Source organism: Polypterus senegalus, chromosome 17, assembly GCF_016835505.1.
Source record: "Polypterus senegalus isolate Bchr_013 chromosome 17, ASM1683550v1, whole genome shotgun sequence".
NCBI classification, from domain to species: Eukaryota; Metazoa; Chordata; class Cladistia; order Polypteriformes; family Polypteridae; genus Polypterus; species Polypterus senegalus.
In genome coordinates this window covers 83,238,710-83,310,798 of record NC_053170.1, presented here as the reverse complement: position 1 = coordinate 83,310,798, position 72,089 = coordinate 83,238,710, and the positions used below count along the sequence as shown (strand labels likewise).

Below are 72,089 nucleotides of genomic sequence, written 5' to 3'. Positions count from 1 at the left end.
GCGTGGACACCTGATCGTTTCATTGAGCGATTTGGGATTTTGGGAATGACTTTGTCCTCCTTTGTGATTCTGGCTCATGGACAACAGATCTTTTCTTCAACTGGGGCTGTAGGGGGGTGGCCCCCCTTGGTGATTTCGTTGAACTTAACTCATTGGTGCAACAGGAAAAGGGCCCTTGTGGATGTGCACCCAGGACACCCTAATGGTTGATCTGCCCCTGGGAAAGGAACTGTTGCTCCATCATACCCACCTCTTGCCACCCAAATGTGTTGCAGTTTTTCAGTCAATAAGTAACCGTTCCTAAAAAGAAATTTTGCTGAGCATTATATCCATTCATTATGTCTTTTAACTGTTCATTTATAGCATGGTGCATATCTATTCCAGTGTAGGATCAAATGTAGCCTAATTTGTTTATTTTTTCCTACAAGGTTTTTTGGGAGTTTTTCTTATAAAATAAGGCTGGGGAGGGGGCTGTCAAAAAACTGGACCTGTCAATTGTGGCATTCCTTTGGTGATTTTGAGTTATACAGTACAAGAAATAAATTGTCGTAGTTGTTGAAGGTGAATGAAATTGTTGTGTTTATTTTTGTACTGCAACTAAACAAACGCATTATTGAAATTAGGAAGTGTTAAACAAGTACCGTATATACTCACGTATAAGTCGGGGTCTTGAAACCTGAAAAATCGATCATAAAATCAGACCCAGACTTATACACCCGTTCACAAATGCGACACTTAATTTTTTTTTTTTTTACATCTTTTTGCCTCCTCTGATCTCACACCAGTTCCTCAGACGCATTGAATTTTGTTGCAGCAGTGCAGTTACCAATTTCTTTTGCTACTTTAATTTAAAACCAGCTTTATATTATCTTCTGATTGAATGTTCCATCATAGATAAGGGATGCTATTACGATAAAGGTGTATGAGGGTGTGAGACACAAAAAACACAAATCAGTGCAAACGTCATTTTGGAATAGTTGGGGTATTACTGTGTGGTCACGTAGGCACAATAGAGAGACAGAGAGAGAGAGAGAGGGAGAGGTTAGGAGCCCACGCTGATACAGCGCATTGCCTCATCCACATAGAAAAAAAAGGCCGTGTGCTCCATGGTTACTCTCTCAGGTGGGCGTCAGCATATTGGACCAATAGCGTGAGTTTTCCACATTCGACTTATACAACCGACATTATAAAATACCAGAAATTATAAAATCAAGTCTCGACTTATCCGCAGGAGAACATGGGGATTATGTAGATGATTTGACTAGAGTGTGTCAGAGGGCAATGTTAAAGAAACTGGAAATCATCTCAACTGATGACAGACATCCCATTACATGTAGAACTAAAGTTCAGTAAATCAGGAAGGATAGTCTCTTTAAAAAAACCCACGCAAATCGCTCCAGAAACTCCTTTCTTCCTAGTGCCATACGACTTTTCAATAAGAAATATCGAAGATAATGATTAAGGTTTTGATATATATCCTGTATCAATTATCCAACCCACTATATCCTAACTACAGGGTCACAGGGGTCTGCTGGAGCCAATCCCAGCCAACACAGGGCGCAAGGCAGGAAACAAACCCCAGGCATGGTGCCAGCTCACTGCAGTTTGTGTAAATATTGTCGCATGCGGCTGGGGGTGGAGCCTAGCCGGGACACCCAGGAGGACCGGAGGAGGGCTTGTGCCTCCTCCAGACCACGAGGGGCGACTGCCCTGGTTGTGTTGGGGGCCATGGGTAGAGGGCATGGAAGCCAACCCTGTAGGGGCCCGTGGCCATCGCCAGGCGGCTCCCCCGGTGCCTGAAGAACCCTGGACCTGAGCACTTCCGCCACACCAGGAAGTGCTGAGGGGAAGAAGACTGGGAACACCTGGAGGGCTTCCAGGTGCGTAGCCGGCACTTCTGCCACACGGGGGTGTGTCCGCGGGGGATTGCCAGGAAAACAGCTGGAGCCCATCCGGGTTGCTATTTAAGGGGTCGCCTCCCTTCCGTCATCGGCAAGAGTCGGATGGAAAAGGACGGATCTCAGAGAGAGGAGTGGAGGTGGCCAGAAGGAAGGCATTGGTGACTGTGAGGCCTGGACTTTGGGGGATCGGTGCTGGAGGCACAGGGTTGTGCACTTATGAACTCTGTAAATAGTGTATATAATAAACGTGTGTTGGGTGAAGAAATGATGTCCGCCTGTCTGTGTCCGGGTCCAGTTCCACAATATGTATTATCTAACTGCCTTACCTTCACCTTTCTTGTTTCTATTTGTCTGTTTTATTTCATTCTGTCTGTTATTAGATGCAACTGAGAAGGCAAGTTTCATGTTTTCTTGTGTAAACGTGACTGAATAAAGAAACCTTAAACCTTAAACTTATCCGCGAGTATATATGGTAGGCATTTCGAGTTATGGATGCTTTATATTATGTAGAAATCCCTAGTGGCCTATAATGCAGGTGTTTCGTTGTGTGTGGACATTTTATTAACCTGGTCAATAAGTGGCTTCTGAAGGCACTGAGCTTTCTCGAAGCGAATCCAGGTAGACTGACAACATGACTACAGCCTTCAAGGGGTTTTTGACTCCTTTTTCACATGTAAATGTCAGGCTTTGGACTTTCACTAAAGTACGCCGATTCTTCTTATCGCTATAACATGACATGTAACAGTTTGGAGAGTGGAAAAGTCTTTGAAACTGTGAAAACTTGGTTGAGGACATCCAGGTACAACATGCGTGATTACGTGTGGGTGTGCAGGATGTGTTTACCTTACTAATATTCTTGAGCTTAAGGATAAACTGTCGTTGTTATTAATGATTTCACACGACTACATCTGTTAAAACTGGGATTAAGACCCCAAACTCACATAAAGAAAGAAACCACTAGGACAAATCTGATAAAACCTCTTTGAGTCCGTAATCAGGCAGGAGGAGGCTTGTCCATTGTGTCTTTAATTTACTCCTTGGCAAATACTGAAGAGGGAGCGCTCATCACAGCAGTCTGTTACAGAATGGTCTAAATGGTAAGGGCAGAGGGCCATTTTATAAACCACTGAATTTACATAACAGTGCTGATTAATGTCTACATTTATTCATATTGGTTCATTGGCTTACGCCCAAATAACTTATTGAAATAAAAGTCTATTCTATTACACTCTTGTTCTTCTTATATCCTTTAGGTTCAGCTATTACCCTTGAAATCTCAGTGTATTTGACAACTGTCCAGTCTTGTTGGTTTACAGGACATCTGCTGATCTCTTAATAATTTCCTTGTATATTTTGTATATTACGTCAACCATTCCCCTACTACAGTAAAACCTTGGAATGCGAGTAAGACGAGCAAAAAATTTTCATAAATCTTAACTTGATAAACAAACGAGGTCTTGCAATATGAGTAGTACGTATACGCTTTGCCTGCCGAGTGTCACATGATCAAGGCTGAGGCGACGGTTCTTCACTCTCCACGGGATTCTGGGTAATCGTCTCCCATGCTCGGTCTCAGTCGGCGTGCTTTACTCATATAGTCAACATCCGTACGAGCAGATGCTGTTTACTATAGCATTGTGACCTCGTGTGTGTGTGTGTGCGTAGAGCATTTTTTAATTTTGTGTACGAGCGATGAATCTGTTTAACGACAATGCAATGTCACATTTCTGAGAAATCCTCAACAGGGGGCAAATGCAGCTGTCATTGGATAGGTTCCTCATTACAACGTCGCCAAAAAAGAAAAAGATTCCAGTGAGCCAACAGACAGCAGTGATTCCGTTAGTTAGACTGAAAGTCGTCCTGCACGATAACTCTCCTCCTCCTCTCTCTCGTCTCCCTCACACCAGCCACAATTCTTTTCAAAGCTGAAGTGCCCGTTAATTTGTTTCATGTATTTTTACTTTATATTTTGTATTAATCATTTTTATATGAATATTTTTGGGTTGTGGAACAGATCATCTGAGTTTCCATTATTTCTTAAGGGGAAATTCGCTTTGATATACGAGTGCTTTGGATTACAAGCACGTTTCCGGAATGAATTATGCTCGCAAATCGAGGCACCACTGTACGTTCTTGTCTTTTATTCACTTAACCAATTCAGTAGTCCAATATGCACTGCAGATTAAAATATTTAACTGTTGTTACCTCAAAATTATTCTCTCACAATTCCCCCTTTGGGACTTTTTAAAGTCCCACTAAAACTCTGAGGTCTAATTTCCTACTTTAAGACCAAATACAGTTGTGCTTGAAAGTTTGCGAACCCTTTAGAATTTTCTATATTTCTGTATAAATATGACCTAAAACATCATCAGATTTTCACTCAAGTCCTAAAAGTAGATAAAGAGAAACCAGTTAAACAAATGAGACTGAAATATTATACTTGGTCATTTATTTATTAAGGAAAATGATCGAATATTACATATTTGTGAGTGGCAAAAGTATGTGAACCTTTGCTTTCAGTATCTGGTGTGACCCCCCTTAGTTAATGTTTCCGGTAACTTCTGATCATTCCTGCACACAGGCTTGGAGGACGTTTAGCCCATTCCTCATACAGAACAGCTTCAACTCTGGGATGTCGGTGGGTTTCCTCACATGAACTGATCGCTTCAGGTCCTTCCACAACATCTTGATTGGATTAAGGTCAGGACTTTGACTTGGCCATTCCAAAACATTCACTTTATTCTTCTTTAACCTTTCTTTGGTAGAACGACTTGTGTGCTTAGGGTCGTCGTCTTGCTGCATGACCCACCTTCTCTTGAGATTCAGTTCATGGACAGATGTCCTGACATTTTCCTTTAGAATTCTCTGATATAATTCAGAATTCATTGTTCCATCAATGAAGGCAAGCCATCCTGGCCCAGATGCAGCCAAACAGGCCTAAACCATGATACTACCACCACCATGTTTCACAGATGGGATAAGGTTCTTATGCTGGAATGCAGTGTTTTCCTTTCTCCAAACATAACGCTTTTCATTTAAACCAAAAAGTTATATTTTGGTCTCATTCATCCACAAAACATTCTTCAATAGCCTTCTGGTTTGTCCACGTGATCTTTAGCAAACTGCAGACGAGCAGCAATGTTTTTTTTGGAGAGCAGTGGCTTTCTCTTTGCAACCCTACCATGCACACCATTGTTGTTCAGTGTTCTCCTGATGGTGGACTCATGAACATGAACATTAGCCAATGTGAGAGAGGCCTTCAGTTGCTTAGAAGTTACCCTGTGGTCCTTTGTGACCTCGCCGACTATTAGACACCTTGCTCATGGGGTGATCTTTGCTGGTCGACCACTCCTGGGGAGGGTAACAATGGTCTTGAATGTCCTCTATTTGTACACAATCTGTCTGACTGTGGATTGGTGGAGTCCAAACTCTTTAGAGATGGTGTTGTAATCTTTTCTAGCCTGATGAGCATCAACAACTCTTTTTGTGAGGTCCTCAGAAATCTCCTTTGTTCGTGCCATGATACACTTCCAGGAACATGTGTTGTGAAGAGCAGACTTTGATAGATCCTGTTCTTTAAATAACACAGGGTGCCCACTCACACCTGATTGGCATCCCATTGACTGAAAACACCAGACTCGAATTTCACCTTCAAACTAACTGATCATCCGTGAGGTTCACATACTTTTGCCACTCACAAATATGTAATGTTCGATCATTTTCCTTGTATAATATTTTGGTCTCACTTGTTTAACTGGTTTCTCTTTATCTACTTTTAGGACTTGAGTGAAAATCTGATGATGTTTTAGGTCATATTGATACAGAAATATAGGAAATTCTAAAGGGTTCACAAACTTTCAAGCACAACTGTATGTCCCCCCTTTGGAGCTAAAAGGTAAAGGATTCCTTGGCCAACCAAATTTGGGTAAAAACAGAAATCAGCGTAAATCATTAATACTTGAGATAATCACGTAAATCGATAAAATCAAATAAGTAATATTGAACATGAGAAATCAAAATCAAACATCAACATCAATCAAAGTCCTTTTTCTTCAGCTTCTACAGAAGATGCCCCACCAGGTACACACGTACACTCACAAATTATGAACTTCACATACGCAAATAATACATCAGGTAGGGGAATTAAAGCAGACTACAAGGTCCAAACCTTTATGTGGGCTCAACTTCACCTTCTTTCTTTGGTGTTTTACAATCAATGTAACAAACTGATGAGTGCACCATCACAGCGGTGGGAACTGAACTTGAGTTCTGATGTTGCAGTTCCCGAACATCAAATAAGCATTTTAAAGGACTTGTCACACTTTGTGATAAAGAAGATGATATGTAACTGAATGTTTTTTGTTTTATTTGATTTTGATTTGAGATACTTTGTTAATCTCTGAGTGGAAATTGTCTTTTTGCATGAGCTTTGGGGGTCAGAGCTCAGGTTCGGTGCCAACTAATGTAAAAGACTGGTAAGGGTCCTTTGTGTGGCTTTGGCTTTATTTGGTGCGTCTTTACTCCTGCGGTTGCTTTGTTTGCTGGTTGTTTGACGTCCCCTGCAGAACTGGGCAGCACGTTGATGCTAAAGCCTTCTCTTGACTGTCTGTAAGGTCATTCTCATTGGTCTCAAATACAGTTATCTGCTGTGAGTTCAAATTGCTTATTCAGGTCATTATTTCGTTTTCTTTTTAAATGTCTGGTATCGTTTTTCAGCACAAGAGGGTCTCTTGATTCTATCTCTTTTTCACTTTTCTTTTCCTTACCCCTCTGGACGTTTGTTTTTAATGACCGGCCATCTTCTCTTTTGTGGTTCAGTAACACGGTTAAATGATCATTCTCATAAGAGAAAATTTACGAGATCTCTAATTTTGCCCCACTCATCTTGACAAGCCAGGACTTACACTTTTTTTTTTTTTTTTAAATATTTTTATTGATGCCTGATTGGACAAGTTTACAATCACAGGGGATTGCTGTGGCCGTCCATACTGGTGGTGAAGGCATGGACTTTTCCTGTTTTCAGCCATTTTTTTTTTTTATCTCTCGCATTTGCCAAGGCTTCTTTGTGAGCAGAGCCCCAGGGAAATGACCCCTGTCACCGTGATGGTACATCGAGCCATGCATATCATAGTCTTCTCTGTTCACCTTTTCATCTTAGACTTTGCCTGTTTATTGGAATACAATGTCACTAACTGAAATATAATTATTGTTAAAAATGCCATTTGGGGTTATTTTATAATATTTCTGTGTACTTTACTTTTTCATTATTAATTCTATTGGTCTCAATTGACATTCCTTAAATTTGTGGTTCAGAAAATGTTGCCCCTCCCCACAAAACTTTCTGCAGATGCCCATACCTCTGTTTGCCTCCATATCATGGACTCTTACTCATTCACCGTTCTGTTCTGTTCTGCGTTCATTGTCCTTTGTCCATCTTCTATCATCACTGGTTGCTGTTTGTCGATATGCTGATTTGCACAGATCCTCCTTATGTAAAATTACCCACCCGTCTTTATTGTTATATTGTTAACATTTATTGTCCAAACAGTGCGTTGTAGCACTGGGAAACATTATTTCATGCCACTGTACATTGAATCAAGCTGTGTGTGTGTGTAGATGGCATGACAGTAAAGCCCGCTTGACTTAACTTGACATAAAAAAGCGAAGAGCAGCTCAAGTGCACAAAGGCTGCGTTCTTCTTCAGTCACTTCACGGGAGCCACTGAGCACCGGAACTCCATACACTGCCGGGGAGCGCCCTCTGGTGGAACGTGCGAGCTCCACGCTGAAAAACCTGAAAGCGCGGTTGAACTTTGCTTTTCTAGTTTTGATTCAAAAACATACACATACTGTGGATATGAGGAAAATTTCATCAAAGATGACAGAGGCGCATCCAGAAGGACAAAATGAACAGGAAAACGACAGCAACAGAGCTCAGAATCGATGTGGCCACCCAACCCATCTGTGAAACTCCTAGCACCCCTCTAATTGCCTGCTGCACTTCAATATATCGTTTAAAAGGCTGCGTACACTCACGTACAGTTTAATTGGAATTACACTTTACTTTGTAACACTTATTTTCATTTCTTAGAGGAGTTTAATGGATGTGGTCAAGAACAAAAATTTCTTTTTTCACATGGCCACTACTTTTTTTTTTTAAATTAGTTTTGTAAAGACTTTGATCAAAAGTGGCATTGTGGTTTTTTCTCAGCTATTGGAGGAAGACAAGAAGAGCTTTAGAGATGCCACTGTGTTGGTTTCAAGGCTGGGCATTCAATCACTAAGAACGGTCAATTATTTATTATCCTTTATGGCAAAAGACTTCATCAGGCTAAGAGAAAATCAGGGGAACTCGACCTCAGTACATCCAAAGACGGAGGAGGAGGAGGAGGAGGTGGAGAAGGGCTGCTTTTCTGACCTGGAGGTGGAACCCAAATTGGACATGAATGGTATGAGGGAGAACTCGATTTTAAGGCTTGATAGACAGGAAAATATTTTTTTTCGATCTTTAAATAAGAAAGGCGTGTATGTGTACTGCATCAAAGTTTTCCATTTTTTAAATCAAAAAAACAACATCATGACGCCCTGGACTGAAAAATGAAAGGTAAAGGCGGAGGTCAGGCCAGCATGGAGAGAATTTTATAAACCCCCTAATAATAAGAGAGCAGGTGATTTACAATGGAGAATCGTACACGGGGTCATCGCAACTAATGTGTTTCTAAGTAAAATTCAGAGTGATGTGAGCGATACATGTGTGGGGAAAGAGAGACTGCATATCATTTATTCTTGTATTGTACGAGACTGCAAACTCTGTTGGTGTACTTTCAGAATATATGTGAAAAATCGACTGTTTCTTTTAATGATCAGAGACTTATTTGGAGCATGAAATATAACAAAACATCAAAATTAAAATTTCAACTTTTAAATGATTTATTTGGGCAAGCAAAGTTAGCCATTTTTAAAAGCCGTAACAATAAACAGAGTAGTACGTTACCAGATGATGTACTGTTTATTTTCAAATTTTATGTAATTTCAAGAATTAAGCTGGAATTTACTTATTATAAAACAATGTGTAATATCGAAGAATTTGAAAAAGTGTGGGGAGTGAAGGGGGTGCTGGCAACTAAAAATTAATTTGGAATAACGAAGAAGAGCGGATGTGATTGTTTTGTTAAACGTTAGAAGGATTGTTTGGAGTACTGAATACTAAATACAGACTTGTGTACGTGGGGTAGGAGGCGTGGAGGAGTAAAATATTTGTTTTATTTCTTGAGAAATTGTTATTTGTATTGATGTGTTCATGTCCGCTATTATTGTGCAAAATAAAGTTTATATTAAAAAATAAAAAAAGGTCAAGAACAAAAAGACCTTCCGAGAGTCGATAATTATTTAAGACTGACGGAAAACGTGGGTTGTCTTTGTTCTCTCTGTCTTTGATGACTTTGAATGTATTTGTAATTAACATTATTATTACTATTTTTATCTGTATTTTTTGAGTTTCCGGGTATTCCTATTTTCCTCCCATTCTTCAAAGACGCCCGTGTGAGGGAGAGTGCAGTAAACTGGTCCCTGTCCTGCACTCGATACTGCCGAGAAAGACAGCCCGAACTGGACAATCGTACCCGGATGCAGGTCGGAGACTGTTACGTTACGTCACGTGACGTCGGGGCAGCACGGCGACCTCTAGGTGGTCTGAGGCAACCGCAGTGTGTAACGTCACAGCCGAGGAGTCGCTTACACTTTGAGAAGCCAGTACGGAAGTTCGGCAAGCAGAGCGACATGTGCAACAAAACCACAGCGACGGCATCTGAGATTGTGAGTGACGAAATAGAAGGAGAGAGACAGAGAAAATCAGATTATACTTGTTACCCATCAGAGCTCGATATGTCATGTTGTGGTTTGTTAAAAAACGTATGGATTTATTTACGGGGCTTCCATGAAAAACAACATTTCCTCCTAAAGACAGATACAGTGCTTGCTGTCTATCTATTATACAATACATCCATTTTCCAACCCGCTGAATCCAAACACAGGGTCACGGGGGTCTGCTGGAGCCAATCCCAGCCAACACAGGGTACAAGGCAGGAACCAATCCCAGGCAGGGTGCCAACCCACCGCAGGACACACACAAACTAGGGCCAATTTAGAATCGCCAATCCACCTAACCTGCATGTCTTTGGACTGTGGGAGGAAACCGGAGCGCCCGGTGGAAAACCACGCAGACACGGGGAGAACATGCAAACTCCACGCAGGGAGGACCCTGGAATTGAACCCGGGTCTCCTAACTGCAAGGCAGCAGCACCACCATGCCGCCCTATACAATACAATACAGTTTATTTTTGTATAGCCCAAAATCACACAGGAAGTGCCACAATGGGCTTTAATAGGCCCTGCCTTGACTCTCTAAGAAGCAAGGAAAAACTTCCAAAAAAAAACCTTGTAGGAAAAAATGGAGGAAACCTTGGGAAAGGCAGTTCAAAGAGAGACCCCTTTCCAGGTAGGTTGGGCGTGCAGTGGGTGTCAAAAAGAAGGGGGTCAATACAATACAATGCACAGAACAGAACAAATCCTCAATAAAATATAAAAATAAAAATTTTTCAAGTACAGAGCAGAATTTAACAGTAGATGATATCACATAATATGATTTGGATATTTTTAGAGTCCTGGAGACCTCATCCATCAAGCTGCCTCCCCCTATTGGCCATTCCACAGCTGAAGCAGCGCTGGGCCAGCCAATCTGATAAAAGGACCCCTCTACCCCACGATTCCTGCGATCCTCCATCAGGGATGACTTTACCTTAGGCAGGCAAAACAACTTGGCAGGTGGGCCGTGGCACCGAGTGCCACATTTGGGTACCGAGAAGAGAAACAGAACAGGTGAGGGTTAGTAACAAATTCTAACAATCATGTCACTTATGTTTTAGTGCTAATGACTAACAACAGAGATGCAGTCTGTACAGTAAATCAGCAGCTCTAGTCAGGGTGTGCTAAACTGAAGTAGTGAGTCTTCAGGCGGGATAAATCATGCTGTGCCTTTTCTATCTATCTATCTATCTATCTATCTATCTATCTATCTATCTATCTATCTATCTATCTATCTATTATACAGTGCCTTTCACATTCTATCTATCTATCTATCTATCTATCTATCTATCTATCTATCTATCTATCATATAGTGCCTTTCCTATCTATCTATCTATCTATCTATCTATCTATCTATCTATCTATCTATCTATCTGTCTGTCTGTCTGTCTGTCTGTATGTCTGTCTGTCTGTCAGTTAAAAATAAAGAGAATATGACTCTTAAGCTATCTATTTTGAGAAAGAATAAATAGCGATTAAATCTCCTACCAACTGTCTGCACAGAGTTTGCATGTTCTCACCGTATTCATAAGAGTTTCTCCCCACAGTCCAAAGACGTGCAGTTTAAGGTGGAATGGCGATGCTAAATTGGCCACTAATATTCTTTGTCAATCAACAGTTATCAATACCACACGACCCTTAAAGTGCCATTTTAGAACCGTTACTTTTAATAGCGTGGGTTCGGATCTGTCGCGTACTTCTGGGTCGCTACAGTACAATGTGATGTGGGTGGCCGCCAACCATCATTAATGCTGAGAAGAGGGAAAAAACAAACAAAAGTTACAACATATGTTGATGATGATAATAATATTAGTCAAACTGGCTTAGCATAAGAGGAACACGTGGTAAAGTACACTTAAAATGCTGGTTGTTAGGGGTGCGGGTTGATCTGCTTTCAATCTTATTTTTGTAAAAATGGATTTATTTGTATGGAATGTTGTGTGATTTCAATAAAATCAATTCAATTTTAAAAAAAAGCTGGTTATTTAACGGCACTTTACGGTTCATTACTGGGTTGCGTGGTTCTTCTTTGAATCATTGCTTGACAAAGCACCATTTAATGTTGGGACTCCACATATACAAGTAGTTCTTAGTGCTTTGAAAAACTTCCCAATTTGTAGAAAAAAAGGAGAAATCTGTCATGTATTGTAGACTGGAGGACACTAACAGAATAACCTGAACTCAGCAGCGATAGTCCTTTGAAAATCAGCACCCGGTGGTATTTCACAAATCAGTTACCATCTGTTGATTTTTTACTATTGTGGCAGTAGGGGGCGCTAGTGCTCCCTTGAACCCTTAGGTACCACGCAAGACACTGGATAAAAGTCCCAGACTTTTTATTTATCTGTTCCTCAGTGCACCGAGCACCTTCCACACTACTGATAAATTATCACAATAAACACAGTAATCTCTCTTCCTCACCCAGACACTTTGCTCCTCTCCCTCCCAGCACAGCTCAGCGTCTGGACTGAGGCATCGTCCCTTTATAGCCCCTGACCCGGAGGTGTTCCTGTCCAATTAAGCCCATAGTTCTTATTACTCCGGTCAGGGTAAACAGTCCTTTCTTCAACCCGGAGCACGCCGCTTCTTCCTGTCACATGACCGCGACATACTCCCGGTTATAGGGCACACAAGAGCCCATGAGCCCCCTACAGCGACTCCGGTGGTCCCAAGGTATCCAGCAGGGCTGTGTAAAAACACTACATAGTCCATAAGGCCCTGCTGGAACTCGGGCACGATCCTGCTGTCGGGAGAGCTCCTCCTGGCGGCCTGGGGGTGCGGACCAGCATGGGAAGCCGGCAGTCCTCCACACTATATACAGTTAAAGCCTGTGACATATCAAAATAAATAAAAGTTCAGTGCCTATACTACCTTTAAAACTTGTGAGAAATACGGGAGCGATTCTAGAGAAATGTCGCGATGGTAAAAATGCAATTAGAACGAACGTGAAGAACAAAATCATCAAGTCATTGATGAGGTGAACGGCAGAGGATGGGCTCAGTGGAGCCTTAACGCAGGTTTTAATGTAAGCCCACTTGAGAGATGCTTTGACAGTACTTAGAATTAAATCGTTAGCAATGTATGGAAAATGTACCGTTGCAGAGTGGCTCTTCAGAGCGATAACATAGGAGTCCCAAAAGACCCATCAGCATGAAGGTTTCAGAGGGAACTTTTATTTATTGAGATCCACAACAGGCCCCATACAGTAAATGAGCATGAATAGATGGTGACGGATTTGTGAAATACCACTGGCTCATGTAAAAGGACTCGAGCTGCCTACAGTTACACAGGCTAAGTTCAGGTTTTCTTACATGTCTTAGTGTTTTGCTAAGTAGCCTACCACATATTAAACAATTCTGGGGTTTTTTTTCTACATACAGTGAAACCTCGGTTCACGACCATAATTCGGTCCAAAACTCGATTTGTAACCCGATTTGGTCGTGAACCGAAGTAATTTCTCCCATAGGATTGTATGTAAATACAATTAATCCACTCCAGACCGTATGAACTGTATGTAAATATATATTTTTTTAAAGATTTTTAAGCACAAATGTAGTTAATTATACCATTGAATGCACAGCGTAATAGTAAACTAAATGTAAAAACATTGAATAACACTGAGAAAACCTTGAACAACAGAGAAAACTAACACTGCAAGAGTTTGCGCTATAGCCTTATGAACCACTCGCTAAAAACACTTTTTAAATGAGTTTTAAGCACAGGGGAAAAAATGAATATTTGAAAAATCCGTAATTTAATAAACCACCAAGAAAAGTAACATTGCAACAATGCACGCTACGAACCGATCGCTGTAAACAGAAGTGAAGTGGAGGTTAAAATCCAATAGAAAAAAGTCTTCATTAAATACAATGAGGTTAAAACAATGCTGGGATCTGTCTCTTTAAAAACAAGTGCATCCAGCCGTCTCTCTCACGTGCGCGTGTCTGTGTGTGTGTGTCTCTCTCGCGCGCGTCTGTGTGTGTGTCTCTCTCACGTGCGCGTGTCTGTGTGTGTGTGTCTCGCACACGCATCTGTGTGTGTTCGTGTGTCTCTCTCGAGCGTATCTATGTGTGTGTCTCTCTCACGTGCGTGTGTCTGTGTGTGTGTGTCTCTCTCACGCATGTCTGTGTGTGTGTGTCTCTCTCGCGCGCGTCTGTGTGTGTGTGTGTCGCTGTGGTGTTATGGGTCCACAGCTCGTTGAGAAAAGGCCATTCATTTTAAATAGATAATCACCGCACCCGGGCGGCTTCGTGAGGGGCGTTGTTGTAGCGAGCCGCGGGGCAGTCGTCGATGTGGGCGTTTCTCACCATGTGCACAGGTGAGGAACTGCCCACATTCGTGATTGCTCCCGTGGCTAATGCTACAGCTGGAATGGCCCCTCACGTTTTAAAAGAAGCGCGAGTTGGTTTTGCGGGGAGGTGTAAGGAAACGATCGGAGAGAAAAAGGAAAGGAAAGAGGACGGAGGTTAGAGGGAGCGAGGAAGCATGCGGTGCAGGAGAGACAGACACGTGGAGCGTGGCAGTGGTGAGCGCTGATCGAGCCATGGTCAGCTGCAAGGAAGCTGGGTGTTAGGCCGACACCCAGGCGCTTGAGTTGTGGTTGCTCCCGCTGAGCGACCATGTAGCGGGAGTGATCAGGTGAAAGCGACAGGCCGCAGAGAAGCCGCAAAAAGGCAGCGGAAGTCGGGTGGCTTGGTGGTGGAGTCCCCAACGTGGGCGACCTGGCCGTTGGTGGAAACCAAGTTCTCCGAGGCTAGGATGAGTGCCATACCGGAGCCAGGGATCGGGAGGTCTCCAGTCTCGTGAAAGTGTAGAGGAAGGCAGCTGCAGAGAGCGTCTTGCCTGCTGCTTGGCCCATACGGGATAAGCAGGTGAGACGCTAATAGACGATGCACCGGATTTGTTTGTTGTTTTAAGACTGCTTCCTAGAGAAGATTTTAACCTCTGGTTTTTAAAGGATTGTTTTTTGTCTAGTGTTTTAACCTCCACGTTCTTTTTATGGATTATTTATTTAATGAACATTGAAACTGCACTATTTATGGAACACTGTTTTTGTTGACTGTTTTTTAAATAAAAGCACTTTTGCACTTTCTACCTTTCCCTTGCTCAGTAATTTGCCTCCATTGACTAGCTCACTCGGTTACATTATCGACGGTGTTGGGTTCGAGTGCTTCCAATAGCAATGGGAGTGTGGAGCCAGAACCCACATCGTCACAGTCGCATGCGCGTCTGTGTGTGTATGTCTCTCGTGCGCGTGTGTGTGTGTGACGATGCGCTGCCGTGTGTGTGTGTGTGTCGTGGCTGCCTGTGTGTGTGTTTGTGTCGCATGCGCGTCTGTGTGTGTGTGTCTCTCTCGGCGCTGTCTGTGTGTGTGTGTCTCTCTGTGTGTGTGTGTCTCGTGTGTGTGTGTGTGTCTCTGTGCTGTCTGTGTGCGTGTGTCTCTCGTGCTCGTCTGTGTGTGTGTCTCTCTCGCGTGCGCGTGTCTGTGTGTGTGTGTGTCTCTCGTGCCGTGTCTGTGTGTGTCTCTCTCGCGTGCGCGTGTCTGTGTGTGTGTGTCTCTCGTGCTCGTCTGTGTGTGTGTCTCTCTCGCGTGCGCGTGTCTGTGTGTGTGTGTCTCTCGTGCGCGTCTGTGTGTGTGTGTGTCTCTCTCGTGCGCGTGTCTGTGTGTGTGCGTCTCTCTCTCACTGCACAGGGAATGCACAGGGAGAGACTGAACACGTGTGGAATCATCAGCGCGCACAAACCGAAAGGGAAGCTGGCTTGTTCGTATACCGAGTCTGTGGTCGTGAACAGATGCAAAAGTTTGGTGAACCTTTTGGTCGTAAACCAATTTGTACGTGTTCAGAGACATTCATGATCCGAGGAAGTTAGGAAGTTTTTCAAAGCCCGAAGAACCAACTTCATATGCAGAGAACCCTACACAGAATAAAATGGTGCTTTGTCAAGCTGTGGCTCTATGAGGACACCCACAACCCTGTAAAGAACCATAAAGTGTCATTAAAGAACCAGCATTTTTAAGAGTGGTCATAATATGTGGCTGGTATTAATATTAGGTTAGCAATACATGCCTGCTTTCCAATACTTACAGTATGTTGTAATTAAACAAAATCTCTATACAATTTACCAGTAATAATCTTGGAGATATCTTACCACAGCTTTGTATTGTACAGTAAACGCCAAAAGAGATGGGGTGCCGTTCACATCCTATAGTGAGCTGAATGACTTCTGGCCCGTCACCCTGACGTCACATATGATGAAGACCATGGAGCGGCTGCTGCTTCACCACCTGAGGCCACAGGTCCGCCACACCCTCGACCCTCTGCAGTTTGCATACCAGGAGAAGGAGGGTGCGGTGGATGCTATCATCAATATGCTACACTGATTCCTCTCCCACTTGGACAGAGGCAGTGGTGCAGTAAGAATTATGTTTCTGGACTTCTCTAGCGCCTTCAACACCATCCAACCTCTGCTCCTTAGGGACAAGCTGACTGAGATGGGAGTAGATTCATACCTGGTGACATGGATGGATCGTGGACTATCTTACAGACAGACCTCAGTATGTGCGTCTCAGGAACTGCAGGTCTGACATTGTGGTCAGCAACACAGGAGCGCCGCAAGGGACTGTACTCTCTCCGGTCCTGTTCAGCCTATATACATTGGACTTCCAATACAACTCGGAGTCCTGCCACGTGCAAATCTTCACTGACAACACTGCTTTCGTGGGCTGCATCAGGAGTGGGTAGGAGGAGGAGTACAGGAACCTAATCAAGGACTTTGTTAAATGGTGCGACTCAAACAACTTACACCTTAACACCAGCAAAACCAAGGAGCTGGTGGTGGATTTTAGGAGACCCAGGCCTTTCCTGGACCCCGTGATCATCAGAGGTGACTGTGTGCAGAGGGTACAGACCTATAAATACCTGGGAGTGCAGCTGGATGACAAATTGGACTGGACTGCCAATACTGATGCTCTGTGCAAGAGAGGACAGAGCCGACTATACTTCCTTAGAAGACTGGTGTCCTTCAACATCTGCAATAAGATGCTGCAGATGTTCTATCAGACGTTTGTGATGAGCGCCCTCTTCTACGTGGTGGTGTGCTGGGGAGGCAGCATAAAGAAGAGGGACACCTCACGCCTGGACAAACTGGCGAGGAAGGCAGGCTCTATTGTAGGCACGGAGCTGGACAGTTTGACATCAGTGGCAGAGCGACGGGCGCTGAGCAGGCTCCTGTCAGTCATGGAGAATCCACTGCATCCACTGAACAGGATCATCTCCAGACAGAGGAGCAGCTTCAGTGAAAGACTGCTGCCACCGTCCTGCTCCACTGACAGACTGAGGAGACCCCACACTATGCGACTCTTCAATTCCACTCGGGGGGAGGGGGGGGAGTTGGGGGGGATTAAACGTTAACATTATACAAAGTTACTGTCTGTCTGTTATACCTTCATTTTTATTACTCTTTACTTTAATATTGTTTTTTATCAGTATGCTGCTGCTGGAGTATATGAATTTCCCCTTGGGATTAATAAAGTATCTATCTATCTATCTATCTATCTATCTATCTATCTATCTATCTATCTATCTATAAAAAGAACAACTGACATCCGTGTCTTCTTGGATTTTCTGAAGAGTACTTTCCCTGGTAAATCTTGTGTATAATTTTAAAATAATTTTCCCTTTCTTTGTTTGTAATGAGATATTGATATTAAAACAATCTTCCGCATAATTAATTAAATAAACGACATTAGTGTGTGTGTGTGTGTGTGTTCATCTCTGGCCCAGGACTGTTCCTACCTTGTGCCCGATGCTTGCTTGCTGGGCTCGACTCTGCTTTGCATGACCGGAGGGACGGATGAGACGTAGCCGTCTGTAGATTGGCAGATTTAGTACTTATAGCGCATACTGACCACTAGAGGGCGCCAATTCACCAGGACACAGGAGACAACCGGAGGTGCTGCGGCGTTCCGTTCCCCAAACCTTACACGTGCTGATGTTTACGTTTCCTTCTCTTCATTTCCAGAGGCTACTGAATCCACTGTGAGGGTTTGTGCGAGGAGGCCACTTTGGCAGGTGGGATGCCAGAACATGGCGCACACACACACACCCTTAATAGTAAAGGTTCCTTAATGGCTTTATACTGGGTGGTATGGTTCCTCTTAGCTCAATTGATTGACGAAGAACCATTTCATCCTGTAGAGGATTCTTTGTATATTAAGTTGGAGCTGTGGGCTTTAAAAAGGTTCTTAATGTGTGGACAAAACAGAAATATTTCATGTATAGTAGGCTGCCTACCAGAATACTAAAAAAAAAACAAAAAAAAAAACAGCTGATCATCCATCCATTCATCCATTATCCACCACTTATCCGAGGTTGGGTCATGTCCTGTGTTATTGTATGTCGCAACAGTCATTTCAAAATCAGGAACTCAGCAGTGTTTTAAAAATCTTCTGTCCACAGGTATTTAAGGAATCCGATACAGAGCTAGCGGCATGGCGGCGCAGTGGTAGCGCTACTGCCTCACAGTTAGGAGACTCGGGTTTGCTTCCCAGGTCCTCCCTGCATGGAGTTTGCATGTTCTCCCCGTGTCTGCCTGGGTTTCCTCCCACAGTCCAAAGACATGCAGGCTAGGTGCATTGGCAATTCTAAATTGTCCCTAGTGTGTGCACCCTGTGGTGGGCTGGCACCCTGCCCGGGGTTTGTTTCCTGCCTTGTGCCCTGTGTTGGCTGGGATTGGCTCCAGCAGACCCCCGTGACCCTGTAGTTAAGATATAGCGGGTTAGAGGATGGATGGATACAGAGCTAAATAAATGCAGGTCCCTTCTGGTTCCCCTGTGGTATCCCTTCATTTTTAAGAGTCCACTCTCATGCTAAATAATTGCCTTTTAGAACCCACTGCTCTTCTGTGTTGCGTATCCACAGAAATCACAACGAAGATGACCTGCCTGGTTTCATGTCACCAGCAAAAATGCCAAAGGAGGTGTTACTTATACACAGAGATCAATAACTGGTGCTGGACTTTGCTCATCACAATTGGCTGGACACCAATCAATCCTTGCATACCACCCACTGCCACTACTACTTATGTGACATTCCCAACTGCCAGCAGCCACACCACCTGAACTTCAGAACAGGCCATCCATCTGAAGCTAAGCATGTTAGGGTCTGACCAGTACTTGGATGGGAGACCATCTAGCGATGGCTTGGGTTGCTGCTGGATGAGAGGTTGGTGAGGCCAGCAGTGGGAGCTCACATTGTGGTCTGTGGCCCCGGGCAGCGTCAGGGACCCTGTGCTGTAACCACTGGTGCCATCCTTCGGATGAGACGTTAAACTGAAGTTCTAACTTTCTGTGGTCATAAAAAATCCCTGGGCATTTTTCTAAAAGATCAAGGTGTACTCTGATGAAATCATCTAAACTACCCCCCACACTCTGGTCATTCTGGCCCCCTAAGTTCACATGAAGTCCAAATGAAAGAGAGAGGAGTATTTGGTTAGTGACTGCCATAGACAAAGCTGGACGCCTGTTGATGAAGGTGGGAAGATGAGGCTTTGCAGGGTAGTCAATTTGCTGTACTTGGCATCACGGAAGAGGGGATGATGATGGCCATCCATAAAAACATGGAGGCTGTGTTCCTCTGGATCAATGGAGATGATCCGTGGGAGGCTGGACAAGTTGAGGGTCTACTCAGTCACCAGGGTGAGTGCATATAATGTTGAAAAACGCATAAAATGCAAGAACCTCCTGGTGTATTACTCACCAAGTGCCCTATAGCACCAGAAGATGTTTCATTATGGCACATCCAACCTCAACTAATAGGTACATATGACAAAACCAAAGCTTCAAACCCAATCCAGATGACCAAGTAAGTGTCATAGACCTAGAGCCATAAGGTTTAGTCTCCTCACCAGCCCGACGATATTGGCAGAGCCTAATTGATGGTGGCAGCATCATCATGGCCTACTTGAAGGCATTGGCATTAGCAGACATTTGACATATGGGTTTTAAGATGTTACAGAATTACTTCAATGGAGATCACCTGCTTGAAGTCGGGGTGTTTCAATTGGTTGTAGTATAAATACACCTTATTTGGAGGGTCCAGCTTGTGGTCAGTCAGTATGGTGGCCTAACCTGCACACAGAACATAGAAGAACACTCCAAGCAACTCTGTGAAAAGCACAAGTCAGGGGTTTGGAGACAAGAAGACCTCCAAGTCACTGAAGATCCTTTGGAATCCAATTAAATGAATCATGATAAAATGGAAAAGGTCTGGCACCGACGAGTGAGGGACCTATGAGAACTCCGAAGAAGTTACAATCTACCCGGGCCTGGTACTAACAAGGTGTACCTAATAAAGTGGCCAGTGAGTGTGTGTGTGGGGATATGATACATTAGGTACAGCTTGCATTCAGAAATGCTGTAATTCTTCATGACATAAATTCAATAAGGTGCTGGACACATTCCTTGGGGATTTTGGTCCTTCATGACATGACAGCATCACGCACTTGCCGCAGGTTTGTCAGCTGCACACTCATGATGTAAATCTCCTGCTCCACCACATCTCAAAGGTGCTCTACTGGATTGAGATATGGTGACTGTGGAGGCCATTTGAGTACAGTAAACTCATTGTCATGTTGAAGAAACTAGTCTGACATCCTGCTGGAAGTATTCATCAGAAGATGAGTACACTGCAGTCATAAAGGGATGGACATGGTCAGCAGCATACTTAGGTAGTGGCATTTAAACAATGTTCAGTTAGTACTAAGGGGCCCAAAGTGTGCCAAGAAAATATCCCCCAATCCATTACACCACCAGAAACCTGAACCGTTGATACAAGGCAGGATAGATCCATGCTTTCATGTTGTTAATGCCAAATTCTGACCCTACCATCCGAGTGTCGCAGCAGAAATCGAGACTCGTCAGACCAGGCAACGTTTTTCCAACCTTCTATTGTATAATTTTGGTGAACCCCATGTGTGAATTGTAGCCTCAGTTGCCTGTTCTTAACTGACAGGAGTGGCACCCGGTGGGGTCTCCTGCTGCTGTAGCCCACCTGCTTCAAGGTTTGACATGTTGTGCATTCAGAGATGTTCTTCTGCACACCTCAGTTGCTACGAATGGCCATTTGAGTTACTGTTGCCTTTCTATCGGCTTGAACCAGTCTGGCCATTATCCTCTGACCTCCTGGCATCAACAAGACCCAGAGAACTGCCACTCACTGGATATTTTCCCTTTTTCAGATCATTCTCAATAAACCTTAGAGATGGTGGTGCCTGAAAATCCCAGTAGATCAGCAGTTTCTGAAATACTCAGACCAGCCTTTCTGGCACCAACAACCACACCACGTTCAAAGTCACTTCAGTCAACTTTCTGTCCCATCCTGGTGCTCATTTTGAACTTCAGCAGGTCATCTTGAAAATGTCTACAGGCTGAAATGTACTGTGATGCTGCCATGTGATTGGCTGATTAGATACTTGTGTTAACAACAGTTGAAGAGGTGTACCTAATAAAGTGGCCTGTGTGTGTGTGTGCGTGTGTGGGTTTATCGGATTGGGTGTATGTTTCATGTATAAGTTTGTAGTGAGAGTTTTTTGTGTATATTTATGTGTATATATAATGTCGGGTTATCGATACAGTTGTGTCCTTCGTAGTTAAAGCTTGTATTGAATGTTTTTAGGTGTATTTATGTGGGATAACCTGATTGAGGTGGCAGTTAACTGTAACTTTTTACATTCTGTGCTCCGAGTTGAATCTATACAATCATCTGTTTATTTCTCTCCCTGTTTTCCCACTCCATCCAGCTCCATCTCTAAGTTCTCACCAGTCACATCTGCTTTTGTTAATGACCTGCTTTGTAAGATGAGGCCGACTACTTGTGTACTGGACCCCATCCCCGCCGCACTACTTAAGACCTGCCTTCATGCCATAATCCCGACTGTTACAACAATAATAAACTCATCCCTCGACATTGGCTCTGTGCCGCTCACTTTTAACAACAACAACAACAACATTTATTTATATAGCACATTTTCATACAAACAGTAGCTCAAAGTGCTTTACATATTAAAGAATAGAAAAATGAAAGACACAATTATAAAACAAAATAAATCAACATTAATTAACATCGAATAAGAGTAAGGTTCAATGGCCAGGGGGGACAAAAAAGACAGAAACCGCTTCTGTAACCCCAGTGTTAAAAAAGTCTGGTTTTGATGCTGACAATCTTAACAATTTCCAGCCTATTTCCCACTTACCTTTCCTGTCAAAAGCTCTTGAGCGTATTGTAGCCTCCCAGCTCACCAATTACTTAACTTCTAATAATTTGATGGAACCCTTTCAGTCTGGTTTCAGGGCGCAGCACAACTGCCAAACTGCTCTGCTACGGGTAACCAATGATTTGCTTATGGCAGCAGACTCTGGACAAACCAGCATATTAATTCTATTAGACTTCAGTGCAGCATTTGACACTGTCAGACATGACATTCTACTGTCCAGAATGGAGAACATGCTGGGTATCTCTGGCACTGCCCTCCAGTGGTTCAAGTCCTATCTGACTGATAGGCAAGAGTTTGTTAGTCTTGGCAACAGCAGATCCAGCTCCGCGCCAGTCACACAAGGAGTTCCTCAGGGTTCTGTCCTCGGCCCTCTTCTCTTCTGTATTTATATGCTTCCCCTTGGCCATATTATTCATAGCTTTGGACTGGGCTATCATTTTTATGCAGATGATACTCAACTCTACTTCAATGTTAAAAGTGGAACTTCATCAGAGCTTTCTCAGCTCACAACCTGCCTTAGTGAAATTAAAACCTGGATGGAGCAGAACTCTTTAAAATCAAATTGCAACAAAACTGAACTCCTGCAAAGTGGGACTAAAATGCAACTTAATAAAATGAGCTCCTTCCCAGTCCATCTTGGCGGTGATCTCATCAGACCTGCCTCTACTGCAAAGAATCTTGGTGTCATTTTTGATTCCTCCCTTTCTTATTCCACCACATAAATCACATTAAGAAACTTTCTTACTTTCACCTCCGTAACATATCCCGTGTTCGCTCCTTCCTCTCCTTTTCTAATGCTGAGAAACTTGTCCATGCTTTTATCACATCCCACATCGATTATTGTAACTCGCTGCTGGCAGGTGTCCCTTCTAATCTTATATCACAGCTCCAGCTTATTCAAAACTCAGCTGCAAGAGTCCTCACTCGAACCAGCAGCAGCGAGCACATCACACCCATCCTGCTCTGTCTTCACTGGCTCCCTGTGTCTTACAGAATTGAATATAAAATCCTACTAATAACCAACAAAGCTTAAATAACCTGCCAAACTACATCAGTGACCTTCTCCATCACTATGTGCCTGCCCGCCCACTAAGGTCCTCTGATTCTGGCAATCTTGTTGTGCCCCACACTAATCTACACTCCATGGGTGACTGCAGCTGTATAGCGCCCAGACTCTACCTACTGAAATTAATCAGGTCAGCTGACTCCATGAATTCTTTTAAAAAACAACTCAAAACTCATCTGTTCAGGAAGGCTTTTAGCTCTACTTGACTTTATTACCCTTCTCTCAGTTTACCTCTCTGTCAAGATGCTCATGTAACCTGTGTGTGTGTGTGTGTGTGTGAGACCATCACTTATACTGTCTGTTAGGCTTTCTCTGAATTTACTGTCGTAATCTTCTTTATTTATTTATCTGGTTTGTACAATGCTATATACTGTATACCCTGCTGTTCTTTCTTATATTCTGTAAGTGCCTTGAGCATGGGAAAGGCGCTATATAAGTAAAATGTATTATTATTATTATTAATGTTTAAAGGTATGTGAGTGAATCTGCGTGTTATTTGGGGAGGCTGTACCTGGACGGTCAGTTAATGTATCTTTTTTTTGTCCTTTGGGTATTGCAGTGCACTTGTTGACTTTTTCTTTTTTCTGTCTTTATGTGACTGGGGGGACCTTTGGGAGCAGAACGTCAGAACAACCTAGGTCCATTGTTACAAAGAGAATTTCAGTTAACATGTAACTGACAGTGTGGCCTGTCCTGCCTTGAGCTTCTGGGGGGACTGTTACAGTGTAAAGAAGTGCTCGTTGGCTTCAGTCCTAAACACACTTCTTATGAATTTCCACCGACGTCCTCAAGTAACTTGACTCACCATTAAGCTGAAAGAATTCTGTGGATTTTGAAGACCTGGATTCGGTCAGTTCTCTGAGTCTGTCACAGTTGGACCTGTCCTTCAGTCCCATGATGCACTTGGTTGCTCTCCTCTGCGCTGCTTCACGCGCTGCTATGTCTTTCTTCTAGCTTGGTGACCTGAACTGCACACAGTACTCCAGATGAGGTCAAAGTATAGCATGAAATGGTGTGAACACAACGTCTCTTAACAGTTTTTATGACACAACCTGACATTTTATTTGCCTTATGGACATACGCATTTCACCATTCTGTACAAGTGACAATAAAGACCCTATGGACCTCGTACTGTTGGGAGTGCTTTGGCCAGTAGACCGCCTGCATGTGGAGTGCTTTGTGTATTTAGTACAGCAGAAGGCTCTACTGTCACTGCCTGGACCCGTCCTAGAGCAGGGTTGGATGTGCCAGGCGGTCCCACCCCTTGCCCACCATCTTTTTGGTTAAACAAAGAGGAACAGACACAGCAGGCCACTGGTCATCATTACTTTGCTTTACTAATCTCTGAACACACCGGCGACTTGTAAAGATGGTTACAGTAAGCAGACTGTGCACATGCATGCGAGCTCTCGTGCCGCCTCTGACTGTCCCGCAGTGGACTTGAACGTGTGATCTCCTTAATAGATTGGGGGACTGGAGGATGAAGGGGAGGTGGCTGCAAAGACAGACGTCATTTCGGCAGGAATTTTACATTCAGTGAAAAGTCAATTCAGCAGCTTGACTGTGCCAGCCAACAGTCCGGTGAGGCATGTGTGAAATGAGACTGGCACGGTTTTTAACTCACATTGGCAGAGGAGGAGGAGGATGAGGAGATGTCTCCACAGATGTCAGTTATTATATTGCATTTGGTTCCATACAAATGATGAGTGCTGAAATGTTAACTACATTACAAAGAGCTGGGACCTCAACCGCCCATGAGTTAGACGGGGCCCGCTCTTATGTACTGGATGGCAGAGTCAGATGTGCCGGACTTTTGGAGACTGGGAATGCTTTCTGCTGGTCCAATTTGTGCTTGTATGTGGTGCCCACCAACGGTGGGTTCTTCACTGTGGCTTTGCAAAGCCTGAAGGTAACAGGCCTGGAACACAACTTTAACAAATGTACAAAAGTCCTGTAGGGTGCCAGCCTGCTGAAAGAGCAGAGACCCGGGAAGGGTTGGGTGGCCATCAATCATGGCACACGAAGCTAGGTGACTTTGGGGCCTACCCATGCACACAGCTATACACCCACCATACGTGTGTCCACACCGCCAATGCTGATGCCCACACAGAAGGACGCACACAAATGAAAATTGTCAAATGCAAGCACACAAGTCACACGCTTTCTTTACAGTCACACACACTTCAGAAGTGATTGGCACACACACACACACACACGAGTCCACTCAGTGGACGCACAAATACATTCAAGTGCTTTGAGACAAGGTCAGCTCAGCTCTTGCATGGGCACTGTGCCAATCAAGCAGCCATGTCTGCCCAGATTTTGGGGGCAGGTAGGACACCAGGACTGCAGGGCAGGGTGCCGAGCTTTGATTGGGATGGCAGTGAGGGCTCTAAGAAACTGTGGGACAGACAAAAGTTGAAGGTGCTCTCTCCTATAACCTCAGACACCAGACGAGAGCCTGAACCCGTACACCGGGCAGGCGGACAAATGATGGCAACGCACAGACTACAGGGGACTGCAGGAAGCGGAAAGTCTTGAGGGCCGTGAAAGCTGCCCTCTCTATTTTACCCAGTTTGAAAAATGGATAAAAAAAATGCAACCCATTGGCAGACAGGGAAGGGAGGGCTCATTATAGGACACCCAACCCCTCAGCACGGGGACGATGACATCTGGTCATATTCGGGACACTTCAGCAGCGCCGGGTAGTTGGAGTTCATCTGCAGGGAAGCGTCGCTGGAGATGTCCGAGGGGCTGCGGCCCCTAAGCCAGGCCTCTGGGTGAAGGAACTGACCCGAGTAGTCAGAGCAGTTGCTGAGCCGCGGCCGGTAGAAGGCTGGGTGGGGTCTGTAGATCTCCTCCGCTGTGTATCGCTTCATGAACAGGTAGACGGACATCACCCCTGCGCTCTGGGAATGAGAGCAATGGAAGCAAATTTAAAGTGAGGCAGGCATGGGGACAAGGAGGAAGGACAGAGAAGTCAAGGGTTTCATAATAATTAATGACAGTTATATAGCGCCTTACATAGACAGTGGGGGGCCACTTCAACCACCACCAATGTAAAGCATCCACCTGGATGATGCACTGGCTGCCATTCTCGTGCCAGTTCGCTCACCACACGTTAGGGGGTGAAGGGGTGAGTGAGATAGTTAGGTAATTAGAGATGGGGGCGAGCAGGCCATGGTGTGCAATTTAGTCAGGACATTGGGGAGACACTCTACCCTTCTCGAAAGGAACCCAGGGATCTTTGATGACAACAGACAGTCAGGACCTTGGTTTACATTTCATCAGAATGATGGCGCCATATTTAAAGCACAGTGTCCCCATCACTCCACTGGAGGACTGGGATCCACACGGACCACAGGAGGAGCGCCCCCTGATGGCCACACCAGCACCTCTTCCAGCAGTAACTCAAGCTTTTCCTAGATGGTCTCCCATCTAAGTACTAGCCAGGCTTGAACATGCTTCGGTTCAGGGGGATGACCTATTCTGAAATGCCGCTGGCTTATATGTTGGGGGGGGGGGATGCTGGTCTAAGTTTAGAACCTTACTGGCCCCCAGTTCAAAATCCCAGCTCAGTAACTCATAGTGGTCAGTGGCTCAGGAACTGAAGTCACCAGGCCTCCAGTTCAGTTTCTGAGTTAGTGGTGGTCTAGTGGGCACTGACGTCTGTAGGCTCCCAGTTTGAAACCCCACCTGAGCAGTTGAAACAATAGGTTGGCACCCAAATGGGCTCAGTGGTTAAAGGGACTGAGGTTAATAGGCTCCATGTTCAAATCCAGGCTCAGTTAACCAGTGTGGCTCAGTGGAAATGGGGGCTAAAAACAGTGGGCTGCTAATTGCAAATCCCAGTTCTAGTGTTTAAACGGGCACTGAAATCAGCAGGGAGACCAGTTTAATTCCCAAGCTAGGGGTTCACTCCCAAAATGGCTCAGTGAGTATTGGGATATTAGTCAGTGGCTCAGTGGATAGCAGGACTAAAATCAGAAGGACTCCAGTTCACTCCAAGTGAGTGCTGGGTAAGTCACAATCCCAGCTCAGTGACTCAAAAGGGCCCGCAGTGTAAGACCACTAAAACCAGTGGGCTAGTAATTTCATTCAGAGGGGTGGGCAAGCGGGTACTGAAATCAGTAGGCTCCCAGTTCACAGCCCATACTCAGGAACTCACTTCACAATGTGGCTTGGTGGATAAGTAACTGGAATCAGTAGGCCTCCATTTAGTGGTGACCCAGCGGGTACTGACATTAGTAGTTTGAAATCCCAGCTCAGCGAATAAAGCACTGGAACCAGTCGGGTCATTCCCCATGTGGCCCAGTGGCTAAATGGACTGAGATCATCAGGTTCCCGTGTTCAAATCCCAGCTCAGTGTCCCATGCACCACCAAAGTAGCTTAGTGGGAATGGAGGCTGCTAACTTCAAATCCTAGTTCAGTGGCTTATTCACGGGGTATTCAAGTGAGTAAAGAAAGGGGCACTGAAATCAGCAGACCTCCGCTTCAGTTCCCAAATTAGTAGTTCGCTCTCAAAATGGCTCAGTGAGTATTGTAATCGGTAGCTCAAAATCCAGCTCAGTGGCGCACAGTGGAGAGGCCTTCCAGTTCAAATCTCAGATATATGCCCGCGGATTATGGATAGAGACCAACTGGCTCACCAAACTGGCCCACTGGGTAAAGCGACTGAGCCCAGTAAGCACAAATCCCAGCTCAGTGCCCCAATCCCAGAGAGGCTCTTTGGGAACATGAGCTAAAACCAGTGGTCTACAAATTTCAAATCCCCTTTCAATGACTTGTTCACAGTGCATCCCATTGCATGAAGGGGTATTGACATCAGTAGACCTCCTCCTCGATTCCCAACTTAGTAATTCACTCCCCTAATGGCACAGTGAGTGTTGGGCAATTCAGAATCCCAGCTCGGTGACGCATAAAGGCCCAGTTGGGTAAAAAGACTAAAACCAGTAGGCTACTAACATCATTAAAAGGCTGGCCAAGTAGGTAATTAATGGCTTTACCGGGGAGAGATTTCGGGTGCCCACCCCTTGATCTTTAAGAGACTCTCCACCCTTGCTCTTCCACTACATGAAAATTCCAAGGGGAACTCCCCCTACTTTTCCAGAAGGGGGTAATAGTGCTAAAGCTAGCGACGACCCTTATTCCCAGTACAGTGGCTCATCGCAGGGATCAAGGACTGAAACCAATAGGGTGACTCCCACAGCGGCTCGGTGGGTAAACTGAACTGAAATCAGTAGGCCCTCCAGTTCAAATCCCAGCTCCCTCCTAAAGTGGCTAAGTGGGAATGGAGGTTAAAACCAGTATACTACTCGTGTCAAACGTTCAGTCATTTAGTCCCAGTGTATTCAAATGGGTAAAGGTACCAAAGTTAGTGGTTCACTCCCATAAAACTGCCATCAGTAGATCAATTCCCAGCACAGTAACAAAGAATTCCAGTGGTGAATTCCCAACCCAAAGCCTTTGCCTGCCACAGCAGTACCTAAATGGCTCAGTGCTGGGCTGGACAGAAGGACTGAAATCTGGAGACTTCCAGATATGAAAAGCAGGGGGGCTCCAAGGTCACCTCCCAGCTCAGTGGCTCCCCTTCGGTTGGGGTACTGAAATCAATAGGCTGACTCCCTGTGAGTGAATGGACTAACATTCAGGTGACGCTCCCTTGAAATCCCAGGCCAGCCAGTGTGGCCCACCACATACTAAAGGAGATTACCTCTGTGAGTAAGAAGGAGATCGCTGCAAAGGCAAAGGACCAGCCGTACTTGTAGCTGAAGTAGGCTTCGTTGTCTTTGGTTCTGTTCAGCATCTCGTCGTTGATGCTCGATATGTACAGAACCAGCCCGACCACCAGCGACAGGCCTGGGGGAAGACAAAGAAAGACGAGGTGAGCGAACAATCAAGGCACGGAGGTGAGGTCGTCATGTGTGGACCTCCCATCAGAATGCACAACCTATACAGTGGTCTCACTTTCTACACACTGTATTGTGTTGCTGATTATATTTTAAAGTAGCTGTGCTGCCCATCTAAGACGGGTTGAAATCTAAGTAATCAATGTAGGCCTGAGCATTAATGTTTGCAGTGCGCCATGCAATGCGTAATGTCTCTGTTATACGCCATTTGTAATGGGATATGGAAACGCAGTGTTCTTGCTTGTAGGGAACCACCTATTGGCATGACAAATGCAATGTATTTTATTACTTAAAATGTTTGTGATGCGCTATCATTTGGAATGACAGAGACATGGCAACAGGATGGACACACAGACAGACGCACAGACTCTTTTATTAAGGTGGATGAATACATGTTTCATATTTGCCTATCAATCTACGCTCAATAATGCATAATAACAAAGTAAAAATATGTTTTCAGAAAGGTTTGCAAATGAATTAAAAAGTGAAAACTCTCATTTCTTGAAGTATTCACACCCTTTTCAGATTGTGTATCCTATTTGCTTTGATTCACCTTGAGATGTTTCTAGAACTTGTTTGGAGTCCACCTGTGGCAAACTGAATTGACTGGACATCATTTAGGAAGTGATGCACCTCACACTGCAAAAACCAAGCCATGAAGTCCAAGGAACTCTCTGTTGACCTCCATGATCAAATTGTGGTGAGGCATTGGCCAGGGCAAAGGGGACAAAACCATTTTGAAAACTCTGAGTGCCCCCAAGAGCACAGTGGTTCCAATTATTGTGAAGAAGGTTAGCCAGGACTCTTTCTAGAGATGGCTGTTCCCGCCCACCTAAGTGAGGTTACCGAGAACCCAATAGTCACTCTAACAGAGTTTTAGAAGTGATGTGCTGAGATGGGAGAATCTGTTGGAAGGATGACCATCTCAGTGGCACTCCATCAATCAGGTGTTTATGGTAAAGTGGCCTGATGAGACAACAAGTAACCCAAGTGACCCCCAACATTAGAGATACCAGTGGTGCCCACAAGCAAAAAGGTGAAAATTATACCTTGAGAGGCTCACCTGACAAGATGAAGAAGATTCCCGAAACAAAGGCCAGGATTGTCCTATGAGGGCGAATGTGGCCGATGTTGTTGAGGACAAACCCAATGAACATAAAGAAGAGGCTGACGAGGGGGAAAGGAGTCGCAGAGCGGATCATTTCTGCAAAAGATGGGAGTATAGCTGAGGTTAGTTGCATGAGATAATCTGCTAGGTTGCGGCAGTGCATTTGTATGACTCCTGCCTGGTCTTTGGTGGCTCTTGGTTTTGTGATGTATTGAGGAGAATTACGACTGGGGGTTTCATGAAATGTAGCTTTGATTGACTTGAGAGGTGTGCCAATTTGTGGAATTAGTAGGTTCATTAGAAGGTTCAGTGCCTCCAGCATGAGCAGTGAATGAGTTTAGAATGAAACGACTCTTTATATCACTCCATGTGAGCCTCGTGCTTGTGTATGAGGGAAGGGCTCAGTAACTCATCATGGAACTGTCACACCAACATAGGACCCCTGTGATGGACACAAGAAAAAGTACCACCAACTGTTGAAGTGCCCAAGTGAGATGAACCCCCCCCCCCTCCCCCCAAAATGAGAACAGAACTGAGAAACACTCACTGAGTACACTGATGGTCGATTCAGACGTCATCTGCATGCTCATGGGCATCACATACTCAATGGTGAAGCAACGTCCATGCTCCTCACCTGAAGAAGAGTCAAGCATACTTAGATGAGCAGTGTTGAATGGGGATCTTGTACTGGGGCACGCGGGGGAGTCCTAAACTGGAGACATACAGTATAGTGTGGGTTGTGTCCTGGACCACCAAAGTGAGAGATCTTTACTGGGAATGTCAGTGGGACCTTCCTAAACTGAAGAGGTAGTGGGAAGTCACTGGAGTATTAGGAACCAATACTGGGACACTGGTATTTGGAACCTGTACTGGGAACAAAAACTGAGGGTACTGAACTATGGAGGAAGGGGAAAAGGCATGTATCTGGAGGAACGGTATTGACAATGATTCATGATGAGGACAATATAGAACCTCCATCTATAACTTATAAGGTCAAAGTGGAAATGCCAGTGGGGAGGAGGGTCCTAAACTGGAGAAGTACCAAGCAGTTCTGAACTGGAACACCATGATTAGGAAGCAATATTAGAAACACCAAAGGGAAGGTCCTTTAGTGGGAATGCCAGTAAGGAAGCAATGGGTGGGTCTTATATTTGGGGACACCACTGTTATAGACCAGTCCCAAGACAGTCCTGTGCAGGGAAGGTCAAAGTGAAGGTCCTCTAGAAGAAGAGACACTGGCACACTCCTGGAGTGCCATCAGCAGGATCTCTCTTTAGAAGCCCACTCCCAGTGTAAAGGGACCAAAAGCAATAGGGTCCCAGTTCACATATTCCAAGAATACATGAGGGTCCGATTCTGGATATTTCAGAGGAAAGGACTGGCAGTCTGAGTGCTGATGAAAGTCTTAACTGGCAACATCCCTGGGATGGTCCTGAAATGGGAATACTGTTAGAAAAATCTTGTATAGGGAGAGTCTACCACTTGGGAAGTCCAGCACTGGGGATGCCCCCTTGGCACTGTACTGCATGAGCCCATACTGTATAGGGAAAGGCACTCAAGTGTGCAAAATGGACCCTCACCTGCCAGGAAGCAGACCCTCCAGAGACCTGAGTGCAGAGACATCTTAATCTCAGTGCTCTGGTTCTGGGGAAGGATGATGCCCTCTTCCAGGTAAAGCCAGTAGTCCGTGCTGACCGCGACGCCCAGAAGTCCGAGGCCACACACTGCGAAGATGCTGCTCAACAAAGTGAGCGCTTTTCTGCCACAGGCACTCATGGCGCTCAGCATTGAAGTTGGGGGTCGCCAGAAGAAAGAACTGAACAGAAGAGAAAGAAGAGAGCAGTAAGGAAGGAGTCAGGCAAGAGGATCTGTCATTTTTCTTTAACACTGCCCCTGCATGGAGTATTGGACATGCCGAAAACAGAATTTTGAATATATCGTCACACATACTCATCAGAGCATCACCTTCTGGGCTCATCAGAGGTATGGAATACCACTCTGGGACAAGAGGGGATGATGTCGCTAACTATATCATCTACACAGTGCCACAGTGCTGTGAAGACACCCAGTGAGGGCAACTGACCCCACCCCTTACAGTCTGAACCTTATAAAGCCCAGAAGACCTTGAAGCCTGCCTTCTGTGTTTGGGGTCAGACTGCCTGGGGTGAAGCCTGCTTTTGGGTTTCAGACCAGGTGAGTACTGGTTGGGATATTTTGCATCCTGCGCCACACTTTACCAGCTCCATACAGGTTTCTCCATAAAGGTGGCATCAAACAAAATTAAATGATATTGAAGGCTCCGCTCGTTCATTAGCACCATCGATATGGGAATAATGACAAAACAGTTCTAATAATGCGTGAAGGCTCTCCTGCCCATATTTGCCAGCTTCAGACAGATCATCAGAACAGCAGGTTGGACAACTTTCTATGCCTTCTGCCTTACCTCTTCCATAAAGATGACCTTAAGCAGAATCGATCGACGTTTCAAGGACATTTGTTAACTGCCATTATTGGTGGAGGATCATAACCAAATGGGTCCTGTTGTATCCAAAGGCTTGCCTGTTAACATCTATCAACTCCAGGAAGATTATCACAATGGTAGCTTAGAAAGCTTCTTATATCAAAGTCTTATCTTCTTCATGAAGATGAACATCAAATGGAATCAACTGAGCTGTGAATGTGCCATTGTTTACTACCATTATTCATAAGGGGGTCATCATGAAAAGGTTCTCATTTCTACATCTGCTAGCTAAAGGGGAGATCATCAAAACAGCAGCTTGGACAACTTCTTGTGTCCAGTCTCATTTCTTCCATGAAGATAACTTCTAAACAGAATCAAATGAGCTTTGAAGACTCCATTTTTATGGAGGCTACCACAAAGAGGATAATAGCTCATGTGAAGGATCCCCATCCACTACAACCTCAATGTCTGCCATCACAGAGGTAGATTAAAAGGCTTCTTGTGTCCAGTCTAATCTTTTCCATGATGTTGACCTCAAATAGAATCAAATGAGCTTTGAAGGCTCCATTTAATGGGCTTTTACCAAAGACAGACTCATATCTCATATGAGGTTGTCCCCATCCACACCTATCAGCCCTATATGGTAACTTGAAAGGCTTGTGATGTCCACTGTTATCTGAATTCAAGTAGAGGTCCGAAGGGTTCACTACCAACATTTATATGGGTGTCACCATGAAAAGAGTCGTATTGTATCTAAAGGTTCTCCCATCCGCCACTACTAGCTCAAGACAGAACAGCAGCTTGGACAACAGTTTATGCCTGATGTCTTATCTCTTCCATAAAGATGACCTTTGAAGGCTCCATTCATTCCCTGCCACCATTGACACAGGGATCCCTGTTGCATCTTAAGGCTCCCTATCCACATGTGCTAGGTCCATATAGATTTCCACAAACAATGTGAGCATAGATATGTAGTCTTTCATGGCCACTTCTATTCTGTCGTTAGAGCTTTTCCTTTAAAGCGACCCCAAGTTTCTTTATTTTCCCTAAGTTCCATCTCTCTGCAGCTTATCTTGGACAGGTTCAGATGGTCCCTGAATCCCAAGCTTAGGCATTCCTAATAGGTCAGTGGTGGTGACTTCAAGACTCCTCCTTTGAAGTCTCTCAGGAGGGACACTTAGTAGCTACATCAGGGTGACCCCAAATAGTGTAACTTATGTCCAGTGGTCTGACTGTACACCCTGGGCCACACCTCAGTCTGGATTCTTCAAAGATGCCCCCCCCCACCAATTGCTCTTTAATCAAATCCATGAATGGATTAATGGATTCCCATAAGTGTTGCCTGTTAAGTTTGGGGTCAGGCTGCCCGGGGTGAAGCTTGCTTTTGAGTCCTGGACAGGGTGAGTGGTGGTCTGGTTTAAGACCCATTTTCACCATCTTGTATCACCAATTTCCTAACACTGCCAAGGACCATTCTGGGGGTTGGGGTGGACATTAGTCATATTACCTACTGTCCCCCACTCTCCTTCTATTGTAATATCATCACTCCAATACTTCTTTCCAGGGATTCTTCCAAATTTTATTAATCTAGTGTCTACCAGGATATATTAAAGTGGGCTTCCTGTCCAGTAAAGTGCACTAGGAGTCATAATTCCTCTCCCTAACTATAGCCCATCTCTCCATAATGAATCATAGCCCAGACCCCTGCTGCGCTCACAAGGGGTCGTACGGCCCGAATGTTCAAGTGTTTGTATTCTTTGTACTTTCTCAGTTCATTTACGCCACCCTCCCCAGCACAGAGGAGGAGGAGGACAAGGAGGAGGAGGAAGTCGGGGCTTGCGTCACTCTGACTGCATGGTCTCCATGTGGAAGGCAGCGTGAATGACTCCTCTGTTAAAGTGCGGCAGGATACAAAAAAAATAAATAAAATAAATGAAAAAAAGCAGCTATGCCTCTATTAGTACTGCAAATTACTGTTCCTCAGAAAGTGAAATAATAACTCAGCGCATTAAAGCCCACTTAGAAGGAAATGCCAAGCCAGTAAAGAGCTGTGAGTCACACCATACACAACAGAGATGGAGATGGCTCGAGTTTCTCCTTCTAGACTCTCTTGAGGGTCCGCAACATCCAGGCTGCCTGTGAGTGTCAGAGTGGGCAGCCACAGCATCCCCTCCATTAAATCTGCCCTGCCAATGCCTGCCCATCAGTTTGTCCCTTAGTGTGGCCGCAGACTGCTCAGCAGGACAGTGTCACCCCTTTAGCTGTTTTCACCTGAAATTCACGGAACTGTACAAGCAGGTGACAGAAATGATGCGGCGCCTTTGAAGACTTCATGCATATTCACAACGGCCTCACAAATGGCTCCGTGCTGTTTAAGACACAGGATAAGCTCAACTGCCATGAATTATTTAAGGGCTCTTGCAAATGGAAACAAATTGACAGAGTGATTAAAGCTGGAAAGTGCCGGATCGGCCCGACGCCGCTTTACATTTTGCTTGGTAATGCCGCCCTGTTAGCAACCCTGGCGCTTATTAAAATGAGTCTGAGGAAGCACGGCTTTCATCAGCAGAAATCGTTTGCGATGCGACAAGATGCCCTCCCGATGTCTTCATCTTTAATCTTAAGCCGCCGTCTCCTGGGAGTTCAGAAGCTCTTCGCTCATCACACGAGTCATCCCCAGTCGCTTCGGAAAAGGAGTTTGATGGTGCGGCGCCACAGTGGTGCACGCAGATATCTCACGGCCCCCCAAACATCTGGATTCAAGCCTGTCTGCATGGAGTCTACATGTTCTCCTGGTTCCTTTGTCAGGTTATATAGGGGTATGTGGGTAGGAGTACCCCATGATGGATCTGAAGTTGTATCCTGCCTTGTGCCTGATGCTGCCAGGAAAGGCAGTGGCACCTCTGTGATCAGTGGGCTTGATAATGAATGGATGGACTGACAATCGAGTACCAGAGTGTCCTGTAATCTCTGTCACCGTTTTATAGGATGATTACAGGGTCGTTGTTATCATGAGGACATTGAAATTCAATCATACAATGACCTCCAGTCCAGCGTTCTACACTTTCTGACAGCTTATTGGCCTCTAGGTCCTGGTTTAAGCTGCCCGATAAGGTTCCTCCATGATGAATGACCACTAAGTCCAGTACTAGGGTGTCCAGCAACCTTTATTACAGATGATTTGCCACTTGGTTTAGTACCATGTCATTCAGCAACTCAGAGATGGGTGGCCAGCATGTCCAGCATCCTATAGCTCTTTTAATAACTCACTGGCCGCTAAGTCTACTACTTAAGTGTCTTGTAACCTTTCTGTCAGCTGAGTGACCACTAGTTTTAGGGCTGCAGTGTGCTTAAACGTTCCTCATGGCAGTCCTCGTAGTCCTTTATGCTATAGCCTTTATCAGAATGAAACGACCACCAAATCCAGCACTTCAGTGTTCAGTGACATTTCTCCCAGTGTAGTGACCAGCAAGTACACTCATAGAATCACAAATCAGTAATCGTCAGGTGCAGGTCAAGTGTGTTAAAGGTGAATGACCAGCTAGCTATGCCTGCCCACTGCTGTGGTGCCCTGTTGCCCTTCTTACTGTGTCCAGCACTGGTGTGTCCTCACACTTCCATGGCTGGCTAGTCCAGAACTATAATGGCAACCAGTTGAGTGACCCACCATGAGTGTGTCCTCTAACCTTTCTCACATCTGAAGCACAACTGGGCACTGTCCACCAACTCCATTTCAATGCCTATAGTCTTTCTCGCAGTAGCATGACCAACAGGTCCTGTCACTTTGAATGTCACTTTTGTTGTCCTGTAACCCTTTGCACAAACGAGTACAACCTGGTTCAGTAACTTGTCTTCCTGTAGCCCATCCCACTGATGAGTGACCACCAGACACAGCATTGTATCAGCATGTTACACCTCTGAGTGACCCCTAGACCAAGTGCTTGAGTGACATGCAACCCTTCTGTAACCGTTAGGTCCAGTTTTAGAAAGTGCTTAATCCTGGTGACCATTCAGTAACCTCAGACTGAAACTGGAGACTAGCAGGGGTGCTAATCAGCCATTCAGACATCAGGTGGTCAACCCTACCAGACAGATGGGCACATGTCTTCCCTTTGGTCCTTGCTGCTGTCAGAAGGAGACAAGTGACTCACCCAGGTTGTGAGGCCGACTGCCTCCTCCGCTCCTTCAACCTGATGACCGTCCACTTGGCAGCACTCAGTGCTGTGTGTCATGAGCTTCCAGAAGATTCTCTATCTGTCACACGGGATATGCCACTTGAACTAACAGCTTGTTACTAACTGTGGCAGCTGTGAAATTCACATGCGAAGACCTCCACTTCTTTCCCTGGCTGGATTTACAGTATAAACTCACAATGAGAACAAATGGTCAGGGAAGACTGGCCTTGAGTAGATGGCTCAAATCTGGAGGGGCATGAAAGCAAACTGCTGGTCTTCAGGATTGACTTTAAAACCTACAATATCCTGTTCTGTGATGTTTAAAATGGTCTCTAAAGGCCTCCTATGCCTACTCCTAGCCACTTTTTGGAGTGGTCAGCACAAGCTGGGGCAGATCAGCGCTGAAATCTTCCCATGTTTGATCGTTTGTGTCAAATGGGATTAACTGATGTGGCATCATGTGCTTTGAAAGAGGTCACCACAGTTAAGGTTGTATCTCATCTAAAAGGAACCTGTTCACACCTACTAGCTCCAAGAGAGAACTTGGAAGGCTTGTGATGTCCTCTGTTGTCTTCTCCAAGAAGATGACCTCAAATTGAACGAAATGAACTTTGAAGAGTCCACTTATTCATTTCCAACAGGTATTTGGGGCTCAGTCTAAAGAGAGCTATATTGTCCCTGAAGGCTAGGCTGTCAACGGAAAACAGCTACAGTCAGATCGTCACAATGGTAACTTGGAAGGCTTCCTATGTTCAGTCTTATCTTCTTCATGAAGATGACCTCAAATAGAATGAAATGAAATGGGGTCACCATCAAAAGGCTGTCTTGTCCACACCTACTAGCTCCACGCAGATAATCACAATGGTAACTTGGAAGGCTTCCTATGTCCAGTCTTATCTTCTTCATGAGGATGAAATCAGATAGAATGAAATGAGCTTTGAAGGATCCATTGATGGGATCACCATCAAAAGGATGTCTTGTCCACACCTCCTAGCTCCAGGCAGATCATCAGAACAGCATCTTGGAGAGATTCTTGTGTCCTGTCCTATCTCCTAGATGGAAGGGAAATGAAATGAGATTTGATACTTCACTTTATGGAGGCTCTGACAAACTGGATAGGAATGCAAATGAAGGCTCTCCATCCACATCAGTCAGCTATCTCCATGTAAGTCATCACAACACTGACTTAGAAGGCTTCTTCTGTCTAGTCTCATCTCCTCCATGAAGGTGTCCTCAAACAGAATTAAATGATGCGTGAAGCCTCCACTTGTTCACTACCATCACATTGATATGGGTGGTAATTATAAAATTGGTCTAATTGTATCTGAAGGTCCTCTTGGCCACATTTGCCACTCAAGATAGATCATCAGAACAACAGCTTGGACAACTTCTTATGCCCAGTTTTACTTCCTCTATGAAGAAGACCTCAAGCAGAATTAATTGATGTTTTTTAAATGTTTGTTAAATACCACCATTGGTATGGGCATCATCACAAAATTGGTTCCTGTTGTATCTGAAGGTTCTCCTGCCCATGTCTACCAGCTCCAGGCAGATTGTTACAATGGAAGACTTCTTATGTCCTGTCTTGTGTTCTTCACAAAGATCAAATGAGTTTTGAAAGGTTCATTGTCCACTACCACTGTTTATATGGGAGTCGCCATCAAAAGGCTCTCTTGTTTTCACCTACTCACTCCAGGCGGATCATCAGAGCAGCAGCTTGGAAAGCTTCTTGTGTTCAGTCTTCTCTTCGTGAAGGCAACCTCAAACAGAATCAAATGAGCTTTGAAGGCGCCACCAAAGACAGGATCGATTCGCACTTACCTGCTCCATATGGTAACCTGGAAGGCTTGTGATATCCATGAAGATTACCTTTAAGAGAATTTGATGAGGGTCTGCAGGCTCACTTTATTCATTGCCATCAGTTATTTGGGGGTTATCATGAAATAAGGTTCTGTTGTATCTGAAGGCTCTCCCAGTCACATCTAGTGGCTCCAAGTAGATGATTAAAACAGGAACTTTGGAAACCTTCAATGTCCAGTCTTATCTCCTCCATGAAGATGACCTTTGAATGCTCATCCCATGCTGTGTGTGTTGGCTTTAAAGCCTCTCTATTATCCTTAGGGCCATCTCACTGCAGCTTATCTTGGACAGTCTCAGATTATCTCTGTAGGCCATGTTTAGCCGTTCTTCATGGGTCAGTAGGGGTGACTTCAAGGCTCACCCTTAGATGGGACACTTAGCAGCTACAAACATCATCAGTTATGTCCTGTGGTCTGAATTTGCACCCTGCAGCACACCTCAGTCTGCATTCTTCAAAGCCACCCTCCAATCTTCTTTAATCAACACCATGAATGGATTCTGAAGGACTCCCCTAAGTGTTGCCTCACTTTACTTTGAAGTGCACCTCAGAACCTGTGGCTCTCAACTGCAGTGGACATTTTGCCCCATAAAACAACGCTGATAAATTGTGTGTGATTTCTTGGGTGTGTTTTATTGGGTTTGTCCCATCAGCTGCATCTGCTGGTGCACACAAGTGAAGAGTGGAGTTAGTTTCTCGTTTTGTTGGGGGGTTCTCATTGAATTGTGACTAGATGTCTGTAGTAATGCTTTGTGTTCTGGTCCTTTGTTAGTGCCTACTGAAAAATAAGTGTCTTAGAGACAACCTAAGGTGTTAGCCACATGATTGACAGTTAACATAAAAAGGATTTTTAAGGAGAAATTAGTCACATCTTCCTTAGATGGTCCCCAAATATTCAGAGCCCCTTGTGCCTGGAAAGCCATCCCTCATATCATTTCATCTCCTGGTCTCAACAGCCGTCACTTCATTCGTGGACATAGATTTGGCTGCCAGTGGACGGGAATTCCTTATGCTTCAGTGCACACGGCCTTGGTGGATTGCAGCATATCACAGCTGTGACCTACATGTCTGGATGCAAGCCTCCCGGGAAGAGAAAGGTCATCTTCTTGTCTCTGACAAATATGCCAGAGCTAAGTAGACGTCAAGTTTCATGTGCATCCGACATCTTCCAAAAGAGGTATGGGAGGCTTATGTTCCTTAGTGCACCATCATGTGTGCTGACCCCTCGGGTTCAGCATTTTGGTTTACACTGAAATCTAATCTGAATCTCAAATAGCAAAACTATGCAAGCAAGATACAGCAGAACACTGAGATGTATCGAGACTTGGAAAGATTACGCCTCATAGACACTGCAATATGGCAGGATTAAATCAGATTTCAGAGTCAGAATCCATACGCTAAGGCTCAAGGACAAAATACAAAGGAGGACTCCAAATCCAAAGGGTAAACCCACTAAAAGAAGTAAAACACAATAAAACACCATGTAATAGAGAAAACCTCCAAGCAGCTAAAGCATAACGATCAAGCAGAATCTACATTTAGCAGGGTTAGACTTTATGGGTGAAATTGTACCATGAAATATGACACAGTCAGTCTCCACTCATTCATCCATTATCCAACCCGCTATATCCTAACTACATGTCACGGGGGTCTGCTGAAGTCAATCCCAGCCAACACAGAGTGCAAGGCAGGAAACAAATCCCGGGCAGGGTGCCAGCCCACCACAGGGCACACCCACACACCCAGCACAGACTAGGGACAATTCAGGATTGCCAATGCACCTAACCTGCATATCTTTGGACTGTGGGAGGAAACCTGAGTACCTGGAGGAACCCCACGCATACATGGGGAGAACATGCAAACTCCACGCAGGGAGGACCCCGGAAGTGAACCTGGGTCTCCTAACTGCGATGCAGCAGTGCTACCCACTGTGCCACCGTGCCGCCCCAAAGTCATTTCAGTCTCAAAGTAGATAAATCAAACAAGCACTACATTTGGTAAAATCTGAATCTGAAAGGTAAGGATTACAGGACACCGGAGACCTGACAAGGTTAGCCCACATTGATAAAAACACTACACTAGAACTAAAGGATATTTAAAAAGCGTATATTAGAAAAGACTGTTGGGTAAGGAGATCTGTTTAGCAAGAAGATCTGATAGAATTGCAGTCTGCATGCTGAAAATCAGAGCACTAACATCAGCAGGTTTAAGCTGGATGGGTACAATTGTAGAACAATAAAATATAACACAGCCCATCTCAAAGTATCCATCTATCCATTATCCAACCTGCTATATCCTAACTACAGGGTCATGGTGGTCTGCTGGAGCCAATCCCAGCCAACAAGGCAGGAAACAAACCCTGGGCAGGGCGCGCACACACACCCACACACCAAGCACATCCTAGGGACAATTTATATTTGCCAATCCGCCTAACCTGCATGTCTTTGGACTGTGGGAGGAAACCCACGCAGACACCGGGAGAACATGCAAACTCCATGTAGCGAACCCGGGTCTCCTAACTGCGAGGCAGCAGTGCTACCCACTGCGCCACCATGCCACCCTGTAAATAAATCAAATAAACAGTAAATTCTGTAAAATCAGAATTCAAAAGATAAGGATTACAGGACACTAGAAATCTGACAGGGTTAGTCTGCATGGCTAAAGATACGAAACAGAACTAAAATGTATTAAAATACTGTATCACAGGGAACATCTTTAAGTAGGTAGATCTGTTGAGCATCAAAATTTGACAGAAGTTCAGTCTGTAAGTCAAACCTTGTGATGCCCAGAGGGGACTGGGCAGTCTAATGGTCTGGAATCCCTACAGAGTTTTTTTTTTTTCTGTCCACCCTGGCCATTGGACCTTACTCTTATTTTATGTTAATTAATGTTGACTTATTTTATTTTCTTATTGTGTCTTTTATTTTTCTATTCTTTATTATGTAAAGCACTTTGAGCTACTGTTTGTATGAAAATGTGCTATATAAATAAATGTTGTTGTTGTTGTTGATGTGGACATCTGGCAGGGTTAGGCTTGATGGGTAACATTGTTGAACAATAAAATATGACACAGTCAGTCTCAAATCATATAGTTCTGTAAAATCTGAATCCCCCTGGTAACGATTACAGGACACTTAGATCTTACAGAGTTAGCTTGCATGGGTAACAATAGTAAAATTCAATATACTGTCATAGTAAGGGGCCTGTAAGTAGGCTGATCAATTTAATACCAATCTGACAGATTTACAATTTGTATGTTAAATCTCTGACGTGGTTGACTAACAGGGTTAGGTTCCATGGGTAATCTGTACAACAATAAAATATGACACAGTCAATGTTAAATTAGTGTCACAGGAGGTTGGGGGTCAGACCCAGCCAGGATGTCTGGAAGGACCGGGAGGCAGTCAGTATGTCCCCTGGGCCATGAGGGGGCAACCGCCCTGGATAAGCAAGGGACCACGGGGATGGAGCAATGAGGTACAAACCCGTGGGGGCTCATGGCTTCCGCCAAGGGGTGCCCCAAGTCTCCTAAAGCCCAGGAGTTCTGCACTTCCGCCACACCAGGGAAGGTGGATGAAGATCCTTCCAGAGACGCCCAGAGTGCTTCTGGGAGCAAGAGCAGAACTTCCGCCACACCAGGAGGTGCTGTCAGGAGGACTTCATCAAGCACCTGGAGCACATCCAGGTGAAACTAAAAGGGGCCACCTCACACCAATCAGGAAGCTAGAGTCGGGAGTGGGAGCAGGACGAAGCTCCCGTGAGGAGAGAAGAGGTGGCCCACAGACAGTGAAAGGCCCGAGGAAGGGAGTTGTGGTGCGGGAGCTCTGTGTGTGTGCAGGACTGGTGTTAGGGGACATTAGTAATAAAAGCGTGTGTTTTTATGAACAGTTGGTATCCGTGTGGTTGTGTCCGGGCTGAAGTTCTCACATTAGATAAGAACACAGTTCTGCAAAATCTAAATCCAAACAACAAGGATAAAAAGACACTGAGATCTAACAGGGTTAGCCTGCATGGTCAACAATACTAAAATACCATATAACAGAGACGGACCTCTAAGTAGGAGGATCTATTGAGCACCAAAGTCTGACAGAATTACAATTTGCAAGTGAAATCTCAAGACAGTGAGATCTAGCAGGGTTAGTCTCCTTGAGTAAACTTAAGTATTAAGATAAATCAAACAAACACTAAATTCAATAAAACCTGATTATAGGACACTTGGAGACCTGACAGAGTTAGCCTGCATGGCTAAAGACACTAAAACAGAACTGTAAGATGTTAAAATACAGTATAATATAAAAGATCTTGAAGTAGATAAATATACTAAGCATGAAGATCCAACAGAATTGCAGTCTGTATGTTAAGCCTCGTTACCCTGACATCTAGCAGGGTTAGGTTTGATTGGTAAAATTGTAGAACAATTAAATATGACACAATCAGTTCACTGCGGTGGGCTGGCGCCCTGCCCAGGGTTTGTTTCCTGCCTTATGCCCTGTGTTGGCTTGGATTGGCTCCAGCAGACCCCCCGTGACCCTGTAGTTAGGATATAGCGGGTCGGGTAATGGATGGTGCCCAGAGGGGACTGGGCGGTATCATGGTCTGGAATCCCTACAGATTTTATTTTTTCTCCAGCCGTCTGGAGTTTTTGTTTTTCTGTCCCCTGGCCATTGAACCTTACTCTTATTCGATGTTAATGTTGATTTATTTTTTATAATTATGTCTTTCATTTTTCTATTCTTTAATATGTAAAGCACTTTGAGCTACTGTTTGTATGAAAATGTGCTATATAAATAAATGTTGTTGTTGTTGTTGTTGTTGGATGGATGAATGGATAGACAATCAGGTCGAATGAGATAAACACAAAATTCTGTGAAGTTTGAATTCCAAAGATAAGGATGACTGGAGACTCAAATCTGACAGGGTTAGCCTGCATGGTTAAAACTACTGAAATACCATATAACAGGGAATGGCCTCTAAGTAGTCAGATCTTTTGAGCACCACCACCAGACAGAATTACAATTTGCATGTGAAATCTCAAGATACTAAGATCCGACACAGTTAGGCTCAACATGCAGAACAGTAGAGTATATCACAGGCAGTCTGCAATTAGGCAAAGCAAATGAACACTATGTCATTAAGAATTTGAAACCACAGAGTAAAGCTATGGGACACTTCGATCTGACAGGGCTACTAATTTAACACTGAGGTCTGACAGAATTACAACCTGAATGTTATACCTTAAAGGCAGTGAACTCTACCAGGGATAGGCTTGATGGGTAAAATTGTAGAACAGTAAAATATAAAGACAGCCAGTCTCAAATTAGATAAACACAAATGTTCTGTAAAATCTGAATTCAAAGGATAAAGATGACTGTACACTGAGATCTAACAGGGTTAGCCTGCATGGGTAACAATACTAAAATACCATATGACAGAATAGGGCCTCTAAGTAGCCAGATCTGTTGAGCACCAAGGTTTGTCAGAATTGTACGTTAAGTCTCAAAACACTGAAATCTAGCAGGGTTAGGCTCCATGGCTAAAGTAGCAGAAGAATAAAATATGACACAAGCAGTCTCAGAGCTGATAAACCAAACAGACACTGAGTTCTGTAAAATTGGAATCAAAAGATAAAGATTACAGGACACTGAGATCTGACAGGGTCAGACCATATGGGTAAAGGCTCTAAAAAATAACAGACGATCAGTCAAGTCAGTCAGTCAGTATCCAACCTGCTAACACAGGGTCACGGGAGTCTGCTGGAGTCAATACCAGCCAGCACAGAGCACAAGACAGGAACAAAACCCAGGCAGGGCGCCATCCCACCGCAGGACATACACACTAAGGACAATTTAAGGATCGCCAATGCACCTAACCTGCACGTCTGTGGGAGGAAACCCCACGCAGACAAGGGGAGAACATGCAAACTCCACGCAGGGAGGAGCCGGGAAGTGAACCCGGGTCACCTTACTGCAAGGCAGCAGCGCTACCACTGCGCCACCGTGCCAACCAACAGATGATCATCTCCTAGTAATTAGATTTATTTGACACTGACAAGGTTACAATCTGCATGCTAATTCTCAGGACCAGACATTGTTACACTCTATGGGGAAAGCTGCAGGACAATGAAATTTGACAGAATCAGTTCCTGCTAAGGTAAATCTCCTGAACACTGAGACCAAACAAAATCTAAGGATTCTCAAATCTGGCAGAGTTGGCACTGTATGGGTAAAATTTTGGGACGCTAAGTTGTAATAATGTAGTAAAGAAACAAGACATTACAATGTGACAGAATCAGGCTGTAGGCGCGTAAACCTACAAAACACTGATATCTGACAGAATCAGCATCCATAAGGTAAATCAGCAGGACACTAAGATTTAACAGAGTTAGGCTCCATGGTTAAAGCTGTAGGGGCAAGAAATCTCTATACATCTGGGCTCCAATGATGCAAATCTACTGAATACACATGTCTGACAAGTTCATGTTTTGTTTGGTAAAGATGCTGGACCCAAAGATATGAATGTATTATGTGCCCTTTAGAGTATAAAGATGCAGGACACTGAAGTACAACAGGATCAGTCTTTAAGGAGGTGGGTCCCACTGAACATATAAAGCTACAGGATAGTAACATCTGACTGGGTTAAGCAGTGGAACAGCCAATGTTCAAAGAAGAAAATCGAATGAGCACTGAGAATATATAGAATTATTATGGAAGGTATCGGCCAGGAGCAAACTCTGCAGAACAGTGACATCTGATCAAGTCAGCCTCCTGTGAGACAAGCCTACAGAATGGTGAGATCTGATTCAATCCGAATCTGTTGGGTAAATCTACATAGTACTAAGATATGACATCAGCAGCTTCAGGGGTAAAGGTGCAGGACGCTAAGGTCTGACTTTAACAGGCTTTCACAAAAATTCCAAAAATGTGGAATCAGAATCCATGAGTTAAAAACCAAAACACAAGATGTAACAGGAACAAACCAAAGAGGTAATGAAGCAAGATGCTGAAATCTGACAGAATGGGTGACCAAGAAGGAAGCGAGACTCGGAATCCACAGGGTAGTACTACACGACAAGATCTAACAGCTTTAGACCCAGTTGGGCAACAAAACCTGGCCTAATCAGCTCTCAGTGAGGTAAACCTACCAAACGCTCTGATAAAATTTGAGTCTGGTAAAGCTTTAGGACACTAAGATACAAGAGATGTGAACCAATCTGAGAGAATCAAAGCCAATTTGGTCAAAATGCAGGCCAATGAGATCAGCGTAAATCAGACTCCATGGGCAAAAGATGCAGAACACAGAATCGTGACATAAGCAGTCTCCATGGGGATAAGGAATCACAGGCCATGGAGTTAACAAGCGGGATGCGGAGTTTTGTCAAGATCTGGCTGCATGAGGTAAAGCTGTACTCAATGAGATCCAACAAGGGGAGACATCATGAAGGAGAATTCATTAATGGCATGTATACAGCGCTTTAGTAACCCCCTCAAAGCGCTTTGTATGGACAGTTGGGGGCCACTTCAACCACCACCAATGTGCAGCATCCACCTGGATGATGCAACAGCAGCCATTCTTGTACCAGTACACTCATCATACATTAGGGGATGAGAGGGGTAGTTAGCTAATACGGGACAAGGGATGATTAGGGGGCCAGAATGGTCAAGGCTATGATGGGCAATTTATGAAGGATCTCCTATGACCCGAGAGAGTCTGGACCTCGGTTTTACGTCTCATCTGAAGGATGGAGCTAGTTGTTACAGCATGGTGTCACCGTCACTGCACTCTGGAATGGGGATCTACACACAGACCACAGGGTTAACATCTCCTGGTGGCCTCACTAAGCCATTCCTACTGTAGATGGTCTCCCATCCAAGTACTAGATGGGCTCAAACATGCTGGACAGGGGTGTAGCACAGAACTCTGGGCCCTTGCTCTCAATTCATGTCTGCCACATGTCATTTTTATTCCAGGCTTCGAGGACTTCCACACCCAGTGGGCCCTGGGTAAACATTAAACCCACTGTGATGCACATGAAGTTCAGGTGGTGCGTCTACTGGCAGTTGGCGAATGGTACATGGGTGGTAGTGGGAGTGAGTGGAATGCAAGGATGGGTTGGTGTCCAGCCAATTGTGGTGGGCTAATTTGGACCAAGGTCCAGCACCAATTATTGATCTCTGGTCATCACTGTGTACAAGTTAGTACCTCCAATGAAGTTCTTGCTAGTGACATGAATTCAGGAAAGTCATCCATCCATCCATTTTCTAACCCGCTGAATCCGAATACAGGGTCACAGGGGTCTGCTGGAGCCAATCCCAGCCAACACAGGGCACAAGGCAGGAACCAATCCTGGGCAGGGTGCCAGCCCACTGCAGGACTCAGGAAAGTCATCTTCATTATAATTCAAGATTAAAATGCGGCAAGTCTGTACATCCTTAGCTTCAGGTGGTGTGGGTGCTGGCAGTTGGGAATATCATGTGGGTAGTAGAGGGAGTGGGTGGAATGCAAGAGCAGGTTGGGGGTTGGCATCCAGCCGATTATGGTGGGCTAATTCGGACAAGGTCCAGTGCCAATTATTTATCTCTGTCTATCTCTGTGTACAGGTTCTTGCTTGTGACATGAAACCATGGCAGGTCATCTTCATTGAAAGTCCATACAACCTTAGCTTCAGGTGGATTATGTTCTGACGTTCAGGTGGTATGGGTGCTGGAAGCTATAAAAAAACAAATTCTGAGACCTGTCAGACTGGAGTGGAGTGGAGATCTGACAGCACCAGAGAACAATGGTGTAACATGCAGATCAAAACTTCAGGTTCATCATCTACACAATTAATGTGTATGTTTTGCTAAGAAAATAAGTTGAGGGGGATATCAAGTTGATTTTTTTCCATATCCACCACGGTTACATAGCCAATTGTCTCATCAGGTCAGTCCAACAGTCCTGCCTGAACGGATATATGGCCTGGAAAGTGAGCCTCTAACCTCTTATTGACTGCTGCCCAGTGAAGATCCATGAAACCTAGACGACGACTTGCTTGCTCTGCCCAGCAGGTCTCGGTGACCTTGGCTTCCGTTCGATCCGCTGTTGATGCCTCTAGATAGATGCGAGTGTGACAAAGCTAAATGAGCTGCTGTTTAGATGGAAATGCGGGTGGAAAATGTTAATGACAGCAGCTGCTGCTGCCTGTGCCAGCTCGACGACAGAGGGTCTTCATTCACAGAATAGTCATTTTATTGAGAAGCTGGTCACGTCTCCCTCAAATAAAATGTGCCAGCATGACCTGACTGGAAGTACTAACCACAGATCTGCCTTAGAAGGTAAGGGGACTGACTGACTTCCTGGCAGAAAATGCATCTTGATTGTGCGGTTACTAACTGTTCTTTGAATCCCAACCCGACCCCCCAAAATACGTTTATATAAAATATCTCAAGCAATAAGGCTTCTTTTTACTTCTTTTTTTTTTTAATGATAAAGCACCTATTGTGAGAAGCCTGAATTCAGTGCGGCTGAATCACGCCGTTGCTAGGAGGCAACGCTGCTCTATGGCGCGGCTAAGAATAGCCTATTGAAGACCGCGCTGTGACAATGAGGTGCAGCTGCAGGGGTGGTCGGGGCGTCCAAAAAATTCTGAAAAGCAACTGAGATCGGGGGAACGCGAGGTGGCTTTAGTAAAGAACATCTGGAGCTCCGTTTACGGCGATGTGCAGAATGACGGCAGTGTGCTTCAGATTAACCCCTCAGATGACTGTGCGACAGTTAGGGACACACTGGTGTCGTTGTTCAGACCCGTATCTTTTAGGACGGCGCTGTACTTTTACAAAGTTTGCGTGAAATGATTGCTTCAGGAATGTGCGGTACAAGTTTCAAAGTAAGGAAATAAAACAAAAATCTGTAAATCAAATACGGAACATTTCATAATGATGCTATAAATTAATAATTTTGATACATTTCTAAAAAATCGTGAGCTGGTATGGTGACATCTTGAGTAGTGACAAAAGGAACAAAGAATGCTACTAAATTTGTACCAGCACAAGCTCTGCCATAACCTTAAAGCAGATTGACGTTTCACCGCGAACAGATCGTTTTGAACACAATAAGGAAGAATATAGCACCTTGCGCACTAAACCGGTACAGTATTAGCTTAACAGCCATACGTGAGGTGTAGGGGACGATTCACAGGGAATCCCGGATGACACCTTCTGCTTCAGCTCGTTTATATGCCGGCCGGACCACCACAGCGTCATCTAAAGGACACCTAAAGGTTGAACAACTTCGAGCTCTCCTCGGCGGGAATCTTCCTACTTTGCAAAATGATGGCAGTGCCGCAAACGATGTCTACTGGGTATTTCTGTTAATTATTGAAATTCTGCTAATGTTGTTCAAAATCACAAATAATTAAAAAAATACATCTAAAATATAGGAACACCCGTCCCACTAGAGAATTCTTCTCGTTTAAAACAGGCAACGCATTTAATCGGGAGAGTCTGCCTCCACTACCGTTACAATTCGGAGGAGAGCGGACAACCTGTGGCTGCGGAGAGGGTCGCGACAGCAATGGGAGGGCGTACCTGGTCCGGTAGTCGACGCGGAGCTGCGTCTTGATGCGCTGCGGGTCGTGGTCTGGCGCTGAACTCTCGTGCTCCATGGAGAAGGACAGACAGCCGCACGTCTGCATGTGGAAGCGCACGAAGTGGCCGGAGAAGAAAGAGCGTGCAGCCGCAGTGGGTGCGCCGGCGCCCCCGGGGGGCTGGTCTGGACGTCACAAGAGATTCCTACAGGTGAGCAGCGAGCGAGGCGCCAAGTCCAAGCAACTCCTGACAGTGAAGACCCTGGGCAGGTGGGATCGAGCGGAACGCGCTTCACCGTCTCGTCCTCCTCATCATCATCCTCCTCCTTCAGTGGCGGTCGACCGGCGGCTCTTAGCTGCGTATACTTCTCGGCAGCGCAGCGTTTGATCCCCACGAGAAGCTTCTGTCACACACGTCTCGCCGTTTCCTAGCGCTTCTAGTAAAAGACTCGGAAATAAAAAAAAATGTGCTCGCAACACCCACGTCTGCGTGGCCGCTGGTGTAATTGAGCGACCCCACGCTTAAGGTGACTGACTGTCCGAGACGCGAGGAGGAGCAGAAGCAGACGAATTGATGCAGACAGTGTATTGGTGAGGTGGGGGACGAAGAAAGGAGCAAGGGAAGTGCGGATTAGGTGTGATAGATCGAGAGAATGAGGAGGGTCTGACCGCAAAAAAGGAATGTCGGCGAGAAAGACGTAAATGAAAGAAAGAAAGAAAGAAAGAAAGAAAGAAAGAAAATGAATAATTAATTCATGAAGTTGCCTGAGGCGCCGGATCTCCAATCACATTGGCCAGGATGTTACTATCACCTTCCGCTTTGCCTTTCGCCCACCTAGTTTGGGAATTTCTTCTCGAGTTAACAGCTAACAGCAGTAGTAATTCACAGGCAATATTAAATCTCACATTATAAGGTAATATGTGGATTTCCGCATATAACGGCACGATAACCGTCGTTTTTTTTGAAACGGTGGTCCATCAGCGGCGACAGCTGGCCACACTGATGAAAGAACACCGTGCTTTGTTTCGCATCTGAACATCAAGTTCCAGACTGAGTTTCCTTGGATTTTATAAGAGTATTTTGCCCAGTGAGACGAAATCGTAAACATGATCGATTAGTAAGGCATAAAAAAATCTTCCTGTAGCTCAATAAACCATCACACACACACACACACACACACACACACACACACGCACGCACACACATATGTGTGTGTGTGTAATTTATTATTTCGCTGACGCCTTAATCCAATGCGAATTACAACATCTGAGATACAATTGATCATATTCTTTTATTTTTCTAATTGAAGCACATGGCAGGTGAAGTGACTTGCTCAGGATAACACTGCGTAAGTAGCTGGGAATTTGAATAATAATTACATGCTGTACATAGACTCATTGTTGCATAGACTATACTGCCCCCGCGACCCTGACCCAGAGATGCGGTAGGAAATGAATGGAAGGATGGATATACCATATAGGTGCAAACGGGTGTTGCAGGGCGCAGAGGGAGCGTTGCTTGGGGGCTCATAAATAGTGTCACTTTTCAGAGTACAGATCGCTTTTTTTAAAGGGGGACTGCCGAAATCAGTGGCGCGGGTTACTTCAGAGTCTAGAGCCCCTGATCTTTTAGTCTATCCTAGACATGAATCATGACGGTAAGCCCCTGACCTTTTTCTCCATCACAAGCGATATAACCCAAATACGAGCGTGAAACTTCAAGGTCGACCCCTTGCGTGTAAGTCCATCCGCTGCAGTCACAGAGTGGACGCGACCCTGACATCTGCAGATCCTAGAAAGGAATACGCGCTTCAAAACAGCTCACTGTGCCCCTCTATCAGCCCCCATCTGTGTTTAGGCACAGTGTACAGAAGAAGCACTGCGCTACACTCTTAAAAACAACAGGTTGTTTCGGCGTCTTATGGTTCTTTTTATGTGGTTCCTCTTAGAACTATTGTTTGACCAAGCACCATTTAACGTAGGTAAGGGTTCTTTGCATATGAAGTTGGTTCTTTGTGCTTTGAAAAATGTCCAAATATGAAAAAAAAAAAAAATCACTGAAATCTTTAGCTTATGGAATGCTACCAAGCAGGACAATAACTTATTAAGAAAACCAGAACTTAGCCTGTGTTACTGGGGGCAGCTTGAGTCCTTTTAAAATCAGGACCCCGTTGGAATGTCACAAATCTGTTACCATCTATTCATGCTTATTTACTGTATGGAGCATGTGTGTAGCGGATCTAAATAAATCAAGATTCTTTTTGGAATCTTCATGTAGATGGGTCTTTTGAGAACCAAAAATGTTCCCCGTATGCCATCGCCCTAAAGAACCGCTCTAGCACCTTTATTTTTAAGAGTGTACACCCAGAGCACTATAGGTTGAAATCCCCTCTGTGACCTCCACAGTTCTAATTCTCTATCTGTCAATATGTTATTCTAGTTAAACTTTAATGATATTAAAGATTACATGACAGCATGTACACTACAAGTTAACAAGAAGCGCGTCTTAATCAGTCAGATCGGGTACTGTACACGCTCAATTTGAATTTAATATAGCGCTCTATGCGCAGCGCAGCCCCTCCTTGTGTTAACGTTGATCGCTGTATGGAGTCACGGTACTTAGTGAAGCCATTGACGGTTTCCATTATATAAAAACACGTTTTTCGTTAATAATACGTACTTAACACTTTCAACAATGCAACCAAACGCGAAAGTGATAGTGATCAGTGTGTTTAAAAAGCATCGGAAGACTCCTGCTCCGCTAATATCTGTCTAACGGATGAGGGCTTTGACGGGCTCTTTAACGACGAGCTACTTTGGCGTTGGTTTAAAGCGTTGCACTTGTGATGGTCAATTCTGCAACTTTGACCTGTCGAAGTTGATCCAAAAGATCCCTCCCAGACTGATGTTTAGTCGATTATGCTGACCTGTTTTAGGAGTCGTTTTGGATAAAAGCGTCTGCTAGGCAAATCGATATAAAATATTACCAATAATATTAACATATTACCGTTGCCGCTTAATTCAATTGGCTATATGCGTCCTTTAGTGCTGACGTACTTCCGGTGAAATCTTGGCGGGCTCAGTCACTTCCGTTGTTGATACTGCGGTTGTGATTTTTGTTTTGTGGCGAGAATGTACGATAAAAAGAAGTTTAAGTTTCAGCGTACGTATAGCTCAACAGCTGAACATTGTTGTGTACCATTATGTCGGGCTTCCAGTCAGTACAACAAGGTACTTTGTTTTCTAAATGTATCATATAACTTTACGGCTAGTCCCCATACCTGAGTTTGAAGGCGGCGATTTTAAGAAAAGAGGATTTTCGCGAGCCAGTCGAAGATGGGAGAGGTTCCTGCGTTTGAGTGGAGCAATTTCTCTGCTTCCAAGACTAGGGGTTTAGGAGAGGAGAAAGCGACCGACGGAGGATGACACAGCAGGCGAGGATGATACAATCTTTGAGAACCCTGACTACGCTTCGGCTCCGGATCCAGCAGTTGTCCACATAGCGCTTGATGAAAACATGTCTCTCAAAGAGAAGATCCTCTAGCTGAGGAAACAATTGGAGACGCTTACAATGAAGCAGCAGTTTGGTATTCACCGTTTTGCTGGCCCAGACAGAGACAAGGTAAGATGTCCAGCAGACTCGTGTTATGTATTGTAGCACCGGGACGAGCTTCATAATGGATCGGTTTTCTGCTCTTTACATGGCTCCGTTAGGTGGCTCGCTATCCTTAAGGACTGCTTGCCTTTTGCCAAGTTGGAAAAGTGTGTGCGACTATGCATGGCTGCCGTTTTTATAGGCGCTCCTGCTACCGTTAATGTAATGGTGACTCATCCCTGGCTAATCTAACGTGCCCAGCGCCGTTGCATATTCACTTAACCCCGAATAAAGTTTAATGACTAATTATTGAAATCCTTTTGTTTTTTTTTTATTAAAAAGAAGCCTAATGTAATAACATTTTCCCTTGCAAGTTCGTAACAGACACACGTTTTAATACACCCGGATTGTGCCTTAGTAATTGTGGATGTAGCTTCAAACATATATAGGGTGGTCCAGATCTAATTATGCAGATCCAGATCGTTGATTTACGCGGGGACGATTCCAGTTCGGCACAAAGGCGATTCTTCATGACGTCAGTTCGTACATTTCTCGATGGTTCCGGATTTTTCGGGTGATTTTCTATGTAACAAACTTAATAAGTTACAGCGTAATGAAAATTGCATAATTAGATCCCGACCACGCTATACAGGGTAGTCCAGATCTAGTTATGCAATTTTCATTAATAGTGTGGTCCAGATCAAATTATGCAATTTTCATTATGCTATAACTTTTATTAAGTTTATTACATAGAGAATTCACAAAAAAATATTTTTGTCGCAGATAGATGGTAGCACCTGCCCTGCATTCCAAAATGGCGGGGAGACAGTTGTCAGTTGAACAGCAATTCTTTTGTCTTATATTGTTTTCCTGCATTGCATTAAAAGTTGCATAATTAGATCTGGACCACCCAATAGTTTGAAACCTTTCTCCTTTCGGGACAGTGTTTAAATAATCCGACTTACATTGCCTGGGCACGTCTTGAAGCAATCGGGTGAACAGCGCCATAGATCGTCCGTTTTGATATCAGCCGGAAGTGAAGCAGCTGGCTGATGTTAAATCCGGAAGAGAGTGTGCATACAGCTCGGGGACTTGAGAATGGACAAATCGAGCTTACCTATGCACGTCTTTAGGGCAGGGGAATGTTACTGTCATCTAGCCAACCACTTTATCCTCAGATACAACTGGATACACCCTGCAACCTGAGCCCAGGCAAGTGAAGAGACTTGCTCAGGGTCACACAGCGTCAACAGCGTGATTTGAACCCACAACCTCAGGGTATGAAGTGTAAAGCTTTAATCACTATGCAATACTGCAGAACGTGCCACTGCAATGCCGCAAATGGAATTGCAATTCAAGCACCGGCTTCCATTAGACAACTGCGCCACCATCTGGTTAGTGTGCCGCCCTACAGTATAAACATATATATTTTTATCTCGACTCTCTTTTTTTTATGCTTTATTTGTAATCATTACAAATACAATAAAGAAATAATTAACAATTTTTTTTTTAAATCCCAACTCAATTCAAGGGGTCAGTTGCACTGTGACATTGTATTGCTTACTCAATCCGTTAATAAATCGAGATGGGTTCAGCTGCAGACCCCTGTAGCTCTGCTGGATTGCAGGTTATTGTCACTTGGTTTACTGGACTTGAATCAGATAACCCTAATCTTGACCATAATGGTGTCAGATGTTCTAACTGACGTATAACGCAACGCGACATCCTCCTCAGTGGAGCACAGATCACCCAGTAAAACATCAACTAATCCTTGTTTTATATAGCAACCTTTTTTTAGAACGCCATTACAAAGCCTTGAAATGCCAGTCGTCCACCACCTTTTGTATTAACGTTCACACCTAACCAGCGTGAGACTTTCTCGAGAACATCCAGTTCGGAGCCGTTAACGAATGTCATTAACTTAAAAATATTTCAGTGTTTAATTCTGGGGTTTAAGAAAAGGTGTCGTTCTGACGAGAGTCCTCCTGCGTCAAAATGACGGAAAGCGATGGTGAGTGCAGGCAATGCTGCTAATGAACTTCTTTGGCCTTAATTTTAATTAACTTGACTCAGGCCCCTTAGTTGTTTCTTTCTTTTTCCTTAAGTAGCAGCCAAATAAAAATGAGACACAAAACAAGCTGCAACATGGCCAGCTCACCTGTGCCCATCACACAATATCTAAAAATAAAGAAAGGTGATGGTCTCGGTAAGGCTGATCTCACAGGTCAACTAAAACATCTTGACAGTGTTCTAAAAAAAAAAAAAACACGAAAAGCAACAGTTTTGGAGAGCAGCAACAAGTCGTGAAATTAAATAACGAGTTTAATTAGCGTCAAAAATCAGCTTCCCATTAAGAGATTGGTTGGAGTGAAATTGGTTTAGCTGGTCATTTGTTGGCTTGTTTCACATTTCATTTCATTTTGGCTGCCATTTAATGAAGAAAGGAATTAATTCAGTGGACTGAATCCTTAAAATCAGGGCAATTAAAATGAAGTTAATTAGCAGTGAAAACTGATCACTGCTTAGGAAAAGGGTTAGAATGAAAACCCTGTAGCCACTGTGGCACTACAGGCCTGGAGTTCGCCACCCCTGCTCTATGGCATCGTTCTGAAGATCTGCTTTGATGCCTTTATTGTTAAGAGTATGGGGTGGGGGGGTTTGGGGGTCCAAGGCAGTATATGACGCACAACGAGGACCAGCCCTGGATGTTGCAAATCGGAAGGGCTGGGCTGGACACTAAAATTTCACTCAAGCTTCACCTTACCCATCGCTCTTCCTCGCTAAGAATTCATCCACCGCCCGCGTCTGAGGTATAACACTCGGCAGTAATCTCCGAGCCCTGAGAAAAAACCTCAAGTCAATACTCTTTCAAGTATTTCATCTTGGGACTTGAGCGCCCACCGCATGTCGGGATGATTGATCTCGTGGTACTTTAATTCTCAAAGCCCGGAGGCAGGGCACGCCATTCATTACACACTCGCCACATGTGGTGCTTCTTGCACGGAAAACACACGCCCCTCTCTTTCACTGAGCGCACGGGACATCCATTTTCCTAAATTATTAGAGCGTGCAAATTATATTGTAAGTCCTTTCGTTGCAGCCACACGTCGTCGACGGCTACTGCTTTAGCAGCTGTGCAAACGGATAAAAAAAGCAAAGCTGTCTCGGGTGTGTTGGTCATATGATAAGGAGAAAAGTGGAAAGAGTGGCGCGTGCGCTGCCTGGGCAGCGGTGTGCGCAGAATGGCATCAGGCACTGGGTAATTGACAATGCAAAGCATGAAAGAGGTGGGGGGTGGTCCCTGGTTCAACAATTCTGGCTGCAGGGCTAAAGAAAGCAGATTTGTTAATTTTTTTTTTTTCCCTTTTGGTGGATCCGCTTGCATGCAAAGGGACATTTAAAGCGCGCCTAGACACCTCCAGTGAAAATCGGTTCGCAGGATATGGGCGAGGATTCCATTGTGTGGGCACAAATATTTCAAATACAAAGGATTGCCGGAGTGATTCACATAACTGGTGCAGAGTTCTGCTGAGGCAGCAAGCAGCAGACGTTGCGATAAATAATAGACCACCCACCTGCCTTAGACACCTTTCCATAACCCAACATTAACAAAAATATGAGCACAGTGCAGAGGTCAGCACTACGAAGCTCTGAACACACAGATGCAGACTGGCTTGGGCGCTGCCATCATGGACTTTCAACTTTTTTTCCTTGTTCATGTGTCTTTAGCCTGGGGTTTTAGTTTGAATCCAGTCTAAAGGTTTGCGCCTTCAGGTGGAGATTCAAAAACTGGTATTCTGTGTGGTTTTGTCCTGGGATGAACTGGCATCCCACTCAGGCCTGGTTCTCCAGTCTGATGGTCCCAAATCTGTTTGGGCTAAAGCGAGTTCAGAAAATGCTGTATTTCATCCCTCTCTATAAATGAAGATCCATCCATCCATTATCCAACCCGCTATATCCCAACCACAGGGTCACGGGGGTCTTCTGGAGCCAATCCCACCCAACACAGGGCGCAAGGCAGGAAACAAACCCCGGGCAGGGCGCCAACCCACCACAGTATAAATGAAGATGCCAGGACTATTTCTAGTTCCCAAAACACTCATCCACATGAAGTTTCCAGAATGAACCTTTCTTTATTTCGATCTGTAACGGGCTTCATACTATAAATGACTAGATGGTAACAGATTTGTGAAATACCAAGGGGTCAGGATTTTATAGGACTCTTGGTGCACACCATAACACGGGCTAAGATCAGGTCTTCTTAAATTTGTTAAGTGATCTGCTATGTAGCCTACCATACATTCGAAATTTCAGATTCCTTCTACATATTAGGAAGTTTTTGAAAGCACAAAAAAACACAAACAACCCTGAAATGGTGCTTTGTCAAGCAAAGGTTCAACGAGGAACAACACAACCCAGTAAAGAGTCATGAAATGCCATTAAAGAACCAGTTGATATTAACTCTTAAAAATGAAGTGATGCCACGGGGGAACCAAACCAGAAGACCCATCCACGGGACTGTTCCAGAAAGAACCTTTATTTTAGATCATTAATAGGCTCCATACTGTAAAGAATAATGAATAGATGGTAAATCCCAAAGGGGTCCTGATTTTAAAAGGAATCTCGCTGCACACAAACACACCAGCTAAGGTTAGGCTTTCTTAATCTGTTATTGTCCAGCTAGGCAGCCTACCAATACATTCAAGATTTCCGGTTTCTTCATCTTGGGACTTGAGCCCCCTCCGCATGTCAGGATGATTGATCTCGTGGTACTTTTTGTGTTTCAAAGCACAAAGAGCCAACTCCATATGCAGAGAACCGTACCCAGAATGAAATGGCACTTTGTCAAGCAATTTGTGGAACCAAACAACCCAGTAAAGAACTATATAGTGCCATTAAAGAACCAGCATTGTGAGAGTGACTCCTAAAAGTGAAGGTACCATGGTTCTTCATAGGGGAACCATTTTTGGTTCCCAAAAGGACCATCCATGTGAATGTTCCAGAAAGAACCTTAGTTTATTCAGATTGTAGGCTCCGTAAACATTTGTAATTTTTTAAAAAAAGTACTTTTGCTGCCTCACACAGGCTAAATTCAGATGTTCTTGCTGTAAGTATCCTGTTAGGTCGCCTATACTGCCCGGTGAAGATTTCTGTTTTGTCCCCATAACGTGAAACCTGAAGAACCAACGTCATATGCAAAGAAGCCTTCTCAGAATGAAATGGTGCTTTGTCAAGCAATGCTCATATGGGGAACCACACAACTCGGTAAAGGGCCTTTAAGGAATCCTTTTTTTTTTTCCAAGAGTGTATGGGACAAATTGTAATAATCTTTGGCATTACCGTAAACAATGAGCCTGTTTAGGACAAAGCAGGGTTAGAAGATGGATGGATTACTGTAAGTGGCTCACATCATCAAGAAATCATCTTCTTCTTTGTTTAGTTCAGGGTCTCACATATCTCAGCAGCGCTAGGTGCAAGATGGGTACCAGTCCTGGATGGGACATAGTCTTTCAGTGGATCATCATCAGATGGAATCTGATCACGAAGACACACACTACAGTCTTAAAAAATTAAGGGGCTCACAGCGATGCCACAGGGAAACCATTTTTGGTTCCCAAAAGATCCATCTACATTTCCAGAAAGAAGCATTTATTTATTTAGATACTTACCAGGATCCATGCAATAAACAGTCATAAATATATATATATATTTGTGAAATATCATTGGGTCCTGATTTTAAAAGGACTATTCCTGCACACAATCACACAGGCTAAGTCCAGGGCTTCATAATTTGTTAGTGCCCTGCTGGGTAGCCCACCACATTAAAGATTTCATTTTTTTTCCTATATATTAGTTTTTCAAAGCACAAATAGCCAACTTGAGATGAAATTAACCTTTCCCAAAATGAAATGTGCTTTGTCAAGCAACGGAGCTACGAGCAACCAAACAAACCAGGTAAAGAACCTTAAAGTGTCATTAAGGAAGCAGAATTTTGAAGAGTTTAGACAGTGTGCAATTATTTGCAACGCTCAGCCACATCTTAAATGACCCGACCGCCAACGTGGAGCTTCCGTGAAAATGTTGCGATCTTTCTTTTTCCCTTTTGCTCGATTCTCCAGCAAACCGCTCACGGGGAGTACTCTACGCACTCCTGTCATTAGGCATGTTGAATTATTGACAGCCGAGTTGCGCGATCGTCCAGCTCATCCCTTTTCTATCAAATGCTCACGTCGTTATCGACAAAAGCACACCAAGGAAGAGTCGAAATGTGTCCGGGATAAAAACGAATTTCAGTTCTGTCAATTTGTGTCTACCACCGACAGACCCGCGGGGATGCACATCACACCTTTAACACGGTTCGGTCCGCTCAATCGGGGGAAACTGGGGGTATACGTGATTCGGTGGGACCTTCACCCCAGCCATCCTAAATCCCAAGCCTTCTGAGTTAAATGAGATCGGTGGCTGTACCTTTTGGCTCAACACAACTCCGCTCACGCCATAATCTAAAGACGGAGCACGGCAGCCAATTCCAATCACGCCACTTGCAGGTGCGGATGCGTGTATTTATTTATTTATATATTATTTATTATATATATAGAGAATTGCCTTAAATCTCTTTTTGCACTAATAAAAGTCCACAACTGAGAAAAGTGGAAACAGACACCATAAGACGAATCACTTTGCATAAAAATGTATAAAGTAGTGAGCTAGGCGTTCACAAAGTGGGGCACCATCACCCATATGCCGTTATTTTGACAGCACAGCATTTCGCCACGACCTGCGTTAGTAATACAAACCGCCCACCCACATCACACACAAACAACGCACTATCTGTCACGCGTTCGGATGCATCTCATTGCAAACGGCACAGAAACACACATAATTCAGGTCATGCCGGCTAGTCCGATTACGCGAACAGTTGCCTTCAAAACAAGTTTCGTCGCGCCTCCATTCGAATGTCCACTTACTCTTAGGACGGTGGTTGTGGGTTTTCAGCGCCCGTTGTCCGCACGGTGCGAGCGCGTCTTTCTTGCTTTTCCGTATCGCATGACTCACGGGAGCAGAGTGGAGCAGAGCTTCGGCCGCGGTGCACCTGAAGTCTGTCTGGGGATCCCACGCGGACGGAGAGACTGAGAAAGATGGGAGGACTGAGCGACAAGCGGAGCGGGAGCGGGTGGTGGGTGCACATCGGTCACGTGATGGAGCCGGCGCACGTGACTGGCTCTGGCGCGCTGCCAAGTGTCCCAGAACGAGTGGAGAAGGGGGGCCCTTCAGCACCTTGAACAGCTCCCTGCCTTGTCTCTTCCGTAGATTACAGGGAAACAAGAAGACCCCTTTCGTCCGCCCTTGTTTTGTCAAGCAGCTAAAAGACGCCCAGAGAGGCTTCCTTTGTTCGTTTCACTAAATTCCTACGGGGGGATGGGGGTATGGTGGGAGAAATCACGCCGCACCGCTTTTTCAGGATGGTCGCTTTAGGATGCGTTTTGTAGTGTTAGACCTCAGAAGGTGCATCTTCTGCCGCGGAAACGTCACATTTCTTTCAATCAGTGAACACCTTTAACCGCTCCCTGTTCTAAAAATAAACAGCGTTATCATTTTAGCCACGGGTCCGGTTTTCAATTTCAAGATCACTGGACCCTATCCATATTTAGGGCGCGAGGATACCCTTTGGAGCTGGTGCGTGGTGTTTCATCCCTTTCAACCATTTTGACTCCCCTACACAGGCTGACCAGATTTTCATGGATCCTAAACGGGACAAAACTCATTGAGTGTTCTGGACGCAAATTAAACGAAAGATCAGCTTTTTACCACTTGGAGCTTCGTGCGTCTTCTAGAAATGTACCTTAAAGTGAAGATCCGGTTGTCTTTCGTTGAGATTTGTACGCCTAATGAACATCTGTGTGGTGGCCCGAAGTCGCGTGTCGGTCGGCTGAAAACGGGACATTTGTGTTAAATTTCGGGACATGCGAGACGCGATGCATAAAAAACGGGACTGTCCAGGGAAAAAAAATGGGACTCCCGGTCAGGCTACCCGTGTGCCATGTGAGGCTGGGGGTACTACTAAGGTCTTGGCTTTAAGGCTGCAGGTTCAAGTCACTTCACCTGCCTGTGCTCCAGTTAAAAAAAAGAAACTGATCACTTTGGATAAAGGCATCAGCCAAATACGTAAATAGCAGCGACAATCATTTACAGCCAATTTCTGCACATTACCCATTACCCAAGTAATATGCAAAATAATCGGTAAGACACCATAAGCCAGAAAGTGCCAGGCAAGCCAGCACTGATTACACGGCTTATCTGCTCAGAATCATTTAGTGGTGTGATATTTTGGCATTGAAGTAGCTCGGAAATGCTCATCAGATCATTTAGAAATAGTTGGAAGGTTCTTACTGAGCCATTTAGTCAAATGTCACACCAGAGCTCTCCGATACATATGCGAAATTAGGTCTGGCACTGTTGCGTGTGTCTAGGACTTCCCAGAAATGGCACCAGTGTGGTATGTATTAGACGAGGCTGGCATACCTAAACATTGTTGCTTGGCATGATATCACATATGCATTAAACAAACAAATCTGTGATTGAGGGGCATATGAGGACTTGACAGTATGACAGGAGCAGACATGTGTGCCCGATTTGCCTGGCACATGGTGCCTGTTTGGTAGTAAGCTAAAATGTCTGTCTGTGATTAGACGGGCACATTCAGACTCTTCTGTACGATGAGGGGTATATTGGTTCGATTGGCCTGGCATGTAGCATATCTGTTAGGAATATATTCTCAGCCTTATATAGATGAGTATTAGACTGCCACCTAACATCTCTGTTGTAGCAAATGAAAATACCTGTGTGTGACTCAGTTGGCACAACATTGTTCTCATTTAGGCTTCCTTGGGTTTATCTGTTTTGCATAAAGTCAAACACAGTCTGCAATTAGGCTGGCACATCATCTTACTGTATGACTGGCATGTAAATAGACAGCCAAACTACCAGTTTATGATTAGTCTACCACATCAGGAATCCTGTGTTTGGCACTAGAGTAGGCATGTTTGTATTAGACTGGCAGATAAAATCTGTCTTGTAGAAGAAGTCAAATGCAGTCTACAGTTAGGGTGGCACATGCAGCTCTGTTGTTTGGCGCTGGGACAAATGTGCTTGTTTAGTCTTCCTAAGGATGTTTATGCTGCATGAATCCTAAATATACCAGTCTTTGATTGAGGTTACGCATACTTGATTAGGAGGGCCAAAATGTCACTCATGGAATTAGAGAAAATACCAGTTTGCGTTAAAGATGGCACATTAGGGCTTTTCTGTATATGGCACTAGCATAGATATGCTTGATTAGGCTGGCTGGAAATAACTTGGAATATCAAACTAAAATACCAGTCTGCGATTAGGCTGGCACAACAGGACTCTGCTTTTTGGCATTAGAATACATGGGCTTGATTCAGCTGGGTAAGGATATTTATATACAGTATTCACTGTATAAACTAAAAAGAAATTAAACTGGCACATCAGAACTATTCTGTAAGGCAGCGGGACACCTTTTGTTGAGCTTTGCTGGCACAAATCTCTTGGGGATAGCTTGAATATTAGTTTCTTGATTAGGTTGGCACACCAGAGCTGTATTGTATGGCACTACAATGCCATTTTAACTAGGCTGGCATATTATAGCTCTTTTGTAGAAAGTAAAATAGCCTTTCATTTTAGGACTCTGCCATATGTTTCTACCATATACAGTATGTACTTCATTTGGCTGGCAAACTATATCTCTGCAGCATAAAACGAACATGTCAGTCTCTGACGGGCACATTGGGGGTCTTCTGTGTGGCATTAGGGTACAGAAACGAAAGACCTATTGAGTGGCACTGCAGGATGCCAGTGTTTGATTAGAGAACCACACTATATCTCTGGCATAATCTGTGGTTTGACTGAAAGGGGATAATTGTGCTTATAGAAGCAGGTATGCCATGACCAGTTTCTTCCCATATGCCACCTAAGAGTGTCCTGCTCGGCCATGTGCTGTATGGAGTTTATTCAAAGGAGACAACCTTGATGCCAAACCCTAGTAGGCTTGGTATATGTCCATCTTTCTTGGAACTGTTTGTCACATTCTAGGGAGACCTGTGCCAGCCCCATGTTGTTATTGTCCGGTTGAGGCACTTCCCTCATTGTACGGGCACAGATATCAGGGAATCCTTGGGCGCTTCTCATTAATGGATGGACATGTTGATAAGTGGAGAGAGCTGGTGGATCTAAAATATTTTGAATGGCCCTTGAGAGAGGGTGTGCTCCCTGGCTGATGTTTATTTTCATTTCTTTTGCCACGTTTGTTATTTCTGATGTATTATTTTTATGTAGTTTCATCAATTATTTATCCATCCATTATCCAACCCACTACATCCGAACTACAGGGTCATGGAGGTCTGCTGGAGCCAATCCCAGCCAGCACAGGGCGCAAGGCAGGAAAGAAACCCCGGGCAGGGTGCCAGCCCACCGCAAGGCACACACCCACACACACTAGGGACAATTTAGGATCGCCAGTTCACCTAAACTGTATGTCTTTGGACTGTGGTAGAAAACCCACGCAGACACAGGGAGAACATGCAAACTCCACTCAGGGAGGACCTGGGAACCGAACCCAGGCCTCCTAACTGCGAGGCAGCAATGCTACCCACTGCGCCACCGTGCCACCCGGAACCCAACATGGCTGAGTCAAAGAACTCCATGTTCCATGCTGCTCTGTGAGAATCTGAGGCATTGCTACAACCCAGGATTGTGCCATCTAGCGCTCCGGGGGAGATAATGCCCTGTGCACACTTTCTCCCCAGGTCCTTCCATCTGATATGCATTCTAGCTGGCTAAGGCTGCCGGTCACCCCTTACAAAGTATAACCCATTTTGCGACACCTGTGGTCTATTCGCATTTATTCACAGCCAGCTACAGCAGCGGCATATGAGACTGAGCAGGAACAGGTCTGTAATGCCCTTCGATTAATGGGCCAGAACACGGTCAGTACTGAATGGATCAACATGGGTCTGCCCAGCGCCAAGAGGTGTGGGTAAGCTGCTAGACCCCATTTGAAATGGGGACCGGGGCCTGCAGTTGTTTCCCACAAATGATGAATTCCTGCTGAGTGCCGCCCTTTGTACACACCACTTGTCAATACTACTGATTGAATGATTTAGTGCTGTCCTCTGATTGGGTGCTGGAGTGCTGAGAAGATGATCGAACTTTACTATAGGAGGAAGGAAAAATCGTAATGAAGGGAAACCTGTGGAAGGATCATTACCGAGCCTTGAGGGGTGAGAGCTGAGGGCTGACATGTCTGCCCCACCCCATCTTGCCCGGCTAATCCTGTGCTAGCTCAAACCCCCAATTTTGTTGGGGTTTTGGGAACTGCACCACCTCCCCTTGACCCCCTCCACGTCTAACGCCATGAGTCTGCCCACTCCTTCCATGCTTCTTTCCCTCCCTCCATTTTCTACCTGTCTGCTTCTGTGACGTGGCATTAATGACTTCATTCTCGCGGCTCCTGTTGTGTTAGCAAGTCTCCCTGCTCTGATAATATTCCACGTGTTCTCAGTGTTTTACGCTGTTTTTCAGATTAACTTCTTGCAGTTCAACAATGGCAGCGAAGTGTAGTGCTAATGAAAGCGTCTTGCCAAGTGCAAACGTCTTGTGATGAGCTTAGTTGATTTTCGGTTCGCGAAGTTATCCGTTTATGGCAACGGGCAGCAAACGTGTGTAGTGAATGCGGCCTGCTGGAACGTAACATCACTGTTTCCCCACAGGATCAATGCTTCAGTATCCGCAGTTTCCGTTTCCTTGGGGTTCTTCAAGAACGGAACCCCCTGCGAATAACGAGAATTGACTGCTTTTTAACAGTTTTTCTTCCTGCCTGCGAGATATCCATAGGTGGAGTTATCATCACAACGGGTGTTAGAATGAAAATCGTTCATTTTCGTCACTGTCTCGTCTTTCATTGCCCACATCAGCGGTTCTGAAACTTTCGTATCCCCCTCTTTTCTACATGGAATAATTCTGCGCCCCCCGCATAATATAAGATAGATGAGAATAAAAGGTATGATACTCGTGTGGTGTCTCGGTATCCTATCGTTTTTATTTCCATAAGATGTGCATGTGTTCGGCTAACTTTGATGAAATATTTGCAATTTATTTTTTTTTAAGTGCTTTAATAACTGTTAAAATGCCTTGTGTGGTTTTTGGTAGTAATTCTAATCCAAAAAACAAAGAATAAATTCTGTATTCTTATTTAATTATTTTTTTATGCAAAGAAACGATTAAATATGTTTTGTTACAAATCTCGCAAACGAGGACACCGATGAAGTCAACCTGCGCGAGACGAACGTATTTTCGTCCGACAAATATTACACCGCTGTTAGTTGTATCATGAAAATAACCCAAATACGCAGTAAATTATTTAACTCAGTTTGGTAATATTGGCTACGCTGCCAATGTGGTGCAGTCGCGCCCCATTATCGCCTGATCTACTGTTACCCGGATGTTCGCGACAGATACCGATACGTCTCGAACTTTCTGGATTGCAAATACGCGACTATAAAAGCAGCAGTAGCAGCGGCGCCGCTCGTCATAGAAACAAACTTCAAATAGAAAAGGAGCGCAGAGTGTCTTATCTCGAGTATCAAACCAAACCTGCACAGGCTGTGTACTTTAAAGCAGGCACATATTAATCATTAGATCTATGCCTTAGAAATGTTTTATTGTAATTATAGTTATAACCATTCGTTGTGATTATATGCTTGCAAATTTAAATTTGAAATAAAAATGTGAAAAATTAATTTTGATGCCTTGTTCATTTATTCGACACCCCCGTTTAACAGCTGGCCGCGCCCCACAGTTTGAGAACCGCTGGCTTACACGATGCCTTGAAGGTTGGCCATGTGACCACGATCATCGCGCAAATGACGTCACGGGAAGCGAGTGACAGTGTAAATATGGCAGTGAGTTCCTTTTGGTGGATTCAAATAACTCTTGGTCTTCTCGGCGTTATCCCAAGTGGGCTCTAGTGGTAGGTGGTGTGTCCTGGTTACAACCCCCTTCTTGAATCTGACCTTCGATTTTGTCTGGCCCTTTTCGGTTTTGGTTTCCTTTGCCTATCCTAGTGTTCTGACTCCTCCTTGGCCTGATTGTGATTTCTGATCATCTCCTGGTCTCTTGGTTGTCACAATAATACTCGGGTCCATTGTGCGTCCACAACAGAGCCAGGCTGCTTTGCTTAGAAGTCATTAGGGGTGATTCCTACGAAACAGCATCTTCTTGGGTGGACATTCTCTCTCTCCAAAGTGGAGTCTGGGGGTTGCCGCCTGTCTGAGTGGAAGGTTATCTTACTAATGTTTGTGCTACAGGGACACAGGCTCAAGCTGCAGTGGCCGTGACACAGTGACAAAGAGGCTCTGTGAATCATGTAACCGTAAGAACGGCGCAGGCATGCGATGCTGCAGGTGGCCGTGGGCGTCACTGGTGTCCTCAGCCTAATTCAGAGCCGCTGCTTATCCCAGATCTCCTCACTTCCTCCGCTCTCACAACGTCTCCTGGGAGTGCTGCTGCCAGGTCAAGAGAACAAAAATTGAACTAAGCAAGCTGCCCAAGAATGGGGGATGCCGAGAGAGACATGGGATCAAGTTCAAAAAGTGAAGCGCTGGGACCCTCGGGTACCCGCAGTGTGTCAATGAATTACTTTTAGGAAACCCAGCAAAGCAGAGGACGTGACCCGATGAGGGTGATGGGCTGAAGTGACTGCCATTTCTAAAAATTCCTTCTGTTTTTAGATGACCGCTGGGCAGAGCAGCTCCACGTGGCTTCGGTGGCTGTTTGAGAAGTAACTTTTGTCATGCTTTAAACTGTACAGCAGGGATGAAGATTGGCGCCTCCAAGTCTGATCTCATGGTTCTTCCTTAGAAAAGAGTGGATAAATGAGTCCAGGGGTCTCATTTATAAAACTTTTCGTGGATTTAAGCAGATTTAAAATCTGATTTGTAAAATGAGGCATATGCACACTGCGGTGGGTTGGCGCCCTGCCTGGGATTGGTTCCTGCCTTGCGCCCTGTGTTGGCTGGGATTGGCTCCAGAAGACCCCTGTGACCCTGTGTTTGGATTCAGCAGGTTGGAAAATGGATGGATGGATGGCATATGCACATTTGTCTGCAGCTTACTTTACGTGACTTTTTGACATGGGGCATGTCAGATTTGCCAATTGCACCTCGTCCAGTTACAGGACTGAAAATCACAGCATGTCACATTTACCGACCGGGTACACAGTTGTGTTCGGCCCTTTTTTTCTGACAGACAGCAGCGTGCAACCTGGCGGACATGGTGCCATTTCAATGGTTAACACTTGCAGCGAGTTCAATGGCATTCTCTGCCCTTTAATTCTTATTTTTTGTTTTGCTTTGTTATGGTATGTAAAATATGAGGCCTCAGACAGATGAGCGTCTCTTCTGTTTGTGAGGTACAAGTCACACATGTTCCTTATTCCTCTTTGTTAGATTCTATACATTGTATAGAAGATTCCAGATTCCAGACACTGCCCACCACTCTGACTAATGAGATAATCAAACCTGTTTGGTTTTATGAGGGCCAGTCTCAGACTGGTTGGTCTAAGTCGTTGAGTGTGTCACATTAGGCGATCGGCTGCATGGGAGCACACATCACAGACGGGCAAAGATTACGTAGATGAAGGCTACGAATGAAAATCACTAGAAGAGTCGTCTGATGTCAAGTCAAGTCAAGTTGGGGAGCAGGCACTGGTACGGTGTGTTGCCGCACCCACTACACGACGAAACAAATCGGGATCCCGGTTTGCAACCCCCCAGGCAGACACGTGGTCCAGTCCCACCCTCCGGAAATGACCCTCTATCTGCTGCAGCCAGGTGTTACATGGGCGACCCCTTGGCCTGGTCCAGCCACTTGGGTCCCCAACAATGAGGATCTTACGAGCTGGATCAACCTCGGGGAAATGCGCCACATGGCCGTAGTGCCGTAACTGACGCTACCTCACAATGCAGGTAATGTGGCTCATTCGACACAAAGTCAAACCAATGGTACCCAAGTATTTTCCGGAGATACACAATACCAAAGGAGTCCAGTCTTTGTCTCAGGTCACTGGATAGCGTCCATGTCTCGCAACCATATAGTAAGACAGGAAGCACCAGGACTCTAAAGACTTGGACCTTCGTCCTTTTTACAAAGATATCGGGAGTGCCACACCCCCTTTCCAGTGACCTCATGACCTTCCATGCTCTCCCAATCCGTCGACTGACTCCATAGGAAGAGTCAACAGAGACATGAATGTCACTGCTGAGGTAAGTAAACCTCTCAACAAGGTCGACACTCTCTCCGCAGACAGACACAATGCTGCCCAAGAGGTCATTAAAGGCCTGGATGTTGGTTTTTATCAGGACACTCACAAGTTCAGACACTCAGACTCCTCACTCAGTCTCTCGAGAACCACGATTAGAGCCTCCATTGACTCCACGAAGATCACATCATCATCAGCAAAGTCAAGATCCGTGAATCTTTCTTCACCAACAGATGCCCCACAGCCGCTGGACCCCACGACCCTGCCCAACACCCAGTCCATACAAGCATTGAACAGAGTAGGAGCAGAACACACCGCTGATGAACCCCAGAATCAACTGGGAAAAACACAGAGGTCCTGCCGCCACTCTGCACAGCACTCCCAGTACCAGTGTACAGGCCAGCCATTACTTACCTCGGCAGTGACATTAATGGCTCTGGGAGAGCATGGCGGGTCAGGAGGTCGCAGGAAAGGGTGTGTGGCACTCTTGATGTCTATGCAAAAGGATGCACACCAGTGGCTTTGCACTTTGAGTGCTGGACAGGGCTTAAAGGATAAAATGGTCTCTGTGGGCACCAAGTGGCGGTCTAACTAGCCGTCTCAAGCTTGGTGAATCCCCAGACTGGATTAAAAGGTCGGTGCCCTGCCAGATGCCCTTTGAGTCTGGAATCACGCTCAGTGGCAGACAGGGTGTTACGGATTAGCCAGGATTTTATCCCTGGCTCCCATAAATTTCTATTTGGTTTGTTGTTTTTATTAAATATTATTTTTGAATATGACATCATTAATCTTTTTGGTTTTTGTGTTTTGAGCATTGTTTATTTTGCATGTATTATGTTCTTTATTAGATTAATGTATTTGGTTATATGCCCGGTCCTTTGTATGTGGACTTTTCTGGAGGACCACCCCATTCCGATATACACCAGGTGGGGAGTCGGACCCTCCAGATTGACACTGAGTGTTGTTGGGGACCCTTCTTGTGTGGATTTCCTGGTTTCTTATTCTTTTAATTCTATAATTTCTTTTCATTTGGCACACCCTTTTTGCTTTTTTTTTTTTTGTAAATAAGCTCTTTTGTAATTTTAAAGAGCCCGGGTTTGTACATCTTCTTTGTCTCTTTCTTTATTCATTTTTAGTTTTCTGAAGATAACGGATTGTTTTTGGTGCTGGGCTTTTCAATTTTTATTTTTGAGCATGTGTAGGCCATTGATAGGGGAAAAGCCATTTTGCAGTGCAGGTCAAACACATTTGGGAGGCAAGGCAAGGCTTTCTTTGAGAATTTAGTGTCAATAATCACAACCCACGGAGTGCCAGGGGTGTGAAGGTCAGTGCTTATTCAGGTTTCAGTAAGCCTGCCAACTTGACTTGGTGATGTGCTGGTCACATTCAGTAAAGAAGTGGATGCTTTCTTTGATCCCCCCTTGCTGTTCATGTTTTCATTTTCAGTAAAGTGAAATATTTGGACCCTTTAGCCTAAGTTACTACAGCTGAGTGGGGTGCACACACTTTAATGAAATAGGCTAATATGGGCCCCCAAACACTGTATTCTCTAGTCTTCCCATATTCTGCCACGCTGCTGATGGCCACAGTTTTAATAAATGGTTTCATGCCTAACTCCTGCGGGTTTTGTTTCCTGCCTTGCACTCTGTGTTGGCTGGGATTGGCTCCAGCAGACCCCCGTGACCCTGTAGTTAGGATATATCGGGTTGGATAATGGATGGATGGATGGATGCCTAACTCCCTTCCTTAATTGCGTGAAGACCCTTCCTGTTCATAGACGCTACATTCATTCCCAGTGTATTCAGTTTTCAGCCTGGATTAGCCACTCCACAGAATCCAATGGCATGCTGACCGGTCATACTGCTTTAGGTGGACGTTGAGGAAGATCATGAGGCAGTGGTTGAGGTCGGTAGCAGGGTGGATAATGTGGAGGGGGTCCATTGCCATGGCTGCTTCATGCATGTTCCAGGTCAGGCCTCAGTGCCGGTAGACTAATGGCGGCATTGCCCCAGTTTCCTTCCACTTAATGGTTTCCATCATCAGGATTTGGGGTGGCACCTCACTCCATTTCAGCCAGACGCTCAAGTTTACTTGTTATCATTTTATTTTATTGATGCCGTTAAGCTACAATCAGCAGCGGGACAAAGCAGAACATGCGGCTCATGGGTGCTTCTAAACTGTGCGAGGGAGGAGGAGGCGGGACATGATACATGTGGGCATGACCATGTCACAGGGGGCGGAGCACATACATGGTCACGACTGACTGGTAGTGTAAACGTGATCAGAAACTCTAACCCTACCTGGGAGAAAGTAGACATGATGGAAATACATCATAGAACACACCGTATGGTGCTTTATGAAGATTAGAGGAATGATTGCTTTTATACACAAAATTAAAATCAAACTTGGAAATATAAAATCAAGTATAGATGAGAGAATGAATGGACGAACACAGTGGGTACAGTCCAGAAGGGTCACAAATACACCTGTTATAATATAACGGGGTTCCCTGCCAGTGATGGGCAATCAAAGCCTGGCCGCTTTTCCCCTCGGGAGGTGCCAGGTGGAGTAGACTGGTGGGGCATTCCATAGAGAAAATCCGCCTCCAAGCCCCAACCCCAATAAACAACAAGTGGGCATTACCTTGTAAAACAGCTGTTGGAGACCCCTGGCACCAACACACCTGCTGGCTTCTTTCCACATTGATTTTTGGCACACGAGGACATGCAGGCGTGAGCGCACATAGTATAGCTGTGAGGGGTGTCTGCACCCAGGATGCGCCCACATGGATGTCCCCTCTGCTGCCTGCCTCGCTGTTCAGAAGCACCCCCTTCTGCGTTCTTTCCGAGTTTATTACTATGGTATAACATACAGAATATAAAAAGTAGCAAATAGGGGGGTTACAGAGGAGCTCATTCTTTCACATACAGACACTGCGCACCAATTAAAAGAAATGCGTGCTGTAGTCAGTTTATGGCAGAGTCGGCTAGAAACATGCAGGAACTGCTGGGGGTTTGGGGGTCTAGTTCTATCATGCCATGCCATGGCCCCTCACCACCTACAAAGGCCTCTGCACAGTCAGTTTAAATACATGGACCCCTGTGCAACATCCCCACTCTGGTTTGCTCATTTCCTCTGAGAAACAAATTCACCCCCTGGCGTTTCAGGATGGCAAAATGTGGGCCGCCCTCCACTAAACCTAAAGACGCCCAAGTCCATGCCACGGTAAAAGCCAATGATGTCTGCCAGCCCTGGCACGGGTCAGGTATACTGGTGTCTGACTCCATTTACAGACCGAAAACCACACAACCTGAAATCCATTGTTTGGTGTGGCACGGCAGCACAAGGGCATACTGAATGTGTTGGCACAGCCCCCGCATTACTGGCACCTTTATTTCACCTTCCAGCTGTCTGATTGCTTTTGAAGGTGTTTATACTGCCCCAGTGGACAAACACAAAATACGATAAAATAAAAAAAAAAAAAGAAAATAATAATAGTGAAAAGAGGAATCCTACAGCAAAGCAAGCCTAGCTGGCCGGGAGCGAGTGTGCCTCCCACTCGCCACCCTCCCTGCCAGTCACAGAAAGAACGTGCCTGTCGGTGCCTCGATTGACCCCTGAAGGTTTGACAGGAACGCTGGGAAGACTGCGATAGAAATCCAGAGCCTGGGCGGGGGGAAGGAGGGAGGGTGTTTGGGTAGAGAGAAAACTGGCCAGAAAGTAGACAGGGGGGCACCCCCCCACGGGCACAGGAGAACAGGCCAGGTGATCCCATAGCTCGGTGCCACTGTGCTCATTTTGGGGGTAGAGGGGTGGGAGGATCTGGGAGTCGAATTAGTTACAAGAGTTCGCTCCTGCACGGCTGTTATCCTCTCGCTCCTGGTGCTGGGCCACGGCCGTCTTCATACGGCGCACTGTAGCATCGGGTGGATGAACTGTGGGTTGACGTAGGAGAATCCCTCAAATTCCGTCTGGTCGATG

General features: G+C 44.9%; 2 protein-coding genes across 3 annotated transcripts in view; both read right to left on the bottom strand.

Annotated features, from left to right (window-relative positions):
• Positions 1–24,415: 24,415 nt before the first annotated feature.
• On the bottom strand, positions 24,416–60,038 carry LOC120517685 (voltage-dependent calcium channel gamma-5 subunit). Of its 2 annotated transcripts, none has more exons than XM_039740129.1 (6): positions 59,740–60,038; positions 31,702–31,937; positions 30,669–30,755; positions 30,077–30,217; positions 28,818–28,963; positions 24,416–26,012 (listed from the first exon to the last, which is right to left on the bottom strand). In XM_039740129.1, exons 2-6 carry the CDS (start codon positions 31,907–31,909, stop codon positions 25,755–25,757), a joined length of 840 nt encoding a protein of 279 aa, XP_039596063.1. In that variant the 5' UTR covers positions 31,910–31,937; positions 59,740–60,038; the 3' UTR covers positions 24,416–25,754. The 2 variants fall into 2 exon arrangements, with proteins under 2 accessions (XP_039596063.1, XP_039596062.1); XM_039740128.1 differs by lacking the exon at positions 59,740–60,038 and adding an exon at positions 49,178–49,809.
• Positions 60,039–70,194: 10,156 nt separating this feature from the next.
• Positions 70,195–72,089, bottom strand: part of LOC120517149 (protein kinase C alpha type-like) — a 77,183-nt gene continuing 75,288 nt past the window's right edge. Inside the window, exon 15 of the mRNA XM_039739300.1 lies at positions 70,195–72,089. This exon is cut by the window's right edge and continues 86 nt beyond it. Within this exon, the coding sequence (XP_039595234.1) occupies positions 72,011–72,089 (79 nt within the window). The 3' untranslated portion in view covers positions 70,195–72,010.

Coding starts and splice junctions, on each gene's coding strand:
- LOC120517685 (XM_039740128.1), bottom strand. CDS start 49,284: ATGCAGACGTGCGGCTGTCTGTCCTTCTCCATGGAGCACGAGAGTTCA. Junction 30,218..30,668: donor ATCGACCATCAGTGTACTCA/GTGAGTGTTTCT, acceptor CATCTTTTGCAG/AAATGATCCGCTCTGCGACT. Junction 26,013..28,817: donor TCTCCTTCTTACTCACAGAG/GTAATCTCCTTT, acceptor TCTCATTCCCAG/AGCGCAGGGGTGATGTCCGT.